We start from the raw sequence: 71,252 nt of genomic DNA, 5'->3' as shown, positions 1-71,252 counted from the left end.
AGTTATTATCATTGATAATTTGACCATGTGATCAGTTTGAGTGGTCAGCTTGGGTGGTCGGCCTGATGGTCAACTTGGATAGTCAGTCTGATGATCAACCTGGTGATTGCTTAGGTGATCAGTCACTTTGGTGGTCGCCCTGATAGTTAACCTAGTAGTCGATTTGATGATCGATTGTCCTAAATGGTGGACCTGATGACTAAAGATAGTTAATGATAACATTCCTTACTAATAACCTAGACAATTTTTCTAATTAAAATTACTTAAAATAAAATCACGGATTAAATTGAAGTCGAAGTTGAAAACGTCAAAATAATATTTTAAAATTTTAACTATTTTAATTTTAGTTTTTATTAAAAAATTATTTTATTAAGTATTTAAAATATTTTTTTCTCCTAAATACTTTATAGATTTTGTGGTCAACGTAAAAGTGTGATTATTAGTTTTGTCTTTTCATCTCCAACCAGTGAATTAACTTACATCTTCGCTCTTTAATGTCTTCTAACAAATATTTACCAACAGTAATCAAGTTATTGTTTTCGTCTTTAAGATTGAGTTGACAAGTTGGAGATAAAAAAAGAAAATAGTTACTTAAAGGACGAGTTAGAAAACAAAAAACGAAAATACCAATCACATAATCTCATTAACGATAAAATCCAATGGTAATATAAATTTAATAAAAAATATTTATATTTATTAAATAGTTAAGACTTAATTAAGTCTATTTCAAAAAATAATTACTTCTTAAAGTAATTATATATATATATATATATTTTTTTTTTTTGATATATTAAAAGTAAATTATATATCTTCTTTACATAGACACAATTATCTCAATATAAATTGGAAATACATTTATTAAATAATTTGAAGATAATTTTTTAGTATTATGTTATTGATCTAAACAATTTACTAAATTTAATAACGATAAATTAATGAGGTATTTTGTTTATCTAAAAGATCTCAAACCAAAAATATATTTATTGAAAATATAAAATTTAAATTTTACTCAATTCAATATATGGTTTTCTAGAATTAATTATGGTAACACCTTTTGAAATATTACGAATTTCAAAAGCTATGTATATATGTAAAATATGGTTTTTAAGTATAATTTTCATATCTATTCCTATATCTATTCATGTATATAATACAATCATAACAGCACAAGTGATACATTTCCAAACTTCTAATCTAACAGTGCATATCATATACAAATTCAATGTTCATTTTAATATTAATATCAAAAAAAATTTCAACTTATATCAATATTTACAAATTCGATTAAAATAAAACTAAGTAAATTAACTTCCTTGCTTAAAAATCTAACAACTCCAACAAAACATTAACATCAAAAACTCAAACCACATAAAATTTTGGTCATCAAATTGAATATACCATTACGATCCTAAATTATCACATTTATAGTTGACTATCGAACTACACATGCAAAGTGCATAGCGTGGAGATACACATCCACATATCTGATCGGATAAATATCTTCTATTCTCGATTAATTTTACTGTTATAGGTTGAGCTCTAAAAGGGATTAATTATTAATTTAAAAAAGGATAAATTATTTTAAAAGGAGGACAATTTTATAAAATAAACTTTGAATTACTAACATTTCTATTATAAACTTGTTAACTTAAATAATAGAATATTCAGATTTTGTCTCATTTTAATCCTTTTTACTCTTGGAAAAATTAACTTTCTTATAATTATAATTCTAAATATGATTTTTTTCAAAGATAATTGTAATATTCTTTTTGAGTACATATAATTTCATTTAATTGCAAAGTTACGCTTATAAAATTCTTAATCTGTGTGTCATGGTCCAATTAATTAAAAAGAATTGGTTGGATTGTTTCTTCCATCTCTTCATATGAGTGAAGTGAAAAAAAAAATTTCAACCAATGCAATAACTCGTAATTATACAAAAAATTAGTGAAAGTTATTTGGTGAAACTTATAAAAATACTTTTCAAATTATCATTATTTAAAAGGGTTATAATAAGTTGTTTGAAAGATGATAGTAGTAGGAGTTTTAATTGTTTTTTTAAAGAAGTTTACGATGTCCACAATTTATTATTAATTTTTCATTATCAAAATTTGTAACTTCTCTAGTATACTACAACAGGTGTTCATAATTTCGTCATAATATATTTTGAACTTATTTACAAGTTTGTCATCGCATTTTATATTATGACTGGTGTCCATAACTTCGTCATAATACTTTATGAAATTATTTATAAATTTGTCACCACGTTATATATTATGATTGATTTCCATAACTACGTCATAATATATTTTAAGTTTATTACAATTGCGTCAGTCACCCGGTTAACCTATTATGCTTGGTGGTTTTTACCCGTCATAATAGGTCGTCATAGAATGTTATTTTTCCACTAGTACTCATTAATGCAATAACTTGTAATTATACAAAAAATTAGTGAAAGTAATTTGGTGAAAGTTATAAAAATCCTCTGCAAATTAACATTATTTAAGAGGATTATAATGAGTTCTTTCAAAGCTTATAATAGTAGGAGTTTTAATTATTTTTTAAAGAAATTTATGATGTCCACAAATTATTATTAATTTTTCACCATTATAATTTTCCTCCTATACTTAAATTTCTTCCAAACCTTCCTTCCTAACACTCAAAAGTTTTCCACTTTTACCTTATATTTCCAAATGAAGGGTTTTTGACTTCGAGCAACCTTTTTCATATCAAGCGTTATGCGTTTTATTTTCACATTTCTGACTTCTTCCCCAAATTAAGATTTTTACATTCGTCCTTAAGCGTTTTGCGTTCATCCCCCAAATCAAGCATTCTTAGTTTATCCTTGAATATTACATTCTGGATTCATTGTTCTTCATCATCAGTAGTTGGAGTCACAATTGCCCGTTCTAAGTTCGTATGTGAGCTCATCATTGTTCTCAGTTCATTAGTGGTGGCCGGACAGAGCTCAACTACGACAATGGTGAGAATGTAATTTGGTTAAAGTTACTATGATTAATCTACAAAATTCTTACTTTTAGTTGAGAATGTATTTGGGTTAAGAGTGAGAACAACATCAAATTAGTTGAGAATTTACATTAATTAATTTGAAAATTGAACATTAATCTTTAGATAAGTAATGATGAATCCTATTTTGAGAAAGCAGTGAAATCAACATATTTTTCTTTATCATTGTTTATATCTTTTTAAATATTTTTATAAATTTCTTTCTATCTTTTTTTATTTTGTTCTTTAATCTTTTATTTTCTTTTATTACTTCTATTATTCTATTTGACTAACCCCTTTTATATAGTTTTTTATAAGAACTAATTAGTTAGAAATTAATTTCACGTTTGTGGGAGACGACTTAGGATTGAATTTACTCTTTTTATTTTTTTTTGCTACTATCTTAGCAATATTAAAATTGCTATAGTTTAATAGTATTAATTTGATCGCGTCAACGACAATATATTAAATTTGGCACTATTTTCGGTTAATACGGTTAGAATTTCTATCATTTTGATTTTGATTTTATTTTATTTTTGTTTATCACTATCATTTTCTTTTTCTCTATCAAAATAAAAATTTAAAAATTAATAAAATTGTACATAGTGACTTGTAGATCATAAAATTAAAGAAAATAAATTTAGACATATGGCATATTAAGCCAAAAGTTTCAAAAAACATTTGTCTATCCCCTAAAATATAAAAGATAATTTTTGAAATAAGTCTGGGGAGACAAATAGTAACTAGGATTTTTCTTTTGTTTGTTTTCCATTTTTGTTTTTTGTTTTTCACTTTTTGTTTTATTTCCATACAAAATTGTGATTTCTTTTTTAGAAAATTGTGAAAGTATTAACTTTCTATTTGGTGAAACTTTTACATAGTATGTCTCATAAGAAATTCACCCAAAAATATTTTGTTTTCAATAAAACATATTGAAATTGGATTTTAGGATTTGATTTTGTAATTGGAACTATCATAATCTTGAAATAGTAGTAATGTTTTATGTTGAATGGATTGTTGAATTGATTAGTAGCTAGCCTAATTCATTCATATATAACTATAAATTATTAATTGAGTTAATTTGAGAATTACTTGATTGAATCTTTTGTGAAAGAGTTTTTAGTCTTGTGAGTTTTGAGCCTAATTGTGATAGATGAACCAACATGTTTCATTCCTATTTTTCTTGAGTGACTTGCTCATGTTTTGTTTGTACTATAATATATGCACTATTTGATATAATTGAGACATTTCTTGTTTTTAGCTACTTAGCCAAATAAGTCCACCTTAATCCATTGATAGTCCCTTTGAGCCTTTAAATTTTTTTTCTTAAAGCCCATTGCAAAATCTTAAAAAGAAAAAGATCATATCATCCTTTATCTTAGGATGAAATAATGAGCTAATGGATTGTGTTAGAAATGAGTGATGAATAAAGTGTGTGGGTGAGTGCCTGACCCACAAAATAATAAAAATGGCAAAAGGAAGAAAAAGTTTCATGGAAAAAAGAGGGTGAAAGGACAAAAAGAGAAGATAAGAAAAAATAAAAGTGGAAAACAAAATGTAGCAAAAAAAGATAATTTTTTTCTCAAAAAGTGAACAAAGAAAATAATATATTTGTTTTCCAAAATCTTTGCTCCTTAATTCTTTCTTTCCAAATTTTTTAAGCCTATATATCCTAAATTTTTCCTAACTTTGCCTTGGGCACATTACAACCTTTGAAAAGTCCTCATGATCTTTGAATGCATGTTTTTCCAAAAGTATGTGAACATTATAATCTTGCTAAGTTATGGTAGTGTTTACATACATTAGTATTTTGAGTGCGAACACATACCTAAACACTTAAGAGAGCATTTATGAGTGAATATACATTTTAACTTGAGTGACCTCTTTCATACTTGGGTTCTTGGTAAATTCAAAAGATTAAATCATGTGTTTAAAATAGATTTTTCTCATTCGCATGATTCATGGCAACTTGATTTAGAAAGTTGATTAGTTTTTAGTGAATTTCTTTTCCTTTGGTTGAATGTTGATATGAATATTGATTCGGAATAAAGTTTTGAAATTACTAACTTTTCCCAAGACTACAAAAGGATAAGTGTGGGGGTGATAAAAACAAATCACAACAAGAATAAAAAAACAAACAAATTTATTCATTTAACCTCATAATCTTGTTAAGAAATTACAATAGAATCAACCCTAGAGGCTTAACATTTATGGAATGTTGAAATGATATCAAAATTAGAAGAAGAGATGGTGGAGAACATGAGAGAGGACAAAATTTGAATCCCAAAAGGGTTCTCTAAGCTCCCTTAATGTGTTTTCCTCAGTCTCTTTATATATGAGTTAGATTGAGCTTTGTTTTGGACTTTTATGTTATTATAATCTCCTTTATGATAATGTAACCTTCTATAATTATTTTTTAAATAATCCAATATCTTCAAGATAAATTTCATTGTTGTGAAGATCTAAAAATATTTAAGAATATATTTTCTAGATTCAAAATGATTTGGTAAATATTATCTTTTTATCAATAAACATTTTCTAGATCTAAAAATGTCAAATAAAATATATTAAGATATATTTTCTCCTAATTATCTTTTATCATAAACATTTATCAATTATCAAAGTTCTTTTTGTAGAAAAAAAAAATAGAGAAAATTGCAAGATCTAATTTTTGTTGTCTGTTCTCTCTTCTTAGCTTAGCAAAATTTGGTCACTTTTTCATGCTATGCTTGGATTGACTTCTTGTGGTCTTGATTATTTGTTATTCTTGGATTTATCTTTAAGGTGTGATGAAACTTTAACTAATTTATTTTCACACCTCAATAAGCTCAACTTAGTTGTAGGTGCACTAACATATCAAACTATTCAAAGAACATTTATGCAACTAAAAAGTTATTTTTAACATATTTTTGTATCCCATGCTAAATAAACCCAATTATAACAAATCATAATTAAAATATTTTATCAAAGTACAAAAATCAATTAAGAATCCAATATTAAACGCTAAATGAGGGCATAAATATACACTCATCAGTGTCAAAGCAGCTGCAGCAGAATGGTTAGCGTGGAATAACAAACCAAGAGGGTTTTTAATATGGACGTGTGCCTTTTAATTTCTACTCAGTTTTACTTACTAAGCATATAATATAAATTAAATAACAAGAGTAAGGTTGAGAGAAATTTGCACAGATGATTTTATCCTGGTTCGGATCTTACCAATCCTACGTCCAATCGCTTATCTCAAAACAAGATAAACAGTTTACTACTCACAAAACAATTACAAATTACAATCACAAAGAAATAATTTGTAAAAGTTTAGAAATCACCTCTCTTGATACCACAAGAGATGAACCTACACCTCCTTTGAGTCTTCACAAAGGATGAACACCTCCTCCGAATACTTCACGAAGGATGAACTTCCTCTTCCTAACACCTCCTTAGACACACCAAGGATGAATCGACTATTTCCTCTGTCACCGTAGCAGCACTTTACCAGCTCCACAGACACGAGTTTCACAAGCCGAAGAAGAATACACAAGTCTCAATGATTTCTGAGTACTAGAGCACAAGGGAAGAGTTGTTGTTGATGGATAAGGAGAGCCTATTTATAAACTCAAGCAAATACTCTTCCATTCTTCGTAACTGGCCATTTAACGCTTTTAATCGATTAATACAAGTGTTAATCGATTAAAATGAGTACAACGGCTAGTTTTCAAAAGTTAGAAAACTCCAACGATCATCTTTAATCGATTATTTTAAGGATTAATCGATTAATTAATCGATTAAAATAGGTAATAATGGATTATTTCCATGCCAGTTGAATTTTCAGCACCTGCAACGTTTTAATCGATTAATACTTGATTTAATCGATTAAAACTGTGTGTTTTTTATTCTGAACAACAAATACAAAGTATGAAAGTACAAGAATCAAAACCTACTACGAATCTAAGTTCTAAACCTTAAACTATAATTATTACAAAAGCTTTTTATGATAAAAACAAGTCTTCAAAGATCTTCATGAATCTTGATATATCTTGACTTGATTTGGACATCATCAAAACTTCATTCATCATTTTGCTAACAATTAGAGCTCTAATGGAGATTATTTTTTTTATAGAAAAATAGACTCAAAGAGCTTTCCATTTACTATAAGCATGTATCTTTTGAACCTTTGAGCTGGTTGTGTGGAACTTCAAAAATCATTAACATGAAAATAAGTCTAGAAATGACAAGATATTTTGGCCAAAATACAAGGCCCAAAACAAATATTTATGTACATATTTACCAGCTGAAAACATCATCTTCCACAAGAGTAATAGTCCTTGAAGTTCTTATTCTTTTTCCATTCTCTTAGTCCTAGTTTAAGTTGTAGCTCCCTTGATGGATTTTCGTTTCCAAGATGGTTTCCATAAAAGAACATATTTATGTTTGATAACTTCTCACGCGTATTGTTTTAAAGGTTCTTTTGGACAAATTTTTACTCATCACGTGAATGTGTTTATATCTCAAGTTAGTGTCTCACAATTTTACGTAGGTTTTTTCCAATTAATCAGACGTTATTAGTTTTAATTAATTTCTTTCTTATGCCAATATCTTTGCAAAATGCTTATCTTCTTCATAACCTATTATTAATGTGTTTTTGTGAATGATTAGACATTTTGTCTTAATAATCCTTGTAGACTGGGAAAAAATATTAAACCTGAATAATTTTATATGAAATTTGTTGGCATGTGTGAAATATGCCGAGAATATACCTCGGGAGTTTGAAAGTGAAAGGAATCAAGGAAAGAGCTCGTTGCAGACTTTTGAGATTCGGTACGATTTTTCTTTCGTATATATTCTATCGTCATAAAGAAAAAGTTGGCGTTTCGAAGCTCTGATGGCCAAACCACAGCCACGTTTTCAATTATCTCACAACTCAACTACTTCATCTAACATTCTTATCCATCCTCGTGCTTTTTCTTTTCATCAAAATCTCTTTTCACTTGTTCACACATTCATTTTCCCTGTAAATATAAAAATGTTACAGTATTATTATTGATTTTCTTTTAAAACATACTCATGAATACAAATGGATATTAAATAGATATTTGTGAATAATGAAGATGATTATTTAACAAATCGTTTGCTTATAGAATTTTATATTCGTTCTAACATCCCAAAAATACAGTATAAAACTATATAATAGTATTATCACATGTTAATAATACTACAGATCAGTCTTACAAAAGATAGGACGTACGCTTATGACCGAATGACCTTACAAAATAACGAGAAAGTTAAAACTGTACAAATAAGCAATCTAGACCGAACGGTTTACAAAAAAACCTATACCGAACGGTCATACAAAAGAAGAAGGTAAAAGATGATTTTACGATCATCGTAAAAATAAACTAACTACTGACCGAACGGTTCTACTGTTCGGTCTTCACGTCCATCTCGACCGAATTTTCTTCTTCCAGTGTTTCTTCCAGCAACTCTTCTCCTTCTGCACACATCCACACGGATGATCATTGCAACAGGACAAACGACCGAACGTACAAAACAGACATGTCATGAAATAGGGTAAGCTTATGTAATTCAATTCAAGTATCAACATATAATTCACACAAATCAATTAAATAGGATAAATAATTCATTCATGCATGCAACGACCAACACTTAACCCTGACCGTCCGGACTGTATGAATTCTATGTAGCTACGACGTTCGTGCACCCAGGTGATGTAGTAAGTGGGATACCCTCAACAGCTGCCACCCGAGGTTAATCCTATCTGTCCAAATTAACCATAAGGACTAGGATCGCCTGCCATTCCCACACATGACTTACCCTTCTCTACCTGAGAAACGAGTAATCATGGAATATCAGGATGAACCGCCAGCTTAGCTTTATCCACATTCATACTTTACCATTCCAATATCAATTCATGAGATATTCCTCCCCGGAATACCCTTTCATATTCATATTCATTTCATCCATATTATATTTCATCATATTTTATTATCCACACATCAAACCAAACCAATTCATAATAGAATCCCATATGATACCTAATACTTAACCATAATCTTTAACCCAGAAATAAGAACGAACACTTTGAGTGAGATTGAGATGTTTCCAGCTCAAAACAGATCAAAACCGAGAGGTTTACTATCGGGGTCGTGAAAAGACCGAATACAATAATACTTCTCAGGGACTGATAGAATCGAACGTTATTTATAAAGTGAGCCAATTTAATGAACTGACTCTTGAGAGTTCAAATCGAACACCGTAAAGCCTAGGTCGAGTACTAAGACTCTCTAGGCCGAAAAAAATTGAGAGATATACTGTAGGACATCAAATAATAGTACTTGACGGAATCATATGAAGAAACCGAACGCCAATAAATACTTAGCTTCTTAATGAGTTAAACATCAAGGAAACCGAATGTCAATCGAAGACCGAGCACTGTAGAGAGCTAACACCATTGAGTTTAGACGAACGCTCGTATTATAAAGATAGATTACGAAAATAAGAACGAGCGCCTGGTGTAAGACCGAACACTACTTAGTACGAGCGCTTGGTGTAAGACCGAGCACTATTTAATACGAGCGCTTGGTGTAAGACCGAGCACCACTAACTCATAGAATAAAGGTTTGATAAATATAAGATATCATTTAACTAGTGTTCAAGAACGAACAAAATATACAAATACATATAGATATACTGAAGTTTATAACCAAATACCAAGGAACAAATATCCTTGGTTGAACGCTCATATACAAATATTACAAAAATGAAAACATTCGTCCTCAACTAGAATTCTCTCCAAATGAAAGAATCTCGTTTCAACCGAGCCCACAATAAAACCGAACGGTCAATGACTTTCAGTGATGAACATCAATTTTCACATAGAAATACAGACTTGGAGTTCATACTCTTATTAATACATTCCTCGGCATTTATCTTCATACATTCATACAGCCAGAACATAGTAACAATCATACTTCATATTTCATTAAAAACGAGAATAAAATCAAATTATATAAGTTTTCCTTACCTCTAAGCGTGACCGAACGTTCACAATTTGTACAGAATAGCTCACCACCAATTTCTTAGAAGACTACGATCGTGATTTACGAAGCTAACCAAATGCAAGACCAGAAAAGTGTTCAGAAAGGTTTTAAGAAACTCATGCAACCAAAAACTGAGTTTGCATGTACAGAAAAACCACTCGGCTGAGAGAGAGAGGAACTTACCGGATCAGAACCAAAAACTTATCGGTTTAAACTGAAGCCCTTGATGCCGGGATAGTAGAAATGGTGCCTGAGTAGTGATCGAAGGAAGAAAAGATGAGAATTTCTTAGAGAGAAGTAAGAGCTTTTTAGAGAGAAGGAGGAGAAAACAAAATTTTCAGAAATCTGGGTAGAAGGTTTGCATGTAGAAAGTGGCAGAGTTTAAAAATTTTGCCTGCAGCCACTTGTTTTCTACTATGAGAATTTCTAAACTTTCTCTTGATACTTGTAATCCAAGCTGGGGTTTTTAGTGGGTTTTAAATGGATTCTTACATTCATTATTAATAATTATTATTTGAGTATTTTTTTAAATTTAATTCATCAAAACAAAAATTATTAGAAAAAAAATATTAATCATAAAATAGTTTTAGAAATTGATTTCTTATATTTATATTTTTTATTTAGATTTATGAAATTAAAGTTATTTTGTAAAACATTATTTTTTTAAGAATTTATATTTTGGAAAAATTTATTTACATTAATTAAATTTATTTTATTGAATAATTTGATTTAAATTATACTTAAAAATTACATTTTTTTTATCTAAATTTATATTTTAAATTTTTTAAAAATAATTTAACTTAAAGTTTATAAAAATAAAAAAATATATTTGTAGGTATTCATAAATGAATAGAACTTTTTTCAAAATACTTAACTAGAAACAAGACAAGTTTTTCTAGATCGAACATATAGTAAATACACACTATCCATTATTCCCGGATGATTATATGGTCAAAGCTTGTATTGTGTTTTTTGAACAGTTCTTTCATATTTTAAAATTAGTTATCAAGACAAAAATCATTAGAACCAAAATATTGTTCGTGGCTGAAAAATTACCCCAACGTTCTTTATTTTTAATAAATACATTTTTAAATAAATGTTACACACCCTTCGGCAACCCCGTTCCCATGTTTCAGACAATTCCATTAAGCATATGATATCATAGCTATAATTACATCTAAAGTTGAGTCTAATAGAAGGAAATGATCTCTCCACAAGATAGATTAATGTTTTGATATCGGTTAACAAAAATGTCTTAAATAATTGTCAAATTGCGTCTTAAATGAAAAGAAAAAAATATATTTGATAACATGCTGCATATAATTCATTAATTAGTTATATTATAATATATATGCAATATAAAATATGGTTTGGATTGGTCTTATGATTATGTGAGTTTGTTTTATTAAGATAGTATAGTTTATTATGATGTATTTTTCATTATCTGTCACAATATGTTCTGGCGTATTTTTGACTATCTATCATAATAAGTCAATCTTATTACGATATATTTTAGTTTACCAATTATAATATCTAAATAAACTATTAGAACAAATAGTGTAAATTGTCATAAAAAAACTAGATTTATTTTATAGTTTTTCTCATCATTTTGTCCATTAAATTTACCTGCAAATCTCAAAATTCATCAAACAAACAATGTAAGTAAACCAATTCATACATTAATTGTTCAACAATATTTAAAAACATTACATTATATATAAATAAACCTACATAAATTGTTACAAATACTCTTGAAAAGATTGTAAAATACTATAATAGTCAAGATATTTCTACAAGTACTAATACTTAAATACTTGTTTTTAATTTCTTCCATGTCTACCTTTCAATTGAAATAAAAAGAATCCATCACAAAGAATCAATGCAATGTAAATAAAAACCTGAAGCAACAAAATGAAAATAATAAGTTAGAATAAAAATCAAGGCTTCCAAAATGTAATAAACTAAAATAAAATATTGTAGCTTTGATACAAATTATAGAAAAATTTAGACTTATAGCCATTAAGACTTTTCATGTTACTTTATGGTATACTTGTGGGAAACCACTGATAATGAAGTCAATGAATCGGCTACTACATTGAACATCTTTATTCTCTTCTTCTAGTTGTTATTTATCTACTTTCTTAATTCTAGTTTTTGGTTACAAAGATGAAAAAATTAAGAATTTAAGACAATCCAAACATGTGTCATTTATTGAATTGCTGAGTATTTTTGTATAAACAAAACTGGAAAGAAATAAACTGATGTAAACTTCTTTATTTACCTCTGACAGAAAACTAAACTTGGAAGGAATATTAAGCACGGTCTCTTCAGAAGTTTGCCACTGCTTGTCATTGGCACTGACCACAAACAGAACAATAGTGTTTCCCTTTGCTGTAATTTTAAATACTTTTGTTTTTTGTAATTTGTTATTGCAAAAAGTAAAAGACTATTAATTATTAAACTTATTGGTTGAGTACTTCATTTTCTAACAAGTAAAAGCAAAACTATAAGTGAGAAATGGGCCAAGAGAAGCAATTTTTCTGGGCTACCAATGTCTTCAATTGTTGCATTCGGTTTGGTGGTAAGGCGTATCAAAGGCGAAAAAATGTACACATAGAATCTTGAATATGCACATAAGCAACAATCTTTTGTTCAAGACAAAACACCCATCAGAATACTGGAAGGATAATTGCCGTGGGAAAACAATTTAAAAAATGTAAGTCATAACGACAAAAATAGTTACTTATATTTTCATTATTCTTTTTTTAAAACAAAAAATCCCATACATGTCAAGATACTAAATAACCATGGTTTTTATTTAAAAGCTTAAACATACGAGATTACTTCAAAAATTTGAGTTCAATTCTTCTTTAAATCAACAATATATGAATGCTACATTAAGCATTTCAACACTTCTTCCTCCCAAACCACAATAAATTAAAAAGATAATTTCTCCAACCATAACAAAATGAGTCTTAAAAATGCAATAATCTCTCCAACAATAACATGATAAAATGAATCTTAAAAATGCAATAATTTCTCCAATAATAACATGATGGTCTGGTCAATGCTAAATGTAAATATAAATACGAACTTGACAATACTCAAATTTGAATCAGTGCATAAAAAACCAGAACCCATGCCCCACAACCATTCAAGTTGCCCAACTTGTGCATTGCTTCAGCTTTTCACCACCCATATTCTCTCTTCTTAATTCTATTTATAACTGTCTCTTTCTTTTTCTAACATTTAATATGCACCAACCCAACATACAACATTAATAGCTTTTAAATTAAAAATAATATAAAAACATCAATGGTAAAACAATGTAAATATTAGGTTTATATGCTAAGCTTTTTTTAATGAAGAAAATATTGAGGAGGTGGATGACGAAGGAAACCCCAACCACCCTCGTGAACACCGCTATAAGAAGAACGCTTAAACATTTGTGAATGTATAAGTTCTCGAAGTTGGAGGAGATACGAATGTGAGGACGAGTAGACGAATGTTAGGATGGCAAATGGATTGGAAGAAGGAGAGCGAATGAAATGGCAACGCCGTGATACGTTTTTTATGTTGGCGAGACACTAATGCGACGAACAAGATGGAAGAAGGAGAGCTTGATGTCGAGAACGAGATGAAATGGAAGGAGGAGAGTGATTGGAATGGAAGGAAAGATTAAGATGAAGACGAAAACTGCTCACGAGAAGGGAGGAGAGTTCCAGTCACTACGTGCAAAGGCGAATGAGGTGAAATTCAAAAGCTAGGAAGAAGAAAATTAAACATTCTATACTAATTATAGTCACTAATCGATATAAAAAGTCACTTTCTATACTAGTTCTAGGTCTAAGGAGTATAAAAAAGCTTTATAATTTATTATAGTTTTGTCACCACACCACTTTCTATATTGATTTTGAGTTCAATCTATATGTAAACTCGTTGAAGCTAGAATCGATGTAGAAAGTCTTAAAATATTTATAATTATGTCATTGCGTCACTTTTTATATTGCGTAGATTATAACCTATATAAAAGTCTATAAAAAATGGTTTTTGCTCTAGATATAGTTTCATTTTCTTAAAATAGTAAAGGTTCTAGAAATATTTTTAAATTATTACATAGATATTGAGATATAATATTCTAACAAATCTTTATTTACAATTTTTTCAGTTTATGGATCGATGTTATAAGTCTTCCATGTTCCATTCGTCCAACCGCTTGTCCTAGTCACCATTCATCCTTCACCTTGTTCGGTGACACTAAGAGTTTACCTGCAAAAGGTCCTATGATACCAAAGTCAGCAAAGATTCAACAATATTAGCAATAAATGCATATTCAATGTAACCATCTTACCTCACTACCTCAAATTTGTATTTATAAACTTTAAAATGGATTCCGGATTAACATCAGCTTAATTATGACTCAACTGGTAATAATCATGCTTTGATTTTAAGCTAATCATCATTAATCCTAATTGTTGTTTAAAGGTGACGGTTCGGTCCATGTTATCAAATCGACCAGTATGGGATATTCTTAACTGGTTGGACCATATTGTTTTAAACTGACTAGACGCGGTCCATTACACCAATAAGAGGTAACTAATGAATGTAATGAAATGCTTACAATAAACTATTAACTTACGAGACGGAACATATCTACAACCAAGAACAAATACCATCATCAACATTACATCCTACAAAAAAAACAGTAAAAATAAAAATCTGCATGAAATGAGAAACTAAATTGGAGTCAAAGATGTAGTCTATGACTAGTTAGAAAGTAGTGTGTGTAAGAGAGATCTAAGAGCATTGAATAATGGGTAGCTGGGAATAGGATAACATAACCTGTGAAATGAGGCAGTGACGTATCAATGATGGGGCGGCTATGAAAGTCTCAGATGCCACTGTTGGCTTTGTCCGAGTTTCCTTTCTCGTACAAGAACAACAATTTGGAATACTTATTTTTCTCTTTCCTTCATTCAAAGTCCTTCTTATACCAATTTCACAAACCCTTCTCAACATGCATGACCAACAGTTCTTCTCTGTACTTGTTTGGCCCATCTCATTCAATCAATGTCATAGAATCCAAAGCTTTATTTCTTCTCTCTCTTCCTTTTCATCAACCCTCTTTCAAATTCTGGACTAGTTTAAGACTTTGCCTTTGCAGTAGTAGCCAAGCATTGAACCCATATGGCTTTTCAGTGGGGCTCTTCTCATCTCAGTAACTTACCCTAAAAAAATGTCTCTTTTCTTCATAACCTAATATGCACCAGAAAGCAAAATTTGCTCTTATCCAAGTTTGGACCCCTTTTGGTCACGTGGGGTTTGAAGAGAAATATCATCTTTTTCATTTGGTGACAAACAACATGCATGCATGTGTGTTGCACTTTCTTTCTTCTTTTCACAAAGGTGTGTCCTAATAATTCCTAAACCCTAATTCCGTATCAACATATACAGCAATTAAGTTAATCTGAAATGACATGAGTGTTTTGACAGTGTTGATTTTGATTCCAGAGGATGTTCCTCTTTCAACTGTTGAGTTGACGGTTTGATGTTGTCTGGGAAAATGTTATTTCCTCTGCTGGTTATGTAAGGACAAGCTCATTAAGGCCAGTTATGCTGTCACTGTGTTTAGCATGGTTCAGAGCCTCTGTAATAATGTCCTCCATGTGAATGCTGGACACTTTTGTTTGGAACTTGAGTCATAAATAAGGTTGGTATAAATTTTCACATATAGTCTAGATAATCTTGCTGCTTAACTGTGTCCAAATTAATTAATTAATAACAAAATCAACATTTTTTTTTCATTAATATAACACTTTTGTATACTTCCATAAAAATTTAATAAGAATTCATTATTTGATGATAAGGATATTCTTCTATACAATATTTAATTATAAAGTGTATACCATAATATGGATTTCACTCTCACTGTAATTTAGTGAATATCAACAATGAAAAAGTGTATTCCTACCTTTCCATGAAAAAACATACATAGAATTAACATTAATCTAAATTATGTCGGGAAGAGCTAACATGTACAGCAATAGCTAATTATATTTTGTCCTAGTTCAACTCAATAATCATTCATTGTAAAACAATTAATAAGTTGAAATTTACAAAGATTCATTGTATAAATGTGTGTGAATATAATACAAGCGAAATCATTAAAAATGGGTGAGCGTGGGTTATCTAAACCAGAAAAAGAAAAGTTGTGTGGCTAAAGAAACAGATTGTGAATAGTTTGGCAAGGTCAAGAGGGCCATTTAATTTGATTGTGATTTAGTTTGACTGAATTGGTGTTTGCAATGGACATTAAACAAGTGAGAACAGTGGTGAGTGGAAAATTCAGAGTAACATCAAATCAGCTAGAAGCAAAAAGGGAAAGACATGAGTCCAAGATTCAGGGCCATTAATTCATTCCATTGTTTAAATAGCTATGTGTTTGGTAAATATTATGCTATATGTAGTTTCTTCTTCTTATTAAACAACTAGAAAGTGTAGGAGAGTGGAAACTGAATATGAGCCATAGATAAAAATAGGGTAGAGCCCTACAAGAAGCTAGGCATAATGAACCTAGCTTAGATGAAGTTCTGAAAGTGGAAGTTGTACCTCACCTTTTACTAGCCCTTTTGGTGGACTCTCTCAATGAAAGCTTAGAGAAAGATGCTTGTTGATGGGATGGGTGTGACAGTCAATCAAAGGTTTTATTTATGTTTTGGGCTATGTCCAATCAACACATGGCCCACACCAACCATTTGCTTCGGCCCATTAATGTTGTCCCCTTCGTTTTTCTTAATTTTTACTTTCTTCTTTCCTATCAAAAGTTGTAAACTGTTCACGTACCGTGCTCGCATTAATGGATTGAGTAGGCAAGACAAAGAATCATCCCATATTTCTCTGACTTTTTGTCCAACATTGAGAATTTCTCCATTTGTATCCCGTGATGGTACTTATGCAAAAGATTCTCAGTGGTGCCAAAACATTACAATAACTAATATCCAAACTAGGGTTACCCAAAAATTTACTATGTGGGCGTGCCAACACGTGAACTATTCGACGTTTCTTTTCTTTTCTTTTTACAAAATCGAACACACCTTCTACTGTTCTAATAATACCTCGCCAGATCAGAGGGGAAAAGCCCGTTGTTTTACTTTAACTTTATGTAAAATTATCTCAATATGTCAGTCTTGTCTAATAAATTTGCCCTAGCGCTACTAACAATGTTGCTTTGAAAACTTTGGAATTGTCTAACACATGTTCCTTTTGTTTTTGTTTTTAAATATATGTTGCGACCAAAGTTTCCTCTCTCTTTATATATAGATATAGATATATAGATTTTCTCCATGATACAAGTTTAGTTTTTCTACCAAAAACATAAAGATGATGAACTAGAAAAGATTGTTACACAAATTTTCATTATTAATATTATTTGGAAAAATAGCAATCACTCACAACACAATTTTTGAAAACTTATTTCATAAATTGTTTTTCTAAAGTTCTCTTTACCACCCTTTTCATACGATTTTCCTGCCCCCAAATTTTCATCATTTATGAATGTTGATATTTGACATCTCCATATTTTATACCCTATCACTATAATAAAATATTGTCATAATGATATATATATATATAGTATGATTTCATTCCCCTAACTATTATTATTGTAATGTTTATGATTGGACTTTTAACTAAAGCCTTGTAAAAGTTTTACCAATATACATATTTTTTATCAGGAAGATTCTTTTAATGATTTCATATGATGATTTCCCCATGTGTTTGAGGAAATTCTGTTCAAGACATGGTTGAGCATTGATGGTATGTTTACTAAAGTTTTTTTTTTTAAAGGTGAAAATAAGTGAGTTAACAAAGAAGAAAAGAAAACAATGAATTATTGGTCGGATTTTCAATGATACTATCAAAAAGTATACTATCAAAAAGATTTATTACTTTTGTACTGATTTCTTTAATAAAATGATAATATAGTGAATAGAATTTAAAGTTGAGGAAGCATGATTTATCATGTTATTAGGGAAAAAAAGGTTAATAATCCCTCTGGGTGGGTGAAACGGTTGTATTGGTTGATTAGAAACACTATATTTGTCTGTTTGTATGGATTTATGCATGTCATGAGTGATACATTATTGATTGGTGTTTGTTTGTGAGAAAACCCCGTTTCACATGGTGTATGAGAGAAGACATTATTAAAACAGATGTTTCTCCTTTCTACAATCTGTGACTGGAGACAGAAAGGTGTTGGTTTACGTTGTAATTACACAGTGCAACTATCACTTCCGTTGCATTAGCATCACTATCAGCATCAACATCAGGGTCGCTCTCAGTATCCTTTCTGGTAATAACAAAGTGGGGGAGAGAGAGACACACACACACGCCTCCACCTTCTACAGTTCTCCATGTCTACTCCCTCTGTTCTTCTTATACCCTCTCACTTTTCCATTTTTCCTGATTTTTCTCACTCTCTCTGAAACCGAAAGGGACTGTGCCATCGCCCACTCACTCTCAACTTTTTAGACTCAGTAAATGTGGGCACAACATCTCTCACACACCCATACATGAACATTATTGTTAATATTAATATAACAGCCTCACAATTATTGAACTTCACCCTTTGCTTTCCTGCACACTCTAGGGCTATCAAAAAGGACTCCATTTTAGGGTCGAAGATATCAGAAATAGAAAGCAACATGATCATAAAAAGAGACAACAGAATTCAAAAACAATAAACCTTAGGGGAAAAAGTCAGTACATATGTGTATATTTTTTTTTCTTTTCATTAAAACACACAAATGTTACTATGATATTTTTGAAAAAAAAAGATATATTTAGATTCATTTGACACTACTCTTTCTTATTTTTTACTTTCCTCTTTCTTGAAAAAATACAGAAATTTATATTTTTATTACCATTTTAGCCAAATGAAGGTAAAAGTGTGTCATAATACAATTATTCTATTTTTTTAATGCATATAAATTTTGTAAATATTTGTGAGAGCTTTGCTTCTTATATTTTTACATAAGCAGTTTCTCCAGTTATTTTAAACTTTTTTTATGATTTCAATAAGTATAAAATATATTGAAGATAAGATTGATACAAATTTTAAATTTTGTAAGGTTAAATTTAAAACTTCACTTTTTATGTAAAATCTATTTTAATAAAGTTTTTTATTTGTTAGGTTTCCATTTAGTATCAAAGCACCCACATATATCACATTTGCTGTGTATACACTTTTGCACGAGAGAGTGTTTTAAAGATTTCTTATTCAATAAAGACAACACTATATTAGATCAACTAGAAATAATGCATTAAATGTTGAAAATTTTCATTTAGTAACTTATTATCATTAAGGAAAACGTTGAAATTGTTGCCGTGTATAGGATGAAGTAAAATGTAGATAATGGAAAGTAAATAAAGGAACTGAGAAAAACTAAAAATATATATGGCAAATTATGGTATAGAGAAAGTTGGATATAAATTATTGTTTTGTACATTAAAATCAACTCATTTTGACATTACTCCCATGATTTTTGTTCACACAAAAGAACTTTAATGAAATGTTTCATATGCCGCCAAAACATATATTAATGTGTTTTGACTTAAGAACAAAAGTAGCGTGTTTGATGTTTTTTTTTTCTATGTGAAGTTCTTTGATATTTGATTTTCTATGTAAATGTTTAGGAAGATAAAAGAAACCGGTACTGTTGTAGTTAAAAAGAAGCAGAAGGAAAAAAGAGTAATAAGAAGATTTTAGAGAGTTGTACATAGGCTTTTGAGAATATAATGTTGATGGTAGCATGAAACACTAATATATATGAGACAGAGAGAGAGAAAGGAAGAGGTTATGGCAGTGCTGCTACTATAGTGTCGTATATTGGTGCGATATTCTATGCATTGCATCCTCCTTTGCCTCATTGCTCCTCTCACACTTTCCTCCTTTGCCGGTGCTGTGTCTCCTCTATTCCCAAACACGCCAAAATGCATCATATCACCATTTTTCCTTCATTCCACGTACGCATACACACTCATGCCACTCCAACACAGTTTTATACAAACTTTTATTCATGATTAATTAACTTTTATACAAAACAAAACACTCTCTGATCATTTTTAAACCAACTTTTTTCACTCGCATTTTTAATTTGTTTATAGAACTCAGAAAAAAAAAAGGTTCAAAACCAGCTGGATTGGTTAGTGTTGATGTTGATTTTAGATGTGTACATTGCAATGTTTTAGGAAAAAGTCTGTGATATCTATTTTAATTACAGTGTCAAAGCTTTTAAGGATGTCTGTGATTACTGCATGACCACGTTTTATCTGCAGCTTTTCACATGAACATTATAAAACTTGGTATATATTATAAGCTGTTTTCTTGATTAGAATAACTGTATTTCAATGTTGAAAATGCAAGAAGCCAAAGTTAACATCCTCGAGATTTGTTTATTTATTGCCTCTCTCGTCCCCACTTACATTCTCACTCACAAAACCCTCTCTCCCTCTCTATTCTACTCTCTCCTACCTAACCACCACCTTCTTCTCTCACCATATCATACAATAACATTAAGACACACCATCAACCATTTTCTCAAAGATCAAACCATGCAGACTCACCCTTTCTCCTACATATCTTCCTGTCCTGGTAATACTGCCTTCTTGGAACCTCATCATCATCATCAAGAACCTGTGGATGAGGCTTCCATCTCCCTCTCTCTTGGCCCTCCCGGCCAACTGCACCACCACCCCAAAGGCACTTCCTCCTCCTCCTCCTCCTCAAACCTCCCTTCCACTCTTCACCATTATCAGCATAACCCTACCTCTGATGACCAGAGAGGCGTAACTGTGGCCCTTCACATTGGCCTTCCCAATCCCACCGCTTCACCCAACAGTCCTATCACCACCACCACCACCACCACCAAGCCTGATCTTCATTTGGCTTCTGCTCCCACTCAGGGCCAGTACTGGATCCCTTCTCCGGCTCAAATCCTCATCGGACCCACCCAGTTCTCTTGCACTGTCTGCAACAAAATGTTCAACCGTTTCAACAACATGCAGGTGATAAATCAACCGCATCTGAAAAAAATAAAAACAAAAAATCAGTCAAAAATGTGTAGCTATCAACTCCATCATAATTTCATGATCAATTTTAAAGCCTAGGTGAAAATGATTTGAAAGAAAGTATGTAAAAGAAAAACCACCACCTCTTTTTTATCAGAGATTTATATTACACTATCTCTATTTAACGTTTGAATTTGACACCATTAGTCATCCTTCTTTGAATGCTTCTGCTTTCTTTCTTACAGAAAATAGCTGTGATTTGTTTCAAAATCACTACTCTTTTGTTATCTCTAGTTCTTCCCTTTCCATCACCTTTAATCATGACTTTGTGATTTAATTAACCCTTTCACAACCCAAAAGAATGCCGAACATTATTCATGACCAAATATCTATTGTTTTTCTCTTCTTATCTTATCTTCCTTATATTTTCACCTCAATCCATCCCATTTTTTGTGTACCTTTGTCATCCCTCTTACCAAAATACATAACAAAAAATATTTTTGTGAGCACGAATATATTTTCATTGCTTTCGCAGTTTATTGCTTTTGTTTCATGGTCGAGTGGTGCATTAATCAATAGTATGTAATACAAATTTCCCTAATGCATTGTAACAAAGTAGATGCACATGTGGGGACACGGTTCACAATATAGGAAAGGACCTGAGTCACTGAGAGGAGCAAAACCAGCTTCTTCGATGCTGAGGCTTCCCTGCTATTGTTGTGCTGAGGGTTGCAAAAACAACATAGACCATCCAAGGTCAAGGCCATTGAAGGACTTCAGGACTCTTCAGACTCATTACAAGAGGAAGCACGGAGCAAAGCCTTTTGGGTGCAGAAAGTGTGGCAAACCTTTTGCTGTGAGAGGGGATTGGAGGACACACGAGAAAAACTGTGGTAAGCTTTGGTTCTGCATCTGTGGCTCTGATTTCAAGCACAAGAGGTCCCTCAAAGACCATGTTCGTGCCTTTGGTGATGGCCACGCTCCACACACTGTCGAGAGTTGTGATCAGATTGGGGAGGATGACTTGTTCGGTGAGGATGATGAAGAGGAGTTTGATTTAGAAGATGATGATGAAGGTTATAACAGTAATGAAGTGGTTTTTGGTTTTAATTAATAATAACAACAACAATAAAGTGTAGAGTGGATTCTCTAATAGATTCTCTTCTCATCCATTTTCTCTCTACTTTACCAGGTTTAATTACTTATTTATTTCTTACAATTATAAACAATACCATTCTAGGTCTGTATTCCAAAATATTTTTCTATGTTAATGCTTAAACCATTTAATATAATGTAGAAAAACTAAGAAAAATGTCCTTTTTACTGTATTAGTATTACATCAGTAGTTAAACTTTCAGAAATATTAAAAAAAAAGGACATAGCAAAGTAATACAACTTTCTTAACCAGCTCTTTATACTATTAGTATGATATGAATCTTGTCTACTAATACTATATAATGGGTATTCTTCACTATATTTTTTAACTTGTTGTTTTTAGAAGTTATAATATTATCAAATTTTACTCAATGATAAAATATAATGATCACACTTATCTAATTGTGGAAGATGTGCTATGGAATATTTTTTTATCACTTCTCAGTATTAGATAAACCTCACAAGTCTAATATTAAGAAATGTGCAGATATAAAATTGGTTAAAAATTGATGTAAGACAAGTCATTGGTGGTTATTTACTTTGGTAGATTTTCGTTGTAACTAAGATTTGGGTGGATGAATTAGACACTGAACCTTTGTCTGTTGTCTCTCTGAGAGAGAAGGATGCGAGAAGATGGAGACAAACAGTGAAATGAAAGCTAAGGTTCTTGCATTTAATGGCAGAAGTGACAGTCTTATCTAATTAAAGGACATTTTCTTTTTCATGCTACTTTTTCCTGTGATAATGAGAGAGAGAGTCACCAAGAGCTAGTCAAGAGTATTCAGTGACTGCAGATGAAAGACAGACATGCAGACAGGGGCAGTCACAGATTCTACTGTTCAAAACTTTGCATTTGCATAGCCATATAGCCATAGATATCACGCAGAGAAAAAGAAAGAGGGAAACACATACCAGTAGAGAGAGAGACTTAGATTGTTTGAAAAATTGATAGATATTCATAACTAATCTTTTGTTAAAGAATATGGTTAACCATCTTTAATCATTTCAATTCATCTTAACTTATTGATCGTATAGTAAAGTTTGTTTTACCATTCAAAGAGATGTTTAAACAAAGGGCGTAAACATCTTATTTACTTTTTATGACTAAACAAATCTTATAGATACATTATATATGTAAATGTTTGTGTGATTAGGAAAAATAAAATTTTTGTTATATAAAAAAAAGGTAAGAGAGAGCATCAATTTTGTTTGAGTGGTCAGTGATACTTACTGAGCATGGACTAGCACTGCACTGGTGACACACCTTTGATGGATTGATACTGTCAGTGTGTGTGGGTAACGATAGATGAAGCACTGCTATGTGTTGCTGTTTTTGGGGTTTCACCCAAAGGGCTGCCTTTTGCCTTTTCAGACCATCTACAAACAGATACTACAAAACATCTTCAGCACTTTTGTTCTTATTATTACCCCCTTCACCCACTTTTTTAACCCTTCCCCCACTACTATGGAAATTAATTAATTAATCATTAATTAGAATCTGACATTGTTGTAACTTTGTACAACCTCCACCTTAATTCATCCGTCATCCTTTGTTGCTTGTTACCAGGTATACATTATTGCAGTGTAGTAAGTAAGTACTTCCAACACGTGTTCCTGTTATTTTAACTTTTGGCTTCAAAAAGGATTATTTGACTGTTTAATTACGAGTTAACGTTAAAGATTATGAAAGTTTTGGTCAGTAATAATTTTGCAACAGTTTCAATTATTCATCATCATGCTATAATAGTGATCAGAAGCAATCATTCATGAAATAATAATGCATGTACATGGTCATTTCTGATCTTTGTTCTTTGCTCGAGGCTTTATCTTTGTGCTTGTACTTATATATATATATCTTGCCTCCTTTTATGCTTTTCGCTCCCTCTTTCTTCTTTTGTAGCATGAAAAGCAGATTGAGAGCAGAAGAAAATGGAAAGATTGAAAAAACAAAAGAGAATAAATTTTAATACTGTGCATGCATGCTTGGATCTTCCAAGGGAAAAAAACTCTTTGCTTTTGCTTTTAGCTTTGCTACATGGATCCAAGTAACCTGAATCATTAAATAATGTTTGTCTGGTTATTGGGAAAAAACAATTCTCAAAAGCATTATAAGCACAAGAGTTCAGTGTAGGATGATAGAGAAGTAACATTAGAGACATAAGCTTCAGATCCGAGGCAAAAGATTCAATTCAGAGTAACAACTACTTTAACGTTTAAATGGTCTAGTTCCCTGTTAAGTAGGCAATTTTACTGTTATAGTGTTTATTTACTTTTTATTGATTAACTAAACATCAGACATCCTTGGTATTCTAAATACCATATTTTTTTTATATTTATTATTGGTGGAGTGTTGACCTTTTTTTCTTTTACCAAGAATTTCTTATCCTCTGAATATATATATTACAATTTTTTTCACAAAAAATTATTTTGTTAATTAAGTTATGTTTTCATACATAATGAATAAACACTATTTTATTAATATGTGAAAAAAGATTGATTATTTAGCAATTATGAATTTATAATCTATCATCATCCTTATCTAATCTATTATCACCACATATGTTTCAACTAAATTATAGTGCATATAAATAATTAGTTCAAAGTATGTATTTATATATATAACTAAACTTTGTACATATTTGTGCAATATATAATTATCAATATAAATAATTAATAATCAATTAATATATTTATGTTATAACGATACACTTTATTTTTATGTCAGATATATTAACTTCACTTCTATATTTCTAGTTAAAATTTGAACATTCATTTTTCATATTTTTTTTTCTAGTTCTGTTAAATTGTCATATATAATTCCTATTTTCAATGTAGGTTTCAAAGACCTTTATTGTTTGTTTTGCATACAACTTTCTAACATTAAATTTTTATTCTTTATTAATTTTATTAATGTTTATGAATAAATTCAAAATTCAAATGTTAAATTAAGTTATATTCAAACGATTAGGAAAATACCAATAATTCATGTCTAAACCATATGAATTTTTGTATTGATTTATTTAGTTAAGTTCTTAAATCAATAATTAAATTAAAAATAAAAAATCAATGTTTATAAAATATTAATAAATAAATTAGAAAATGTATTCTCACAACAATATCTATTTGTTTATAGACCGTATTCTTTCTACATTGTAAGTTGTTTCTTCTTTGTAATATCAATATCGAGACATTAAACACAATAATATCACATATTTAGTGCTGTCAAAACGAGTTCGAATTTGTGAGTTAACTCGGTTTATTACGAGTTTAGATCAGGTTGGATTTAAGAAAAATTCAATATAGGTTAATTTTAAACTCGATCCACTAAAAATCTGGCTTACTTGAGTCGAACCCATGATGAGTCGAGTTAACTCACCAACTCATTTAATATTTAATTTTTTAAAGTTATATTATTATATTACAAAATTTGTTTTGTTTTTTGGATTACCAACCTAAGGTGAGTTAGGTTGGCTCACCAATCCACCCAATTTTTTATTTTTAAGGAATATTATTAACATCATTAGAATTGAATTTTATTTAGATTTCAATTAGAAAGAAAATGTTATTTTTTTTAGAATGGAAGAAAAAAAAACCTGTAATTAAATGAGTCAATTTTAAAACATCAACCAATGGTGTCAGACCATATTGAAATTTTTTAGACTCATTAATAAGTGAGTCAAGTCGAATCGACTTATTAAGTGTCAACCTGTGATAGGCCGAGTCGGACCGAATAAAATAACCTTTTTAAAAAGCACTATTCATATTGCACTCATCGGGTTTGACCCCTTGTAATGTCTTTCATGATGATGTTCTTCATGATGATGTGCATGAGGATGTTCATGGTGTTGGTAATTCTCGTAATGAAGTTAATGATGATGGCGATGTTGTTATGGTGTTCTTGATGGTAACAATAATGGTGATGATAGTGATAAGGTCGATGAAGTGATAGATCGATGGGTTGTGTGGGAATGTTCATGACGGCAATGAGGGTTGAGAAATTTATGATGATGATTAGAGGATTAGTGATCGTAAGGTTAATAACAATAAGGATGAGGTTTGCATGTTGTTAGTATATAGTGTTTATTTGATATTCATATATTGTATTGTTATTGTTTATCTTAAGTGTAACTTACCCTATACTTGTTTGTTGTTGTTATTTGTGATTGTTGTGATGATCGTATAATGGTTTATACATGAGCAGATAATGTTACAGATGCATGATAGATATACGAGAAAACGGGAAAGACTTAGGGTTATTTAAAGTTAGTTATGATACAAACTTTTGGAATAATGTAATTGGATTATTATTTTCTTAGTTATTTTCATTAATTTCGAAACTATGTAATTAGTTAATGCTTTTGGAACTAATATGATTTGATTTAATTCCACATGTTTTAAATGTTGAGGTTTTATATATGTTTCTGCGTTATACGAATGCTGAAATATTTTGGTTTAATTATGACTTATGACACCGTGAAATCGAGGCGTTACGTCACTCATATACCTAAGTGAATGATGTCACAGAAAGGAACTATAGTCAACTTCTACAGCTGATATCATATCCTCATCTACAATCATGTAAACATATCCTTACTTCTTTTTACAAGCGACAACAAGATTACCTTTCATTACCTTTTAGTATCCTTCTCCAAAAGTAGTGTAATGCCCCTCATCATCCAACTATCCTATAGATATTAATTTTTTCTTTAAGGCAGGAATATATATATATATATATATATATATATATATATATATATATATATGACATTATTCAAAGTCCACGAGCTTCCGTTAGAGGTTCTGAACTTAATATCACATCTTCCCATAATATCAAGAGATTTTTCATATACAAGGTAGACTTTCCCAAACTTTCCTGAAACGTAGTTAGATAGTAGTTCTAAGGAAGGTGGAGTATGAAATGGCGCACCTTAGTCCATAATCCATGAATCAATGGAACTATCTAAACTACATATCGGTGCATCTACAATTTCATTAATTATTGCATTTGTTGATTGATCATCATCTTGCTTCTTTTGATTATTTATTTTTCCTTAAAGCCTAACATTAATTTGTAAAGTGACCATTTTTCTGAAAATTCAAACAAGTGATATCATTTTGGACTTTTGTTTATAATCTCCCTCTAGACTTTCATTTGCCTCAGCCTTGATTATAATTAACTTTTCTAACTACTTCTTCCTATAATTTTAGTACACAATGCTAAACCAGAATTAGAACTAGAAGATTCTTCTAATATTTTTCTGCAAACATCTTCGCCTAAGATCAAGTTAATGTTATCAAATTTTAACTTCCTATTACTCGCAGAATTACTAACTGAAGTAACAGTTGCATCCAAATTTTTTGAAAGAGATGATAATAAAACTAATGCTTTTACGTTATCATCAAAAGTTATATGTACTGATGTCAAATGCGCAATAATTTTATTAAATTCACTAATATGAAGAGTACCAAGATACCTTTACTCTTTTTGAGGTTGACTAGCCTACGAATCAAATACACTTTATTAACTACAAATGATTTAAACATATTGACAATGTGTGCATCAAATCTACATTATTTTCTCAATCATGATGTTGAACATAACATTCTTGGCTAATGTCTACTAGATCACACTGATTGTTTGTCAATCTAACAACTCTCAATCTAATTGTTCCATGTCGTCTGATTATGACGTGTTAAGGGTAGATACAATTTTTTTTATACAGATAGTCTTTTATCAGTATCTTCCAAAACCAGAAGTCACTACCATTTAATCTTCACTTTCCCTTCTTCCCATGCCATTGCTATGCTACTTTTGAATAAAGCTCCCACTATTTCTTTAAATGAGATTGTCAAGAAAAAAAACTAAATATTTTTAATGTAAAAGATCGGACAAAACTGCAACCAAAAAACATACTAAGAAATTAACTTTTGATACCAATTGTTAGAAAAAAAGAAATAAGAAGAAAAAAGAAATAAGAAGAAAAAAAAATAAACGAGAATTTTACGTAGTGATCATACATTTTTTAGGTCTACATCTATAACTATTCTAAGAAGTATTTTTATTTTTTAGGTCTATATGTATAACTATTCTAAGAAGTATGTTTATTTGAGTGTGTATTTCAAGTCTTACAAAAGGTTGTTTATATAGCAAAATGAAAAACAATATCTCACCATACTAAATGGAACCATATACTATTAGTCTGGAATCAGTAATCCGAAACCAATTTACCCCTCCCAACCCTATTCTGGATCATGTTTTCCGGAAGCTGCTTGTATTTTCCGGGTAACCAATAATGCACCATGAAAATGAGAACCACACTGCATTCCACGATCCCGAAACGTCCCAATACCTCACCAACAGCTAAGCAACACATTCACCATAGTTTTCAAAGACCCCATACCACAACACATGTAAGCTGCGCATGGGAAGGTCTCCACGGAGACAACTTCAAATAAAATCCAGAAGGGTAGGAATGGAATTGCAAAATGTGGAGTGCAGGAAGAAATTGATGAGGTGCAGGAAGAAATACCCCAAACAGGATAGTTTCGGTGGCAATTGTTGAAACTGCAGTTATAGTTAGAAATGACACGACACGAAATTTCTTCCACTGTGCTTTGAAAATTGGTAGTGAGAGAAGGATGTAGACTGAATGTTATCATTTGAAAAAATGAGAAAACATAATTAACCTTTGAAGAATAAGAAATATGAATTGCAAATGAATATAAAAGTTGTTTTTGGATTTGTGGCATTTTAGAATTAATTGTTCATATAAAAGGAATTCAGGTTAAAAAATAAAACAAAGGCAATGATCAAGACTTCGACGTCTCGTCTAGAAATAGAAAGCAAATGCAATCTTTGTTAGGAAGGGCAAATTGCTTGAGAAAATTGATTTCAAACTTATATATTTTTTAAAGTTAAAGATGGAAAATGACTTCAAACGGAAAGAGTTCATGAAGAAGAAGCTTTCGAAAAAAGTAAAACAATAAGATTAACTCGAACTTACACGAAAGCTTATATTTTTCTTTAGTAGAAAACAAACAGAAAATAATAGAAACAAATAGTAAAAAATGGATGAAAAATAGGATAAAAAATTTATCAATAAGATACAAAAATAAACCTATTTGTTTGTATCATTTCTATTTGTACTCTCACTATTCTACCAAACACACCACAAAGGACAAAGGAGAATCCAATTAATAAAGATGATAATATCAACCACTTGCCCAGTCTTATATATTAAATAAAATTTAATATTTGTAGGCCATACATTGGATTCCATTTAAATAAAATTTATAGCATGATGGAATTCTCCACATAAAATAGTCAACTATGCACGATTTGTAAATGTAACAGCCACTATGCAACTGAGTTATTATCTGTCGTCATCTTCAATGTCATTTTGCCTTTCTCCTTTGGTCGAAGCTGTTTTTCTCAGCCACAACCCACATGTCACTGCACTTCTAAAAGTGTGCCCTACCACGTTTCTTCATTCAGACTATCATTTTTCTAGCTTTTGCAGTTATTACTTTGGTTTAATAACCAATTTAGTCCTCACTTTGATTGAAAAATCTCAATTTAGTCCCTCGTTATAAAAGTGTTTTGAATTAGTCCTAACTTTTAAAATAGTGGGTCAGATTGGTCCTTTCTGTTAAATATAAGTTAACAAAATTAATGGATGATGATGTGACACAACTTAAAGCTAACGAGGGACCAATCTAACACATCAGCTTTTAGCTGTGTCACATCATCATCCATTAATTTCGTTAACTTATATTTAACGAAAGGGACCAATCTGACCCACTATTTTAAAAGTTAGGACTAATGTAAAACACTTTTATAACGAGGGACTAAATTGAGATTTTTCAACCAAAGTGGGGACTAAATTGGCTATTAAACCTTATTACTTTCAATCAAAGAGTGCAGCGCTAAATATTTTAAGTCCAATAATATGTACGAATAATTTCATTCCATAAGGGGTCACATGAACATAGATGAGACCTTTCATTAATTTAATCACAAACAGGCTTCAAATATCAATCAATGTTCTGTTCAAACAGTGCTTCCTATAGTACGCTTCTCTGTCTGTCCTCTTACCAACTTCAGAAAAAGAAAACTAAAAATAATAGCTGTCAAAAGATTCATCACTATTTCAAATTTAAACTCATGATCGAACTGTTGTTTCAAGAATAGCCTCCCCCAGTTATGAGCACAAACGAAACTCCAATGATGTTTAACCTAGTACATCTGCTAAATGTAGTCCAACATAGCCAAAAGAAGATTCAATGATATAGTAAATATTGAACAGCAAGACTTTATTTATTCTGGGACCAAAGAAAAATTAAAACTTTCTGAAAGAAGAAAAAGGGCTCGGTTGGATCATCAATCGGTGAAGTTTGTGATGCAGGCGTGAGGCTCAGTAGCCTTAGCAGCTGGAGATGGCTCAACTGCTGGTGAAGGTTGAACAGGGTTCCCAAGGAGTTCAGCAGGCAAATCAGGAATACCCTTCAAGTAGAAGGTGTAGAACAACTTGAAAGGGAACACAAGTTGTTGAAGTTTGACTTGTCCATAGACACCTTCAAAGATTCCAGAACCTCCTGTAACAGCAAGGTATGTGTCTTGGTATGTGAGATAAGCTCCTTGAACTGATATATGGCCATAGTCTCCGAAGTAGAAGCTGTAAACGGCCTCATATCTGTCCCCCTTTTTCTCCGGAACATGCTGTATGAGCACACATAAGCCTGCAGTTATCCCTAATCTCTTTTCCAAGTTTCCAGAGTATAATTTGTTGCTGAAAGGCACTAAATCTCCTAAAGAGTTCACTTCCTTCTGGCTTAGCTTCAGAAATGCAGGGCTGCCTCTGTCCCTTTCATTGATCTCATAGACAAAGAGTTCTTGAACTTTGACTGATAAATGAACAAATTTATTTGTGAGGAGTGCTAGCTAGTTCTCTACAACTAATGTTAAAAAAATGCTACTCAAAGCGATTGCAGAGAGGAAACTAGTTCTCTAAGCACTTACCTGGCTTTTGAGAATCTTGATGCTGCTTTTGGTTATTGAAGAAGAATGCTGTGGTTGTGATGTGGTTGGTACTTCTTCTAGAGGTGGAGACAAGACTAGGTGAGAATTTTAATGTTTTTGTTGGGAGGGATTGAAAGAGACTAGAACCTACTTTCTTTCGGCTTTGAAGAGGAGAGATAGAACTTGAACGGGAGAGTTTGAGGGAAGAAATCATTTTCAGAGAGCTCATGGAAGCCATTGATGGTGATGAATGACTCGCAAAGGAGCTTTATAAATGGAAAACTCAGAATATTATTGCTTTAGCTTTTGAAACGTGGATGTATTTTGGGACCTGTGAAAGGAAAATGAACGCTAAGGTTAAAAAAAGAGGCCCACTAGTGCTTTTGTTTTTTCTCCCAAATTAGGAGTTTTCTTTTTACCATCTTCGTGAATTTTCTTTCCCTGGTCCTTTTTCTCAAGTATTAGAGTAAAAAAAACTTGGACATGTCACGTTTGGCTGCTATTTTATATTTTAATATATATATATATAATTCCATACGCATAAATATCACACTACTCACGCTTGGTCTTTCTTTATTAGAAAATGTAACTAAATGTCAATAAACTAGGTTTCATGATAAGTTGGTACTCCTTAGCTACTGCTGCTGTTAATTTAATGTGCAAAACCATGTAATAGCTTGGATTCAATAAGAAACATGTAACGGCTTTTACTTCCTGCACCCCACAACTTTTTCTTGCACACCTCATATTTTTCAAATAAATATTTTAGCTATTAAAAATAGTGACTTTCGGATTACATATTTCTGAAGCTCTCCGGAACATTTTTAAAACAATTTTTTTGGAACAAAATATTTGAAACGTGATCTTCATAGCGTATGAAATATGTTTAAAAATCATTTTTTTAGTCTTCCGCTATTCTTCTAGTGATGTGTTGAAGGCAGTGGTGGTAGTGATGATGTGGTGTGGTGTTAACAGTGAAGAGTGATTTTCTCAGTATTGGGAGGTTGCATTTAGTAATTTAGGGGTTCAGGAAGCAATTTCCCTTACAGTACTACTCGATTTAACATATGTCCAACCCAATTCCAATTGCACAGTGCTGGCAAGCTGAAAAGGCATTTTTGTCCTTATCTTCCTCCTCCCTTTTCCCCATTTTTTTCTCATTGTCACACCGCCAACACTAACATTGTCTCGGGGGATTATTACTGAATGGCAAGCCGCACATCGATTTTTTATCGATTAAGCTTTTTCTAATTCTAAATTTCTCTATATCAATATGAAATTTAATTCGAGATTTTTCAATTTTTTTTATAAAACTCGTGTTATACATTATTACGTACTTTTAACATCACAGTTGCATTAACATATCAAAATATATTTATAATTTATCACATGAAAATTTATTTTAAAAAATAACAAAGATAAACAAAATATGGGAAATCATACCAAACCCACGTAGATAAGATGAAACGACCTTCCAAAAGGCATATATAAATCTAAATTTTGAAGAATCCTATTATGAAAAAATTAAGCTTAAAACTCAAGGAGTTCCATGGCTGATGTCTTATATGAAAACTCAGTTTAACTTTTTTTTTCATTAACTTCCTAACATAAAATTAAGCAATTGGTAGCCACTAGTTATCTGAGCAGAGGACTCTGAATGCACTGTCATACCTTCGTATTTTCTGATAGAAATATGTAGTTCTTAGTATATGTCTCTAAACTGCTGCCATCATATATGAAATTTTATGCACTAGAGAATTCGGTATTGTAGCTCCGGAAGACAGTCTTTAGTTGCCTGAGCATAGTCTTCCAAAACCAAATTGATTTTAAGGCACATATTTACAATTTAGACACAAACTATACTCAGAATTCATAACACGGTGAAGTCAAATTAAAAGAACAATTACCATATCAACATGTAGTCAAAATTTCGGCTCCAGTCTTGGTTATCAAAATTGTATGCTCAAACTGTGCAGCTGGACTACCATCAGCTGTTAATGTTGTCCAGTTGTCTGGCCATGTAATAGACTTAATGCTTCCCATAGAAAGAATCGGCTCTGAAATTTAAGTAGAGTTCATAAGGGATCAAATCCTTAAAAGACTAAACACCCAGCTTCATCAATAGAGAGCAAAGGGGAGATATCAGGTTGGTTTAATGGTATAGGTGAATGAAAGGAAGGAGGGATCGATTCTAGGTGAATTCCGCCACTAACAAAAACTAACATATTAACAATAAAAAAAAATGCAGGGCAAACCACAGATATTCAGAATCAGCACGAAACTAATGGCAAATGATTTAGATTGTCATTTTCATTTGAACACAAGATCTACGGATGAGAAGGACACGGCTAATGAGGAAGCGTAGCACAAACACAATTGTCATGGCATCTGCATTGGCTTAGTTTAATAACAGAATTTCACAATCTCATACATTCTGAAATGGAAACAGGTGGATACGAACAATAAAGGTATCACAAAATTTTGCAACAAGGACAATTTAAATTCTAAAATATGATGTAACAATTTTTATTTCATGTAGAAATGTTGATGAATCTCGAAAAAATGCTATAGCACCCACAGGTTGACATAAAAAAAGGAATGAGTGAGTAAAAAATATTCACGTTTTTGTTGTTACATGAGTAGTTAATGTAAAACTTGTAAGTCACTCCCCTCACGATATATATATATATATATATCTTGTTAAATATAATGAAAAGCATGTATGGGGTTAATCTCCCTTATATATATATTGTTAAAAACAATATCTACCAATATTAAACAATATTAAAAGTCTATGTTTTCCTAATTAAAATAAAATGTAATATATCGAACATATATGTTTCTCCAATTAACATAAAGCAATATATCTAACACTCTTTCTAAAGCTGGTGCATATACCAAGCTTATTACAAATATAATCAATTCTCAATCTCCTTAAAGACTCAATGAAATGATAGTTTGAGTTAATGAACTCAGTCTTGATGTCTCCAGATACAATATTTTCTCGAATGAAATGACAGTCAATTTCAAAGTGTTTGGTCATTTCATGAAAGACAGGATTAAAACTGATGTGAAGAGTCGCCCGATTGTCACATATAAGTGTTATTCGAGTAATATCTCCAAATTGTAATTCTCTAAGCAATTGCTTAAGCCAATCAAGTTCACAAGTGGATGAGGCCGTAACTCTATATTCTTCTTTGGCACTATATCTTGCCACAACACTTTGTTTCTTGCATTTCCAAGAAATCAAGTTTCACCAATGGAGACACAATACCCGAAGGTAGATCTTCTATCAGAAGGAGATCCTGTCCAATCAACATCTGAATAGCAAACAACTTTTGTATGCTTATTAGAACTATATAACAAACCTTTTGCAGGAGATCCTTTAATGTACTTTAATATATGAATGACCGTATTCCAATGATCTTCACATAGGGAATTGCGAAATTGGCTCACCACACTGACTGCAAAGGAAATGTCAGGACAAGTAACAGTAAGGTAATTTAATTTCCCAACCAATCTTCTATATTGCTCAGGATTTGAAATAGGCTCCCCCTGATTTGGTAAGAGTTTGGTATTAGGATCCATGGTTGTGTCAATAGATTTTGAGTTCATCAACCCAGTTTTCTCCAAAAAAGCTCCATCGCATACTTCCTTTGACATATAACAATACCATTGTTTGATTGTGCTACCTCAATACCCCAGAAGTAACTAAGTTTGCCAAGATCTTTAGTTTGAAAATGGTGGAAAAGATGTGTTTCATCTAGGAGATGCCATGGTCGTCACTACCTGTAAGAACAATGTCATCAACATATACTATCAAATAGAGACATCCAACACTTGAGTGACGGTAAAAGACTAAATTATCTGCCTCACTTCAAGTCATACCAAATTGTTGAACCACACTACTAAATTTGTCAAATCAGGCCCTAGGAGACTATTTTAGGCTATATAAAGATTTGCGAAGACGACAAACAAATCCGGAAGACTCCCCCTAAGCAACAAATTCGAGAGGTTGCTCCATATAAATTTCTTTCGATAAATCTCCATTGAGAAAAACATTTTTGATATCGAGTTGATAAAGAGACCATTGTTGAAAAGTAGTCATGGCCAAAAATATACAAATAGAAGTCATCTTTGTCACTGGAGAAAAAGTATCTCCATAATCCATTCCAAAAATTTGTGTGTAGCCTTTGGCTATAAGTCGAGCTTTGAGGCGATCAATAGTACCATCAAGACCAACTTTGATAACAAAAACCCACCCGCAACCAACAACAGATTTCCCAGACGATAATGGGATGAGCTCCCAAGTTCCACTATTCTAAAAAGAACATAGTTCATCTAGCATGATCTAACAGATTTAGGAATTCACACAGAAGAAATAAACAAAAGGCATGTATAAAAATGTAAAGAATATCTATGGTAACTCAAAGCAATATAATATGGAGAGGGATTACGAGTATAACGTATACCTTTACGAAAGGTAATTGGAAGGTTAGACTCAGTTTTTGGAGTCGGAAGAGACAAAATAGTTGACACTTAAAGTGAGTCACTTGGTGGTTGTTGGGAGCAATGTCTTCGACTATAAACATGAAGTGGAGGTGGAAGAGGATAATCTGATGGTGGACTAGGCACAACTAGAGAATGACACACAACACGAATATCAACACTCTTGAAGACTTCTACTTTGACAAAATCATACAAGCTACTCTTCAATGAAAACTCTTATAAAGCACTATACCTCTGCAGAAAAGACTAAAGATTGACCTCCCACCCAAAGGCTATTTGTTCTTTTGAAATCAACTCAGCATCCAACGCTCGGATCTTCAGAGAGCCTATATAAAGAAGATCAACTAAAGAGAAAGAGGTGTGTGGGTGGTTGAAGCAGAAAATAGAAGAGATGAAAAATAAAGGAAGAAAAGAAGAGAAGAAAAAGAGAGAGAGCGAGTATGCTCAAGAAAGATCATCATTAGTCAATTCTGCCTCATCTCAAAGCTTATATCGTCTAATGCTCTTCAATTCAAGAAATATGATGAAGATTTGAAAAAGAAATGAAACCATTCTCTATTAGAAGAGAATGAGAAGAGTGATAAGAAAAAATGAAGAAAAGAATCATCATCACATATCTATCTTACTACTTCATCTCAAGCATACAAAGTTTAAAGCTTTCAGAAAGAAAGAGAAAAGAAGAAAAGAGGAGAGAAAGAAAGTTGAGAAGAAAAGAAAGCCTTGTTGAAAATCTACTTTGAAGTTCATCTTTGTGCTCATAACGTCTAACGCAAATTCCAAAAAAGAGAAGAGAAATGACAAGAGAGTCAACCAAAATCAAGTGTATGGCTCTACGCTTATATCTTCTTATATCTTCTGATATCCTCAATCAAAAAGAGAGAGTAATTACAAGATTCTAGGAATGTTTTGTATTAGATAAACATCCTCCTTAAAAAGAGTTATTTTCCATCTAGTAATCAAACACTTGTAAACCAAGGGTGGTTAGAATACTCGAATGCCAAGAGTGGTGAATAATATTCAACCAGGAGTGGGGAAACTCGTTCTAGATGTGTTGTCTAGGGGACCAGGAATGGTGTAAGAATACTTGGACTAGTCGTGTTGACTAAGAGATAAAGAGTGGTAATAATACTTGTAACTAGAAGTGGGTAAAACTCGTGTAATCTTGAAGAGATTAGTGAAACCCCTTAAGAGTTGTTAAGGGAGAACTGGATGTAGCTCAAGATTGAGTGAACCAGTATAAAAAATGTCTTATTGTTTTCTTCTTCTAAAAAATATTGTTAAGTTTCCTATGACATCGTTTGAAAGAATTTTTATTTTCTCATCTTATAAACCTAGCATCTAAACATAGTTCACTTCTGTATATTCTCATTACAAGTCATTAGACGCCGCCTTGCGAAAATATTTTGGAAAACATTATTCACCCCCCTCTAGTATTTTCCTGTATACTTTAGTTTATTATGGATTTTTGCAAAGGCATGATGCAAACGCAAAAGTTTCCTAACTGCACTTTGAATTCCTCAGTAGTTAGGTCAACTGCGAAATACATTTTGCATTGATAAATCCATTGATTTGCATTTGTAGCATTGAATATTAGGGAAATTGATTCTAGCCACCCTAGTGCCACAAGCTTAAGGAGCGCAAGAGTGATAACAATGCTTATTAGAACTAGAATCTTGATGAGATGATCCATGATCATGCTCTAAATTGTGATGCCTTCCTCCTCCTGATTCACCATCATCATGATTTTTCTACAACAATTCAGTTAATGTCTCATTCAATGAATTGTGCAATGTCTTTTACATTGCATCTGCCAGTTCCACTGTCTTGGTTTCGATTTTCTGAATAAATGCAAGTTTCCAATCTTTCCTCTACTTCATGCAAAGCTGCTTCAGATCACAAAATTTTCGATGGCTGAAAGAGTGTGCCACAGGAACAAGATTGTCCATACCAGTTGATGTAGTAGCTAATGGAGCACAAGATACTAGGAACTAATGAGCTCAAAAACTATCAAATTGCAGGAAGCTCTATAATAGAAAGAATCTTGAGACTTTCTTCATATTTAAAAAATACAGAGAAGGAGAACCACAATTGTCTATCAAAAGTAAGTGCATCACATCATTTCCATTCTAACTATTTAGAGTTAATTAACTACTAGTTAGTTGTTATCAACTAACTAAATTGGTTATAATTACTTGACAAACTACTAAAATAGTTATTAGTTATCACCTCATATTCTTGGTACAATTAACAATTCACTTACCAATAGTAAATGTTTGACCTTCAACCATGCGGCCTGGCTTTTCATTTCCTGTAAAGAAATGGTACAAAATTAAAAATCTGTAAGGAAAATAGTAACAAGGAAAACAAGAGGGAACAGAGGAGGGCAATCTATGTTGTGTGAAGTTGCATAAATGGTTTTTATATTACACCCGCATTCACTTTGTCGTAAAAACCTCACCTTGCAAGCATATTTTGTAAAATTGGGTTATGCTTAAAGTTCATATCCTAATACTTATAAGTAAAGAAATAAAAATATGTTAAAATGAATATTTCCTAATTACTATGGAGATATTGAGAATATTTTTATTCTAATAATATGCTATTTACAACAACAATTTATACAAATGGTTAGAAAACATATCGTTAGTTACTTAAACATATTCATACAACATTAAAAGTTTGACATAGATGTAATGGATTGATTTCTTTTTCTAATTTTCTATCCGTTAACATTTTACCTAATGGAGTCGAATGAATGAAAGTTTCACATTCAATATAGAACTAGAACTGTTAATTCATTTTATGTTTCAATTTTGGGGACTAAACAAATTTTTACATTTGGGGGACTAAAATATAATGACCTATAAAAAGCATTTTCAGAAATTTAAGGAATATAAAAAGGAATTTCATATTTGGAGTGTTAAAAGAAAAAGTGACCTAAAATTTTGAGGAGTTAAAAACATATTTTAGCCAACCATGAAATAAATATTGCAGTTTAATGTAGAGCAATTTTAGACAGTTATGTTATGATTGAAAATCAAAACGATGAAGAAATTAAGCAAGTTAACTGGTCACTTACGATTGTGTAAAATAATTGGTTCTGAGTGGAACACTCTTCCCACACCATGTCCAACAAAACGCTCCACTACACCATAGCCATATTTTTCAGCATGCTCACTGAGATCATTTTTCAAAGAAAAGAAAATGCTTAAAATATATATAAGCCATCAATTACAGATTGTATGATCAATTAACATACACAATTATTGTATTAAGAAATTACAAATAGGAAAATGCATAATTAACAACTTTAACTTCAAAAGAAAGTAGAAAATCCAAAGGCATATATATGTGTGTCTTGGAACTAGAATAATTATCCTAAACGAAAGAACTTTTACCAGATATTATTAAGCAATAAAACTGGTCAACTTTTTTTAAAAAATATAATCTCTATTTAAACAACACTATAAATTATTTATTATTTCTCCTAAATCTATATCATAATTTATACATTTAGAAGTATTCAATTATTATGGACTTCCATGTGTTTGATTTCTATGAAGAAGTTAACCTAACTCAACTCCACAAAACTGACTTGTAAGGTGAGGTTTACACCCACTTATATATTATAAATTCACCTTATCTCTAGTCAATGTGGGACTTCCAACACACCCTCTCACACCGAGGTATATACATCGAGGGACTAGACATTAATGGATGGTCTAATAGTAACCCGATGACAGGTGGAACGATAGACCCAACAAACAACAAATTTCGCTAGGATAGGTAAACTCTAACCCATGGCTCTGAGCCCAAGTTAAGAAGTGGATTTTAAGTCTAACTCAATCCCAAAAAATCAATTAGTAAGGTGAGATTTGCACCCACATATATTGTTACGTACCTGAGTACGTAAACTAGCCAAATACAACCTTTCACACTCTCTCACGTAACAAAACAATAAACGAATGATATTGGATGAATGAATATCTTTTATTGATGGTAATATCTAAATAAACAAGGGTAAACAATAATTGGGAGCATAACCTCCTTCAATTACTTTGAGAGCATAACCTCCCTCACAAGACAATAATGTTTGTCACAAAACTCAATAATCAAAAGCATGTCTTTAACCCTAGACTCAAACTTTATTTATATTAATTATTTCCCGCCCATCTCTTATTAAATATTTCTCTAGAATATATCTGCATTTAATATAAATATCCTTATATTTAATATTTAATATAAATATCCCTATATTTAATATAAATATCTCTCCGTATATTATCCTTAATATCTTATATTGAATATTTCCCTGAATATATATTTATTTACTATAATTAACTTATACTATATTTATTTACTCTAATTAACTTATACTGAATATTCTCTCTGCTTCCCACCGTTCGGCCTGGTCACGCCCCGTTGTCCACCGTCCGACCTAACCTCTCCATGCCTTCCACCGTTCGGGCTAACCTCTCCATGTCTTCCACCATTCGGCCTTTACGGTCAATACCGTTCGGCCTCACTTCCCTCCTACCTTTCTTCTCCTTCTCATTACCTCCCACCTTATACCCTAACATATATACTATAAACTCATCTTATCTCTAGCCTATGTGAGACATCCAACAATTTTAAATACCAAAGAATTTTGTCAACTGCTTCCATGTGTCTTTCTCTCAAATCATGCATAAATTGACTTATTGGACTAATTTCATAAACAATGTCTAGTGTCTTGTGTGATAAATAAATAAGTTTTTCAACCAATCTCTTATATTGGATGTTTTCTATAAGAGAACTCTCCACTTCCAATTTCTCAAAATTAGAAGAAAATAATTTCTCTCTTATTCGGTATCATTACATACATCTAATATATATATATATATATATACACACACACACACACACACACACACACATTAATTGGATAATTTAGGAAGCCAGCACAGTCTATTCTGGGAAACAAATCACTGAGATTGTTGGATGATATGCTAGTAATAAAACCAAGACACAACCAATATACAAAACTAAAACCAATAGGATTAAAATCTTAAACTTCCTAAAATATATTGACAAAATAAAATCTAAAACTTCCAAAAATATCTCAACACAATTCTATGATATAGTTCAATAAAAAACCTGAGGTTCTACATCTCATCTTTCCTATTTCATTGAGAAGTTCAAGTAAATATTGTATTATAAAGATTAAAATCCCCCTTCTCTAAATAAGCAACCTTTATTCCAAGGAAATAATTATTTTCCCAAAGTCTTTTATTTCAAAACAAACTGCCAAGTTTTTATTTAAAGTCACTTTCTTTGTTTTACAATCTCTTGTAATAATCATGTCATCCACATAGATCAATAGTAGTATAATTTTATCTCTAATGGAGAGTTTAATAAATAAAGTATAATCTTTTTGGCTTTGTTTATAGCCTAAGTGATGACATAAGAGTGAAGTATTTATGATTCCACCCTCCTCGATATTGTTTGAGACAAAACCAAATGAAGAATGGAAGATGAAGTGTTGGAGATCTTGAACCAATAATGTTTTGATCTTGTTTGTCAAAATTGTGGTGCTCATTATGTATTTTAGGAAGTTTTAATTTTATCCTTGCTATAACTTTATTATTTATTACATATGTATCGTGATATTAAATACTAGCATTACATATTTAAAAACAATCCCATCATTACAGGGATTTGTTTCCTTAGGATTAGTTATTTATTTCCTAAACTAACCAACAAAAACATGTACTTGTAGGTCCAATAGCCTCATTATTGAAATATAAAAGGAATATATTATTCTTTCTAAATTTGAGATACTATCAGAGTTCCTTATCTTTTGGAGTCTTGACCGTGTTTATCAATCCTAAAACGCAGCCTTCATTGCTGCACCTCTCTTATCCTGATTACAGCCTTTAGTGCAGCACAATGCTTTTGAATGGCTGAGTTTGTGAATTTTGGAATTGAAATTAGGAACAGATCCCAGACTACTGGAAAATTCCAAAATCTTTATTTTGCTTACAGATTAAATGGAAAAAATGATCTAAAATGGTTTAAACTTATTGTATCCTAAAACGAAAAGGCAAGGTCAGACACCTGACTAATAATGCACTTGATGAAAATGGTTCCATAAATTAGTGATACCAGCATGTTCCTGGGATCAGCAAAGGAAATTTGGGAGGGAGTAGAATAAACCAATTCTAAGGCCAAGGATGCTGCCCAAATTTATTATTCAAGGGTTGTGGAATATAGTGAATAACTAGTTATAAGGTTAATCTCCCTTGTATAAAAAATACACATAGCATAATGTATTTATGATAAAGAGAACGTGGATTAAACCCCAAATACAAATAAATATGTAAAAGTAACAATTAACATAGGGACATGTTTCCCTAATTAACATAAAATGCAATATATATAACAAGGGTAAAAATTATGGCTGCTGAAAAGGGAAGCAAATCAGTTACAAATTATGACAATCAACTTAAGTCTATGGATAGAATCGGATCACTATAGAGTTATAAAAGCATAGTGTTCAGCAGACTTAGCAATCCTAAAAGAGTATGCTGGACAAGATAGAATCTGAGTTTGTGGTAAGCTTGAATCTTAAATATGATCATGTTCGAGTCAAAATTTTGGGAAAAGAGAAGGTTCTAGGGATTATTAAAGTGGTAACCATTATCTAGAGTGAAAAAAGCAGGAGAGGACTGATGTTGGTTACTCTAACTACTGAAAACTCAGCAGCGATAGTTGAAAAAAGAACACCAATTATTTCTAATTACAGAAAAAGTTGGGTTCCGAATTTGGAGAAAAAACATGAGGAGGTTTGTTGCACCTATTGCAACAAGCCAAGTCACACAAGGAAGACATAGTGAAATTTACATGGAAGACCCCCAAGCAGAGAATGGGGCAAAACGGAAGCCAGGATAGAGAATGGGAGCATAAAAATGACCCCAAAAGAGGGTAGGGCAAGGGCAAGCACTCATTGATAATAAACAAAGTGACAGACCTGCCTCTGTCCAACAAAAAGATGAAGACATAGAAAGGGTAAAATCCTTCCCTAGTGAATTGGAGAAGCTCACAAGTACTAACTTTTTAAAATATTCTGATAAGTTTCCATTTTCTTTTGGTCTTAATGCTTCAATTCCACTTTTTACTCATTATTGGATACTAGACCCTAAATTCTAAACCCTAAACAAGAAAATTTCCATAGGAGATATCTGACAACAGCAGCAGGACCAAAAAAGCTACAAATAAGCCCATCATAACCTCCATAAGTGTCTCGCATGTCCCTAAATTGTCCAATAATTTTATGTCTATACAAAAACACAAAAGATCTTTCATTTAAAGTGGTTTTTCATAGCAACTCTTGTATTTTACAAGACAAGAACTCAAGGGATGATTGGACATGCTAGAGAATGGAATGGCCTTCACTACATGGAGAACCCTAATCAACCTATCAACAGTCACTACCTTATATCATAATCCACCATGACCCGTAAAGAGAAAGCTCAACTATACAGAATTGTCAGCTAGGACATCATTTCAAGTTGTAAATTTGAGTTTTCCTTTCTTTCTTAAGAATTTAAAGGTGAAGATTCCATTGTGAGGTGTGTGATTTTGCTAAACAAAAATGTGTAAATTTTACCATTAGCAATAAGATTTTCCCACTTGTGAGCTTACGTGGCTTAGGCAACCACTACTACAGCTAAAAATAAGGGACATCCATGAAACAAAGCTTATTTGTGACAATCAAACTGCACTTCACATTGCATCAAACCCAGTCTTCCATGAAAGAACCAAACACATTGAGATTTATTGTCACTTTGTTAGAGAAAAGGTGCTCTCTAGAGAAATCGCTACTGATTTTGTTAACTCTAGCGATTAGCTAACTGACATGTTCACCAAGTTCCTTAGAGGCCCTCGAGTTGAGTACATTTGTAATAACTTGGTGCATATGACATATATGCTCGAACTTGAGGAAAAGTGTTACAATGTTATCAACTGTTAAAAATTTGTAGGAAATTAACAGTTACATATTCTAGGAAATTAGGATGATTAATTCCTAATTATTAAGGGGAATTTATTATAATTGATTCTGAAAATTAGTATAAATACATATTGTGTGGTCTGCATTAGACACAATACATTCAGCAGATATACATTTCTATAAAGGAAAAGGTAGATAATGGTTTGATTTGCATGCCATATGTGTCCACAAAAAATCAATTTGCAAACATACTCCCCAAAAGGTTGTAATGCATTAACTTTGAAAGAATTATATGAAATAGAGAAATGGAGAACACTTACCAGCTTGAGGGGTAGTGTCAAAATTATGTTGCTTAGGAGGTTTTATATTTTATCCTTGTTACGATTTCATTATTTATTACAGGTGTATCTTGCTATTAATATATGTATTTAAAAATGATCCCATAGTTATGGGGATTTTGTTTCCTTAGAATCAGCTCTCTAATTTCTAAAATAACTAGTAGGCAAATGTTTTTAAAGTTATAATGGCCTTATTGTTGAAATATAGAATAAATATATCACTCTGGCTAAATTTGAGATGGTTTGCATAGTGTTTTTTAAGATTTTTATTTCTTCCAAGTCCTTCTATCTTGATCTAATCATTAGATAAGTTCGAAAGCCATTGGTTATGTTATGAGAACTTTGTGGTTTAGTTACATTTTAATAGATTAAAATGTGTTTTAATCTATTAAAATGTTCTGAGATTTACTAGAAAAAATAAAGAAGAATATTTTAATAGATTAAAATCACTTAAAAAGAAAAATGTTGTTTACTTGGCTCTATTATAATTGATTAAAATAAGTTTAATGCAATCAAATCATTTAAAAATAATGCTTCAGTGATTTTAACATATTAAAATATTATTTTAACAAATTAAAACCCATACATCATGAATATAAGTTCAATTTTAATCGATTAAACTGGATTAATCAATTAAAACCATCAAGTTTTCATATATATCTCCTTTCTTAAAAAAATTAATCAAACAAATTTCATTTACTTAGAAAAAACTTTACATTCGAAAGAGACCTTGACTTGAGATTAGCAACACTTCTTGAAGTTGTCTTGCTTTCTTCTTGTGATTAAAGTCTATGATGACTCAAGAAGGACATTTTGTGCGATCACCTTAATCTTTCTTCTATATTGTGCTCAATCTTTTTTCAGGTGATCTTGTTCTAGTAGTGCATGTTTTCATCTCATTGTCTGCTTGGATAGGGCTTCCCAGCTGATCTTGTGATAGGGTGTCACAAACAGGTCGACCTAAAGTCTTGTAGGGTTTAAGATCTAAGTCCTTAAGTGTTTTTCTTGTTTTTTAGTGACTGGAAAATCTTGAAAGATTAGTGGATTGGCTTATAGTTTGGATATAACTCTCTTTAAGAGTGAACCAATATAAATCTTGGTGTATCTCTCTCTCTACATACAGTTGCCATATCACCTATCACGACATACATGTTGCATCTTAAGAAATATTCAAAATATTCTCTAAATTTTGCCAAAAGTTTATCCACATTATGTGAAATCAATCAATTAATTAAAAGGTTGACATCCTATTTCAAAAATTAGCGATAGTTCAATTGCGTCCCCCTCTTGAATTCAGTCTTTGATTTTAAGGGAACCATTGCTTTTGTACATCTCCAAACCATATGCTTCAAGCTCAAAGCTATGTAGTAGACTCGTGATTTTTGACGAGTTTGCCCAAGCTTACTGAAAAATGAGTTAACCAGTTTCAATGGTGAAGAATGGAAACTCGTTTGAGTTTGCATGTTGACTCATGATTTTGATTATCATGCATGTAGGTGTTTTTTCCAGTATGATAAATAATTTACCTGATTTTCTTTCCAATTTTCCTAAAAAGTGCACCATCCCTGCACGCAGCTATTCCCTTTTCCAAACACTCTTCAGTTACCTTCCAACACATAAAGCATCTACTCAATGAAAAATTTAAATAAATGAAATGTTGATGAGAAAAAACCAAAGAGATAAAGAAAGTGATATTTGGTCAATAATAGTTTGCCCATACTATCACAGTCAAATCAGTAATACAACAAAGTTTATTTTCTCCCATAATCAACAGATAATTAGTTACCTTGACAAAACTTTTCAGTTCATCGCTGACTTCCCCACAAAAATATGTTTTTGATGTGTCTCCATGATATCCCTATAGCATACAGAAGGGTATTAATTTCATATAATCATAGAAAGGCTTTCATCATATTAATCATTAACACTAAAAGAAGTAAACATCATAGAAAGAATATAGGTAACCCACATCCAAAATCCAATAAACTAGACCACACAGCTATTCTGTTTGACAAAAAAACGTAAACTACCATACTGAACATAAAATAAATTCACAAAATAAAATTTAATGAGCCTAAATTATCATGAGAAATTACAACCACGAATAACATGAACATACTTTTTTACAGGAACATGGTAAGAAATTCCTACTCCCTCAGTGTCTACCTAGCTTTTTAACCACGTTATAAACAAAAGTGTAAATTAAACCAACAATGATACAATATATAATAGAGGTACCTGCAATCACAGAATGAAAATACAAGAATTGAGAGAAAGGAAGCCAAGTTTCCAGAAAGCAGAGCTCTCCCTGGCAAGAGAGGAATCTCTTTGCTCCAAATATCCACACTTGAAAAGGGTTAGCTATCATTGGAAAAACATCTTTATTGAACTGATTCAACGTAAATCAATTCCAGAGGATATATACAAAGAACTCTACCCCTAGATAAAGATTACAATGATTTCTAGTATATTAAAGTAACACACTTGTAATAACTACAATATCTACTGCTGGCATCATCAAACAGCTGTGACAGCATTCCAAACGAACAAACTGCTGCAGCCAACACCTCTTATAGAACTCTCTGTGGCAGCCACCAAAATTCCACACAGCAGCAGCAATTTCCAGCAGCCACACTTGGCTTAGGCGGTGATAGCAGAAATAATCCAGCCACCAACACAGCCAATGCAGCAGCCATTTTCTGCTGCTCTAGGTGGCAACATGATAGGTTTCTGACAAAGAAACCCAAACTAATACTATGAAAATACTAACAGAACACTGTATAATCTCTCATTTTATTATTCACAGAAAGAATACAAGTATAGAGCCACTATGAGAGCCTAACCTCCCCCTACAGGATTAACTCTTCCTGTACAGATTACTAACAGTCCAAAAGTTCCCCTCACAACTAACTCGCCTAACTATTTATACAAACCCATTCCCGCCTTTCCTAACTGTCAGGACGTTATGCAATTCAACATGTTCCAACAGAGGCCATCTTCAAGACGTGGTTTTACCTATGGTTTTACCTATCCTATTGCTCACAGGGATCCATGGTTAATGAACTTAAAAGAACCAAGAGAGTGGAATGAAGAAATGTACCTAGTATTGATTTGGCTATAGTGGAAGATGTCAATGCCATTGTGTTACGTACCTGAGTACGAAACTTAACCAGAACAACCTCTCACACACTCAAAGTAAGCAAAATAATAATGACATAATGGAATTGAACTAAAGAATTTCTTTTATTGATGGTAATATTGAATAACAAAAGTGAACAATAATTGGGAGCATAACCTCCTTCAATTACTTGGGAGCATAACCTCCCTCACAGGACGCATAGTCGCATGTCAACCAAACTCAATAATCAAAAGCATAACCCTAACAATAACCTCTAGCTTTATTTATACTAATTATTTCCCGCTCAACTCATACTAAATATTTCCCTAGAATATATCTGCATTTAATATAAATATCCCTATATTTAATATAAATATCCCCCCGTATATTTCCCTGGCATATATCCTTAATTATAAATATCTTATATTGAATATTTCCCTGGAATATATATTTATTTACTCTAATTAACTTATATTGGATATTCTCCTCAAATGTGGGTCCTTTTACTGTAATTGTTCCCTCCCATCTTCACCGCTATCCGTTAGGACCGCAACTCTTCAACCGATCGGTTACATTTCTTCACCCTGCCTCCTACCGTTCGGTTTGTGTGCCTCTGCCTCCTACCATTCAGCTTGCTTCACTCTGCCTCCAACCGTTCGGCTTGCTTCCCCATTCTTGATACCGTTCGGCTTGCATACCCCTACCATCTACCGCTCATCTTGCTTTACCCTACTGTTCGGCTTCCCTTCCTCCTATCCTATCACCCAATATCGTAACACATTGTGTCATGCATAATACATCTAAATGGCAGAACATGTGAGCTTAGAAGAAAGCACCAACATGACAGTAAATCAGTGCCAAGGGTCAAAGCAAATGCTGTTAGATGCTCCAAATGTGGCTATGGGCATGAAACTCATCAATGTCCTAATTGGAATGAAAGTTGCAGGACTAATGAAGACCTCAAGAACTATAGTCTATATCTGAAAGAGGAGGAAAGGAGGACATTGCAAAAGCTAGAAGGGTTGGAAAAAGAAAGACAAGAGCAAAGGCTAAAGAGAAAACAATAGAAGAAAGCACTAAAAAAAGAGAAAAATGGAATAAGAACTACAAAAGAGAGAAACACAAAGGAAAAGAGAGAGAAAGAAGACCAAGAAAAGAGAGAGAGGACAAGGAAAAGAGAGAGAAAAAAAGCAGAAAAAAAGAGAGAGGAAAAAGAAAAGAGAAAAAAAGAGGAATACGAAAAAAAAGAGGGAGAGGACAAGAGAAAAAAGAAGTAGAAAATAAAGAACAACATTTTGACTTCTCATTGGAAAAACATACTAACTCATCTCTTCTTGATTTGTTGCCTAGGGAAGATTTGATTATAAGGAAAAATGGCATAAAAAATGGGAAGAAGGAAGGATGACAGAAAAAGAAGACACAAGCTTGGAACTAGATGAACTTGTGTTTAATAATCTATTAGCATGTTTGCCAATTACTTTGGATAGTCAAAGTCATTCTTTTAGTTTGGCTATTTGTGAATAGGATCTTTGCTTTAAAATTGTTTAATGTGTTTTGCAGGTAGGTGTTTGACCCTGAAGGCGGATCTCCAAACATTTGGTAATAAGAGATTGACCTCTTCCAGGATCCAAATCTCAATTTAGATAGCATTTTGATTTTAGACTACATTAATTTTACGTATTCAACACTTATTTGTCTGTAGTTAATAAAGTGCCAAAATTTGAAGTCAATTTTCTCCAACCCAAAGGCAATGATGGAAGCATGGCTAGGACCTCACAATGAGAGCTTAACCAAGAGAAGAGGCATGAAGAGGTTGCATTCCAATAAGTCAACAAACCCTTCCATGCCTTGACCTTGTTTAATATCAGTTTGCTCCGTCTCTGAGTTGCCGAGCTACCAAGTTGAGCTCTGACTTGGTGCTTTCAGGCTGCTGTGCTGCTACGCTGTCGGGCTGCTATATTGTCAAGCTGCTATATTGCCAAGTTGCCATGCTGTCGAGCTAACATGCTCCCAAGTTGCCATGCTGCCGAGCTGTCATGTTGTCAAGCTATCGGGCTGCTTTTATGCCTATCTGCATGGTTGACCTGAAGCTGTTAAAGAAGGTTGAAGGTCAACATTGAGTCAGAGGCCATCCATATGCTGCTACCAGGAGTGGTGCCCAGCGTGGGATCTCTAACAATAATCACTATCAATAAGATGCTTATTTTAGCTTTAGTCACCACTACCAATGCATGTTTATCCATAACCAAGGAATATTTTCCTTCCCATCAAAGGATGTTTACATGGGAAGAAATGAATATAAATAAGCTAAAACCAAGTTCAAGTACAAGAGCAACCCTAATAACTAAACATTGTAGCTGCAAGCACAAATAATAATATAAAGACAGAGGAAAAGGATGAAAGAGAATTAGAGGAGGATGAAAATGTAATTTATAATAAAACTCCAAATAGTTGTATAAATAACAGACATTATTAGAAAGTGGGTTTTTAAGCCTAACTCAACCCCACAAAACCGGCTTGTAGGGTGAGGTTTGCACCTCACTTATATATTATAATTTGGCCTTATCTCTAGTCGATGTGGGACTTCCAACACACCCCCTTCACGCCGAGGTATAGACATCTCGTGCGTGATAGTAGAAATTGGGTGGTCCGATAACGGCCCGATAGCGGGTGGAATAGAAGAATAGAATGCCCACTTAGAACTCGCTAGGATAGGCTCTAACCATGGCTCTGATACCATATGAGAAATAGAGAAGATTGGGAGAGAATATCCCTTGTGTGTGTTGCATACACATAGTAACACCTATACTTACACCTAAATAAAATTTAAGAAAGAGAGAAGCATACATCCAGGTAGACTGTCACATCAATGTTAACAATATCACCATTCTGCAAAAAGTGACAATTATGAGTAGTTATGGAAAGAATGAATGCAAAAGGGAATGTTAGAAATAGTAATCATAATAATAATAAGGTTTAATTGCTTGTTTTGTCCCTAGTTTGGCTGTAACGTGTCAAGTTAGTCCACACTTTTAAGAAAGTTTCAATTACGTCCAAACTTGGTTTAAAAGTGTCAATTTCGTCCAAACGTAGTAAAATTTGCTTCAATCAAGTTCAAGTCCCTTCCGTTAAATCCACATAAACGGACGTTAATTCTTTTTCTCTCTCCTCTGTTGCTCTGCTCCTCTCCTCTGCTCCTCTGCACAACAGCAGACCCTCTCTTTCTTTTGAATATAATCCAAGCACCAAAATGATAAAAAAAAGGAAAAGTATAATCCTACATTAACATGTCAGGAAATTTTCACTCAGTCCTAGCTAGCATGATTTAAAAAATTACAAGAAAATAAAAGTGAAGTATCATGTTAAGTAACGGCTAGCCATGCCCATGAATGGAATTTATACAAATTCATGCAGTAGAATACCATTCTGCAATCTCATCCGAAAGATGGTGATTTGGTAAAATAATCACTGATTAATCAGAGTACTTCTAAAAATCATCACAGATTAGTACTTCTAAAAATCATCACAGATTTTATTAATCAGAGTACTTCTAAAAATCATCACAGATTATTAATCAGAGTACTTCTAAAAATCATCACAGATTGCAGAGCAATATTAGACTCTAGCTTAAAACGACAACAGTATTTAGGGAAAACAAGTTATCAGGATTAGGCCACCGTGGCCTGAAAGTACAAAAAAGCATCCTTAAAGAATAATGTGAAAAATAATATTAGCTATAAAGTAAAAAAAAAACTGCAGAGAGATCAGATAGTAGTGCATGATTAGGAATCATCGTTCATGTTGCAGAATTGATGTATAAATAACATCATATATCACTGCATTTAAAAATAAACTTATTAAACTTAAATAATAAACAATGGCATAGAGAAAGTGCTTCAGAAAAATAGAAAGAGAGGGTCTGCTGTTGTGCAGAGGAGCAGAGCAACAGAGGAGAGAGAAAAAGAATTAACGTCCGTTTATGTGGATTTAACGGAAGGGACTTGATTGAAGCAAATTTTACTACGTTTGGACGAAATTGACACTTTTAAACCAAGTTTGGACGTAATTGAAACTTTCTTAAAAGTGTGGACTAACTTGACACGTTACAGCCAAACTAGGGACAAAACAAGCAATTAAACCTAATAATAATAATATAGGCTTGACAAACCTGTAACTGTCGAGAATCAGGTATTCCATGGCACATGCACTCATTAACTGATGTGCACACACTTTTCGGAAATCCACCATAGCCAAGGGGAGAGGGATAAGCACCAGCATCAATTATCATCTGGTGTACTTCTTTATCAATCTCATTAGTTGTTATAGAAGGCTGACAGTTTAAAGTAAGATTAAATTAGATTAAAATATCAGCTCAAAGTAGATTATCATACCAATTACACAAACCCAAAATATAAAACATTGGGTTATAAATAAAATTTAATGAATGCTGTGGACAAAAAGCCCATTACAGTTTTAAATAAGCTATAAACATTCACTGCCAAAAAACATCCTTTAATTGACCAAACTTTTAACATTGCTTATGGTGGTGCATCTTACTGATAAGGGAGTCCTGTGTTACAAAATGAGGTAGGCAGAGAACAATAATTGGGTAATAATTTTCCTTGATTATTTGAAGAATAATACATAGGTATTTAAGAAGGAAAAAAATCCTAATTAAGGAAATAAATCTCGTGAAATAAAGATCCTAAATCAGGAGCAAATTTACCAAATAACTCCTTATCCCAATCCCTTAATTTTATGGATTTCAAATAATCTCTATATTTATTGTACAATAAATATGTACACATATTCTGACACATCCCCTCAAGCAGAGGGATAGATATCTGTCATTCCCAGCTTGCTTATGTGATTGTGGAAGAATGAGCTATTAAGGTGCTCCTTGTCTTGAACTTGATAGTTGGTATTTGATAATTTTGTATTTTGTTTAGGCTACTTAGACATATGTAAATAGGTATTTAAGTTTTGTTTATCACTCATGTGTTATGACTAATGTTGAAAAGCTTTCTTTCCTATGGTCTATGTTGCATTTAAGTTTGACTAAGTCTTTTAAAGTGTGACCTGTCCCTTAATCTTTTCAATTTTTTATAGTATTCATATGAGTACTGTTAGGGATTCGGGATCTCTAAGTCCTAACAAGTACATATGCCATATTTATGTAGCAGTAGGATATATGTTCTGTATTACGATCCCACAATTTATGATTTTGTAAGCCCTCATAATCCCAACCAAACACTCAATTTTGACTACCTCAATCTGAAGTTTCAAAACTTCTTCATTCCACTGTCAATAGAAAAATAAACAAAATGTGGATTAAAACTAATCAGTTTGCAAGAAGCAACTGGTTTATATAATAACCCTTGAAGAGATCCCTGAAAACTAATTTTCATTGCGAATGATTCACTTGCCAAAAGAAGGTTAAATTTGCAAAAATAGCAGTCATTCTGCAGTGACCACCATTCAAACTTCCATCGTCTCCAAATTGCTACTTACCATTTTCACCCATGACCTACCATCAAGATAAGCAAAACATACAACACCAAATTCACCCACCGGTCTTTCACACTAACCAGACAACTATCTCTATTAACCAAAAGTCATTAATAATTGGTCATTAATTCCAACATAGGGAGAAAAAAGTACTTTTGATGATCAGCACCAGTGTCTATGATAGGTATCCAGAATTTACTAGAGAATTCCAAGACAGATTCTTGGATGTCTTATTAGAAACAGAACAGAACAGTTCTACCAATGTGGTGAGAACAAGAAAAATCACGTACAACACTCAAGGTCTTTCGAGAGGACCTGCCTGTCCTAACTTTTCCCCTTTTCAAAACACTCCAGAAACTCTCTGCTCACCTCCTAAAAAGACTATTTATTATAGTCTGTTACAGTTATGTAATTACAATTGTACTAACTACCCTCTTTTTTCCTTCTTTTTGTAAACTGTATCAAACCTATTAGTCTAAGTGTAAGAAGAAACCACAGTCAATGCCCCTCATATCAAATCTAATAAAATCAAACACCAACAGATGGTAAAGGCACTATACTAATAAATTTGTCTAGAAAAGCTCAAATGAAAGAGAATAATTAAAAAATTAGCAATGACCACTATCCTGCAAGAGAAAGCACCCAACAGGTAAATAAATGACGGAGGAAGTATGCTTGAAGGACGAAACTTTACCCTAACCAAAGTTCCTGCATGGTTTAAGACACGTGCTGCAAGCTCACATGCAGCCCTCATTTTAGCTATGCCTTCAGAATCATGAATTTGATGCTCACTTGCAATTTCTGGAAGTATATTTGTACCAACATAAGGAGGCCTTAGTATGTGATCAGGGACAGGGAGACCTGGAGACACTCGGCCCCGCTTTAATGGAGGCCTTTTCTTGAACTTTGTCACAACTCGAAGTTCACGCTCTCTTCATAGACCAAACATAAAGTAAGAATCTATAGTAAAGTTGCATCAACTTTTTTCTACTTCTAAATAGAAATAAACCCTATTTTTGGAAATCAGAAAGCAAATGCAAGAGTAAAGAAGTTCAAAAACTTTTTTCAGAACAAAACATTTTTATATTGCTTATCAAAGAAGAAAGGGAGGAAAGAATAAATAGATTGTTTGATATCAATTCCTTGTATTCTAAGACCTAAATGATAGAACACTTACTAGACATGAAGCAGTTATGAGAAAGAACAAACGAAAGAAATGTACAACATTGATATCTCTCAATTTTTTTTCATAAAAGAAAGAGATCTAAACAATTTTATTTCTCATTTACAGTACACCGCGCAATTACAATTCAACATACAATATATAAAATACAAATTAGGACTATCAAATGTTGGTCCTGAGCAAGATTTGATGAATCTAACTTTCCTTGAAGATTGAAGACTTAGATGTGTTTAGGGAGTGTGTTTTGTTGATTACGACTTGTGTTGGAAGTCCCACATCGACTAGAAATAAAACTAATTTAGAGTATATAAGTGGGTGCAAACCTCATCTTACAAGCCGGTTTTATAGGATTGAGTTAGGTTTAAAGTTCACTTCTTAACAGGACTGTATTTAAGTTTCTCTTTGAGTAGCTTGACCTTACAAATTACAAGAAAGCTATTTTATATCAGTTTAGAACTTATCTTGGAGATAGGAAGCTTTTAATTTATTAAAAGATATTTTTAATCTATTAAAATGGTCTTATTTTAGTCTGGATTGAATGGAGAGCATTTTAATTGATTAGATATTTGTTTTAATCGCTTAAGATTACTCAGAGCCATAAGTAATTGTGTGGGACTTTTTTTAATATATTAAAACAAGTTTTTAATAGATTAGTCTTGTTGGTGCTTTCAAATGAATTTGAGCTTCTCTATTCCAATATGTTAAAACTCACTCAGTTTAATCATTAACTTCACTAGTAAGTGAAATTAACATATTAAAATGCAATTTTAATATATTAAAATTGCTAGTTTAAAATCTATGTAACTCTCTTATTCTGAAACTTTTTGACACGACTTTTGAACTTACATTTCTACTGTTGAGAGAGTTATTATTGAGCTAATACACGTTTCTTGGGGTTTTCTTCGAGTGATTTTCAAGATCATTCTCTCATTGTAAGAGAGAAACATTACGTTTCACCATGATTTTCTTCTACTGTTATGCTTGTTGTGTTTCAAGTGAACTTGTTTCATTGTATATTTTTTGTTTTCGTCTTGTGTTGTTGTTTCTAGATAGGGTTTCCAAGTCACAATACAGGAATAGGGAGTCTGCTACTAGGTTAGAAATTCAATCTTGTAGGGTTCAAGAGTTGATTTCTTGTACTGTTTGTATTGGTCATGTGTTTCCAATATTGTTATACTGTGAGCTTGGCTGGTGTGGCTGGACAACTAGATGTGGCTCATGCATGGAGTGAACTACTACAAAAACCTGTGCATTTGTTTTTCCCTCTCTCTTTATTGATGTTTTTGCGAATTATACTTGTTATTGAGTGTTCTTAGTTCTAAAAAAGTTTAGTAAAAGTAACTAAATCTTAAAAGTAATTGGACTAATAAAGTTTCATTCTAAAGCTTTAGAAAAATCTATGATAGTTCTATTCATCCCCTCTTGAACTCCTTATTCTAACATCAAATACCTCCATACAGGAGAAGTTCTATTTCAAGAATTTAACTACCCAAATATGGTATACTCCACATAATAACAACTCTTGTTATGTCTATTTTAGCTCTCCAGATTTCAAAAGGGTTTTCAGTTTCATTTGTAATAAATAGAATATAATTAATCAGTTAGATAGACTCACTTTGCTGACCCCTATTAAGCCAACACTCAAACATGCACATTGCCAAACAAATTTTAAATATACATTTTGGAATTTTCAGTCGTGGCGACCAGCGCCATAACGTCAGGCTGCAAGTGTGGACTCTATCAGCCAGACACTGCCGCAAAAACAATTTAAAACCTACAACACCAAACAAAAACTAAAATTTTGAACCCTTTCATGCTCTCGAAATCCAGATCATTAGCTTACCTTTTGAACTGAAACTTCCAAATTCAATCCACTAAAATACTATAAAAACAATAGCATAACTCCACCACGGTATAGAATATTGTTACCTTCTGATATTCATTGCCTCCTCCAGACCCGAAACCTTCCTCGCGAAAACCACGAACTGTTTTCTCGAGAGCGAATGGTTCCCTGCAACACACCGCAAAAGCATTCGAATAAGAGCTATTTTTCATTTAATAGTTTATTTATTTATTGTTCTGAAGAAATAAGGATGAATAGAGTTGCAATTGACGAACCATAAACGGAAGAAGAACGCGAGAGTGTAAGCGGAGAACTAATGAAGGATGAGGAAGACGGTAAAGCTTCGCCATGAAAGGGTATTATTGGGATTTTTGGAAATGCGTTGTGAACTAGAGGAGCAGTGAGCGCCATAGTGGAAGCAGAGGAGTATGTGTGAGTCTTGGTTAGAGGATAACGGAATTCGAATCTTCGGGGGATTTTGAGGTTTTAGAATGTTTTTGTCCAGGCTAAATAATTTTTACTTTTGGTAAATTTGTAAATTTTGTTTATCTTAATTTTGATCTATATGGTTTATATTTATGAATATGGATATCTATAAAAATAAAGTAGAGATTTTTAATAATCTTTTATATTTTGCTTTTTGTTTTAATAAAGTTTTTATTTTTATTTTTATTTTTATAAAAATTTTAGAGCCCACTGTTGATTTTGTTTTTTAATATAACAAGTGTTATAAGTATTAATAGTGTGGGTGGGTGGGTGTGTATGTGTGAAGTGACTTGTTTGTACAGAATCATCATCATCACCATCCTTAGAAGCATATTCTAGCAAAGAAAAATCTATATCATGCATTGTTGAAGATCATTAACCGCAAGACTCAACCTTAGAGTCATATCCAACAGCATTTGTTCAATGTTTGCTTGATGTTGTGCTTTGGCAGCTTCCTTCTCAAACTGAATGAAGGGGTTAATGACTATTATGAAGCAAGGATTTTCATTTAAAGAGTGGAGGAGTTCTATTCTCCATTATCTTCATTGGTAGCTCTTATGTGTATATGCCAACCGGACGCATGATCCTAGTGAATAGGATACAGTATGCAATAGAAGTCTTGCTCCAATTCCGTACAAACTTCTCCTTGAAGGCAGACTCCCACGCTTTAGAATGAAAGAGGACAAGTTGGGTGGATGGAAAAAACACGAATTGACTCTTTTCAGAGACGTGACCCCTAAATTGTGCATTGTAGGATGATGTTGAAAAGGATATTATGAATCACTCTTCACAATGGGATCAAGTTTTAGCTCTTCACAACGACGTTTGTTTCTGGTGTTGGTTGTGGCAAACCATATAATTGTTTGGGTTTGGAATGGAGTTAGTTAATATACTAGTTGTTGGAGTCTTATTTTAGTTAATGTATTAGTCATTTTTGTCAGTTTTGATTGCATAAATAAATGACGCGAAAGACGAATTTTGGAATGAAGAAAATTTAATATTCTATACTGGTTATATAGTGATTAATTGGTATAAAACAATGTCACTTTGTATATCAATTTTCGGTCTAACTAATATAAAAAATATTTATAATTTATTATAATTTTGTCATTGTGTTACTTTCAATACTCGTTATAAGTTCAACTAGTTTAGAAAAACTTTGTAATTTATCATAGTTTTGTCATTGTACTCCTTTCTATACCAGTTAGAGTTAGAATCAGTATAAGAAGTCTAACAATATTTACTATTATGCTACCATGTCATATTTTATACTTGATGAATTATAACTGGTATAAAAAGTCGTTATAAAAAACGTATTTTACACTAGTGTGATAACATACCTCTAATTAAGAGACCTACCATCAAGAGTTATGGTTAAGAGGATACAAAAAAAACTAAATTTTCTCTTAACATGACAGAATTAAACTAAAGTTGACGTGAGCTAAGGAGGATGTGAAGAACTAGCCAAATCTGTATATTCGTAAATATTAGATTATGATTGTAGTTTTAATCTTTATATTCTAGACCTAATAATATAGGATTTTCTTTGGGCCTAGATGATTTTTGAGCCTAGAATGGAGTTTGAATCCAGAAAGAGTTGGGCTTGAGAAGAGGAGATCCATTAATCCTAATTTGGTGCGATAGATTGGAGAGAAAACTATGATTAATGTTTTTCATTGTGAGCCTACAAGCACGAAAGATATGACTTGCTTATGTGGCAAGTTAAATTTGTGCCATTGCTCCTTTTGACTTCGAAATTTAATTTCTTGACTCAATTTTTTTTTAGATCACTTTTTTCTTTTTTTCTATTTGATCTTGTAAAAATTATAGTGTAGTGAAAAACCATTTATAATTAGATGAGTGTATATTTGCATAATTTATTTTCTCAGTTGGATGTGTACTATACTAGCCTATTAACTTGGCCATTCAGTTCTGACATTTAAGTAAACAATTAAATAAAGACTTTCTAAACTGAAAATTTTCACCAATTCCCAACGTTTCATGTATATTAAAAGTTATATTTTAGATTTATATATGTGTGTGTATAACTGAGATGGATTTATTTTTATATTTAGATTTGTTTATTAATATATGTGCTGTTATTGAAGGTAGATGAGAATTGTTTAATTAATTAATCATGTGTTGTGCTACCCAATTCAAAGCAAGCATTTGAAATCAACAATTTTCGTAGCATGATGTTATGCAACATGTGGCAGGACATAAGCTGCACAATTAAGTCATTAAAAATCTCAATAAAAACAAGAGGACAATTGTTATAAGGTTCCCGTGAACTTCTTGCTTGCGTGGAAACTGTAAGGAAGGTGCTGGCAAATTATATTTAGAATCAGTATCAATTTTAAATAAATTTCAGCTTGTAACATTTTCTGTATTATTATATATACTAATATTAACAAAACTTTCATTTTAAGCAATATAATATAAATGTTGGAACATTGTCAACTTTAAAAAATGACGTAGCTGCTCATTCATAATAAAGGGTTTGACAAAAACCTCGTCAACGGAAATTTTAGGCAAAAAAACATTGTCAACGTTGCTAACTAGCAAGATAGTTGGGTCCTAACTGATCATATATATATATTGTCAACTGCAAAATCATATTATTGTAGTGTGAGATAAACAGAACAATGATTATAAACTAACCAAAATATTAGTAAAATTTTATTGTTAATTATCTCACAGTAATAGTTGCAATGGCATCCGAAATTGTTTTTATTAGGTGCATTTACTCAAACATTTTATAGTGTTCTTAGTTTCACACAACATGTAACAATGAAAGACCAACTACGTTAAGGCATTCAAAACAATTAATATATTTTGTATCGTGTTATGATATATTCCCTGCTTTCAACTATAAGTGCCTTGAAGTTTCGTGGTAAACGCTACAAGAGTTCAGCCAATTACCATGATATAAAAAATAATTTTTAAGAGATTAACTTTTAAGTTTAAAAAAAGTATATAAATTGATGTTTGCATTTCTTTATTTATATGCTGTAAATTCTTTATATTTTTAATTAATTTGAAATTTTTATCATATTTTTAAAAATTATGATATTATTTTAAAAAATAATTTTAAACTTAAATAAATTATATAAAATCTATTTATAAAATAAGATTTATACTCAGTTTATATATTAAAAATTCATCTTATATGTGACTAATATGATATCTTTAATATAATTTAATTAAGTGGTTATTTTTAAAAGAAATAATTAACTGAATCCGAACAGTAGGTAGCTAGTATGCTACTACGAAAACTATATATGTATAACCATTTGAGCTTTATGCATATGATGAATCAACATATATGTATATAGTAGTTTACGAAAAGAATAATGTGGAAAATTAATTTGGTCCCTTTCGATTCGATATGTATCAACTTGTAGATAGCGATTTGACCATTGAGATGCTTTGAAATTTTCTTAAAAGAAGCAAGGGACAATGAACTATTATTAACATATGTATATTAAGTAATATCTACAACGACACAATCATGCATATTTAGAGTAGAGTTTTTCAAAAATAAGAAATGGATGATTACTGTTGTAGTTATGCACCGGAAACCAAGTTTACAAGATTAACAAATTTAGAATAGTGTAAAAATATAGTCATAATCCTGTAAGCAATATGGCAACAGGCAAAGAGAAAAAACTGTACTAAAAGTTCATTGATTCCAAAAGCACATTGTCTGAACTGGTGAAGAGAATATAAAGAAGAACAAAACAGAAGAATATGTTGTGTAGTAAAGGAATACGGATAAGTTATCCGATACCTGTCAACATTATTCTTTCCGAAATTTGACGAGGGGATGAGAACATTATGTAAAAATGGTTAGTATAGTAGTGAAGAGGATAAGTATATAATGAGGTTTAGGTTAAAAAAATAATATAAGAATTAGAAGCAATGTGGAAGTGATATGAATATGGTGAGGTTGAAATGGAGCATATGCGAAGAATCGTGGTTTTCAAAATGATATTGGTATTCGCAATAACATGTCTCGAGCAAAATCTGAGTTCCAGATTCTGCAGTAGTGCCGAATTATGCCACAAAGAAAGCTTCATGAAAAGTTGACCGTTCCAAAAGCGACGTACTGGGAAGGGTTTTTAAGATTAGAAGCAATGAGGGTATGTACAGTGTACACAACACAATCACCATGCCCACTTGCCAACAAGCCTCTTTCTTTATTGGACAAATGTCTCATTATCAACTTGTTCACACTTTCTTAGCCAAGGGTCCCCCTCTCCTTCATGCCACCAAAACCATTTTTTTATTTATTTATGAGTATTTCTCACAACATGCCAAAACAACTCATTATGATGATTACCCAAAATACACACCACCAAAATTAATTAGTTTCCTCAATCACAACCCCCTCTAACCATCATACTTTTCATTCGCCTAACAAAAAACTTGTTTTTTGTATGTCAACACTGATATTTTGGGAAACCTATGTCCCGTATTTCCCTCACCCCCCACAACACTAAAAAAAGAAACATCAGATGCCATCAACATAATCATCATTCAAACGATTCAACATGTACAATTAAACAGTTATCCTTTCTTCTTTTCTTTTTTTACTTCTCCCTTTTTTTTTCCCTTGTACAGTTTGGTCACATTACACCTAATTTCTGCGTCTAATTAAGTAATATACAATCCACCTTTTGCAACTTGCCTCTGCACCGCCGTTCTTGTACCTTCTTCCTTTCATCAGTCACAAAAAGAAAAAAAAAACAAAAACAAAACAAAAACGAAGTTTCTAACGTAATGTTACAAAGCACCAATAATCTTAGGTTTCTTGCTACACTCCAACGAAAACAGCTCCATTTCTCTTCTTTTGCCATTGCAGAACCCGGGAATAGTTCCGCTTGCATTATTGTTACCATTCGGCTCCGAACCGGGTAGTTTCAAAATGTTAACGCCGAAGAGCCGAACCATCTGAATCGGTTCAACAACCGGTCCCACCGGACCGAACAACCCAACCTCGTTAACATTATTATTCCGCGCCTTCCAATCGATATACAGCTGCCTGTCCGGTCCGGTGGACCGGTGAAAGCAAACCGTGTCACCGGCTTTCAGATTCTTTTCTTTAACGAACCGGCTCCAACCTTTGGTCAAAACGTAGCTCTGGCTACTGTTCCAATACGAGTACCGGAATCGCCACACTTTCCCCGCAACGTCTTCGAAGTTCAACAAAACGCCCTTCGCCGCCGTCGCGCTAACGCCGTTAACGCTCTGCAACGGGAAGTGCTTCTCCGCGTGTTGCTTCGGGATCACCAACCGATTCAGCTTCCCCACGTCGCTCGGAGTAACCGCCTTCTCGAACAGCTGCTCACGCGCCTTTACAAAACACGCGCCAGCGATCGAGTTACCGTTCCCGGCCGCGGCGGCTCCGCCGCGCCGCCGTACGACTCCGCGGCTGCGCTTGCTCTGCTCAAGCTCGTCATTGTACGTGTGTTTCCTGAGCATGTCGACGATTTCCGACTTGGAATGCGAGTTGAGAAACTCGGCCTCGCCGTCCTCGTCGTCGCCCTCTCCGGCGCCGCCGGATACCGGCTTGAAGTTGGTGACCGCGTCCTTGCCGCGGAAGCGCTGCGCGGCGATGTCGTATGCCCTGGCCGCCTCGTCTTCCTCGTTGAAGGTTCCCAGCCACACGCGCTGGTGCTTCTCGTAAATCTGCGCGCCCCAGCGGCCGTTGGGCTGCGGCACGACGCCTTTGTACTTCGACGAGGGAAGCTTCCTGGACTCGACCTCGGTGTTTCCACCGCCGTCAGGATCTACGATTGCGCTGGCACCGCTGCCGACGCGACACAAGGTGGTGGAGGGCGGCGGAGGAGAAGGATTGTTGGACGAAAGCAGAAGAAGCTTGTCCTCGGATGAGACGGTGGGGGAAAGGCTGATGGAGAGTGATTCAGTGGTGGTACTCTCGTCCATGCAGTCCATTTTGAGTAAATTATTATTTTGTACGAATTTGAAGTGAGAAAAAAAAAGAGAGAAAGGAAAGAAGAGAGGAAGGATGGTTTGTTAGTTTGTTTGACCAAGAGGTAGCAGGAGAGATGTGTTTGGGTGGGAATAGGGGTTGTTTGAGGGGGTAATATATAGAGAAAGAAGGTGTCCCTAGTAAATGTGTTATTTTAATATTATCCTAAGTGGAAAAGGAAATATGCTTAGTTGGGAGAATTTATTAATGATGAGGTGTAGTTGGATATATAGTATGTGTTTAATAATAATAATAATAATAATGTTGTAAATGGAAGAGAGAGTGTAAGTGTGGGATGTGGGTCAACTGGGATGGGATGGATGGGTGAGGGAGTAGGAAGATTCATGGTGTGGGAAGGAGAGGGTAAAAAGGAGAAGAAGACTGAGTGTTGTGGGCTTTGTATGTGAGGTGGGTCCTACTTTATTATCAAGTTGATGGGGTTCACATGAGAGGAGGGTGGACCTTGATTTAGTGAAGTTCATCCCCCCTGTACAACTCTTTTCTTTTTTTTTTTCTTTAACCCCCATCTATTATTATTTGGTCTTCTTTTAATGCTGATAAACATAATATGTAGTGTAAAAAAGGAAAGTGAAAGAGGTAAATGGGTGGTGATGGTGGTGGTGGGGTTTCGGTTTTATTGGAGGCATGGATATGCATTGAAGAAGGGACATGGTGATCCAACAACAAATTCTTACCCTCTCCCTCCTAATTTGTCCCCACTTGCCTTCATCTCATTCGTTCCACTTTGTCTTATTGGCCAGGTTCAAGCCCAGTAGTATCTTCTCTCCAAAATAAAACAAAACAACCACAAAATTAGAAACACAAAAATCTCATATTTCCTTCAAGTGGGAGGAGGGTGCTTTCTCTTGTTTGTTCTCTGCATTCATTGTCCAAAATGAAACTTCTTAGAATGACTTGGAACGCTTCCAGGTACAGATTGAGACAACCCTTGTGCTGCATTATATAACCATCCCACCCATTTATTCATTCAGACAAACTGTGTTGGGGCCACACTCTCTTCTCTTGGATAACCTCATACTTTCACACAACGGTTACTCGGTTAATAATCCAAAAATATAATAATACTTTTCATAACATTTATGTATCATTTACGTATCATCATCTTATTAGTATTTCATAATTAATAATAATAATAATACGTCAACAAATGTTATGAAAAATGTTGTCGAAATATACTATCCATGATCGAATGCCTTCCGAAATTGCATTTCAAAATAATAATATTATTATTATTATTATTTTATTATGTACGGACAAGTCCTTCCTCTTTACAGGGACTCACACGGAATAGTTTGATAAAACCATGGTGCTACAGACCGTGGGCCCTCAATTCTACATCATACTAATAATAATCTCACCAAATTTTTCAATAATACCGTATCATAAATTTCTACTAAAATATAATATATATAAATATATGTTTATCATAACGTCTTCTCCTTGTTGGTAAAGACGGTACTGTTTAAATGGTGAATTAATGGGAAATATGGTTCACTTGTCTCACCCATTTGTATTTAGTTGCTACTCTGAGTAAAACAGGGAAATTAGTAAAAATTTTAAAAAAATAGTATATTTTAAAAATAAGACAGAGAAATTAGTAAAAAAAAATGTTGACTCGATTTAATTGTTGAGCAATAAAAACAGCCAACTTTTATTAATAAGACTTATTAGTTGTGTTTGTGTCTTCCTCATTTTACGAGACCATAACTGATAAAGAGGTTTTAAATCCTAAAAACATTTAAGTCCGAATCTTTTAGTATTGTATGTTTGATTTCATAACATTTCTAGAATTGAAATTCGTTTATAAACAAAGTAGTAGAAATATTTATTCGTATTAAGTTTCTAAAATATTTTTTACTTGTACATAAATTTGTTTTTCTATGGAAAAATTATTTTGTAGGGTATAAATGTAATGAAAACAATATATATTTGTATTAAAATACCCTTTTTTTAAAATGTTTTACTCAGATTAATAGGGTTAAGAATGACCGAACCTAATTAATTCAGTTGTCTTCGCAACTCATTATTTAAATATATCATCTTAATTTTAATTAACTTCAGTCACGTCATCAAATCAAATCTGGACTTGATTACTTTCTAGATAACTGAGAATATATATATATATATATATATATATATATTTATTGTATATTTTGCAATTTAACATAGAATTCATGAAAGAGAAAGAGCACATTTTTCTACACAAGTCAAAGAAGTATCGCTAAGAAACGCGTTGGTTTAAAGTTTGCATCTTCTATGTTAAAAGATTCAAATATCTTAGTTTTTTCAAACTGTTAAGTTTAGATTCTTTAAGTATCAATTTTTTCAATTAAAAATATAATTGAGAAAAAAAAAAGTAGTAAAGGTAGCAAGATTGATTTTCTTTACATGTTTTTTATTTTTCTAAAGTATTTTATTTTATTCTCTTTACCAGATACAATTTATACAAAATATAATCTTGTTGAAGTTAAATAAAATATTATAAACAATAAAAACTCCGACTTAACTCATTTAGATTTTATTCATACATCATTGATATAGTCAATTATTTCATTTGGAAGATTGTTTGATTTGAAACTCGAAATTTTAACACGATTTTATTTTAAAATAACGTTTAGAAGTATTGAGAAAATAAAACATATTTAAATTGTTGTTAGTGTAGACGTTTAAGAAATTTAAGAGATTTGAGATTATTTAGTGTATGTAACAAATCTCATTTGAGGTTAAAAGAAAATGAGAATTTCAATTCTCTTAGAAATTAAATTCTTTATTTAAAATTTAATTTTTATTTTCACAATTAATATCAATGTTTTTACTTCAAGTTCCTTGAAATAATATTATTAAAGTTAATTATTTTTTTAATTGAAGCCTAAAACATTTTAAATTATAAACTAAATAATATTTGAAATATAATAATTAAACTTAATGATATTATTTCAACTAAAAATCGATATATTTTGATTATGAAAATGAAAAAGAAATTTGAACACACACCCATTTTTCAATAAATAGTGAAATTTGTTGAGAAAAATAAATAAGTCAAACAAACATGCTAAAAGCGAATAAATTAGTGTGAACATTGAAAAACGCTCTTTTTCTTTTTTGAATATGTAGCAAAAAAATTAGGTAATTATAATTTATAATTTATCAGTTAAATTCTAACTAATATTTTTATTTACAAATAATGTAATATTTAAAATATATAATAATTAAAATAAATAGTTATCACCCTTTTCGATTTAACTTTTATCTTAATATTTCAAAAGCAACTATTATAATATGCTATAAATTATATAAGACGTGATGAGTTGAGGATTTGTACTAAAGTAGAAAAAAATAAAGTATATATGTAATTTTTAAATGTAAAAGTTATAGTAATTATTATATTATAAGAACATTTTTTATTTCTATTACAAAATTCGCAAGTAATTACAAAATTTGTAAATAAGAGAGTTTTATGTTACTTATATAATTATTTGTATGTAATTACTTATATAATTTATTTTTATATAATTATTTATAGATTTATTAGTATTTTTCTTATTGACTATCCTTTTTTTTTCAAAAACATTTGTGCAAATTTGATGTTAACAAAACTTGGTTGTTTTTTTGACAATGATGTTAACATCACTATTAAAGTTTTTTAAATTATCAATAAAATTTTAACAGCAAAAATAAACTTGTCAATAACTATGAATTATCAGTGGATTTTATTGATATATTTAGTTTATATTTATTATAATTCATTAATAAATTTTTCTAATAGTAATTAGAAATCTTAAAATCTTTCAGTAAAATTGGTTAAATTAATTTGTCAATAATTTAACATGCTTATTATTTGAGAATTTTTTCGTCAAAAAAATCTATGAATAAAAAAAAACAAAAAATTTCCCATTCAAATAGCTAAATCTGATATCAAGTAAAAAAAAATATTCCTTTTCTATATTTATAAAGATAAAACTCTAATAGTTGCCGTCACCACACATAAAAATTGAATTAAAAAATAGAAAATTTTAAAAGTGAATCGAATTTTTCATTTGAAATAAAAAATAATTATAAATTTGTGTTTTTAAATATTTCTTTTATTTTAGATAGTGTTTTGAAATGTGATTTATCATTTTTATTTTTTTTAAATATAGTCAACACGTTAATAAATATTTAAAAATTGTATCATTAATATAAAAAAATAAAATCAATTCATAGTAAAAAAAATATTATAATTTTTCTTTTAATTTTATAGGTACATATGACGGATCTACCATTGTGAACTGGATTCACCTTTTATATTATTATACTCAGTTTTTGCTTGGTACAGATGCACTGACTACATATTTGTACTCCGACAAGCATAGACTAAAGCATTGGTATTTTTTTGTGCTTTAAATGAACATATGATAATTATTGGAAAAGTCATTTTTATTTGAGAGTGATTTTAGTCCTTGTAAGATCTTTAATAGATCTCTTTGGAAGAAACACATGAGAACCTGAAAATTAGAAATTAGAAAGTTGATAGGTGTATTATGTTAATGAAACCAAATTTTTCTTTAATCACTAGTATAAATAACTTTCAGAACACTATGGTTCATTAGCTCAATCCTTCTATCTCTTTTTAAAACTCAGATTTTTAAAGTTCTTTGTCTTCTCTCTTCCATTTCTTTTCACTGAGCCATTGGATCTCCGATCAGGTGGCGCCCAAACATCTGCAACGTAGAGGGCTTCACAACTGACCGGTTCATTTCGGGTCCTAGGCTGGTAAGTCCTTACATGCAATTCTTCGTTGTTTTTAAACTGAGACATGCATTCTTGCTGGTTGCATGTGACTTGTGCTTTCTCCTTTTTCCTTTTCTACTCAATCTTAGCTCTATGAGTTGTTTCCATCACCGTTTCGGTGGTTGTAGGGCACTGTTTAGGTTCTTCACCGAGTAGGGTACTGTGGAAGCGGTGTGGTGGGCTGGGTTGTTCAACTCCAAGGTAAGGGGAGCAAGGTCTTTCTTAAAATTTATTTTTTTATGAAATGTGTAGATGTGCTGAACTTTGTGTGAACATGTTGTTTGGGTTGAACTTATGTTTTAAAGAGATTTTCTGTATGAATTGAACTGCATGCTGGAAATTGTGACTATGGATTTGGTTGGGCTGAAGTGATATTTGAAATCTGATATGTTTGAGGTATGGGTTCTTTTAAATGAGGGTTCAGATGGAAGGTGAGGGAATATACACTGTGTTGAGTGAACTATTAGGGTTTTAGGCCACTTTGAGAGGAAGTGAGGTAGTGATTTTGAGCATTGGAGGTCTTGAATGAAATTGGGCTATTTGGGTAGTTCAGATAGGTCAATTTTGACTTGTTAGGAACATCAAACTGGCCTAAAACGAGTTACAAGTGGTAAAATTGAATTTGGGTCACTAAGTTGTTGATTTTGGTGTTCTAGAGTAGAAATTGAGTCTAAATTACTTTAGAATTGTAGTAGGAACGTTTATAATCATATAGACAAGTTTAATTAGGTGTAAGACATGAATTAGAGGTGTTAGAAATTTGAGAAAAAGGCCTAGAAATGGTAAGGGTTTGTGTGAGTGCATAATTCGCGTTCTGCAGATGATGCAGAGTCGCTATGCGAATTGTCTCGCATAGCGAGTCCTGTATAGGGTGCTCTCTGTTTGAGTCATTCACTGTGCGAGCTAGTGTGCTATGCGAATGACTGGAAGGTGTTGCTCTCTGTTTTGTGATTCACATACCAAATCTGGGCGCTGTGCGAAAGGTGGTTGGCTGGGAAAATGCTAGTTTAATTCGAATAACGAATTTGGGGCGCTATGCGAGGGTTTAGGGTCTCATAATGTGTAGCAAAATTTTCAGTTTAGCTAAGCGCACAGACTTGGTCGCTGAGCGAATGGACTTTAGCTGAGCGCACAGGCTTGGTGCGCTGAGCGAATGTGAGTGAGTAAAATTCACTGTTTCTGTTATTCGCACAACGAGTTTGGTGCGCTGAGCGGCTTGCCCATAACTTGTTTTTATTCTTTTTATTCCTGTTTTCTGATAACCTTGAACTATGTTTTGATTATTATAATGATGTAGAAGTATCTATGACATTGTATGATCAGTGAGGTTATATGTTTGGATTCAATGTGATAGTATTATGGTATTTGGTTGTTCATGTCTTGAGTTAAGTTTCAAAGTGACAGTATGGTTGATAGATGTAATTCCATGGATCTCAAAGGGAGGTTACATGGTGGTGCCCTATGTTATTGGACATAATTCCATGATCCTCAAGGAGGGGATCCATGGTGGTGCCCTTAGTATGTTTAGAATGAATGCAGGAGCTCAGGCTTGGGGGTTATCCTGAAACTCCAATGGTCTTTCATTCTCAAGTAGAGAGGATTGATCCATGTCGTGAGGAGTAGCAGGAAGTCCTAGTCTTGGGTGCTTCCAGTATGGCCTAAGGTGAGTGATAACGGACTAACCTCGTGAGTGTGGTAAGGTGAAACCCATTGACAATGGCTTTGCAAAGCAATAGAAGCCACCATGAGTGCACAACCCGCCATAGCTCGGAAATCATTCTAAGTCCGGACGAGTCTAGTTTAAAAGTGTAACAAGTTGTATTAAGTGACTATGTATATGTGAATTAAATTGCATGTTGTGTGTGATTGTTATAACATGATTTTTGTATATCTAGCTCACTCTTCTGCTTGTTTTGTGTCTGCTTGTGTGTGGTGTGTCCTTTTTGCAATGATCATCCATTTGGATGTGAGCAAAGGTAGGTGAAGTGCCTCTGGATCAGCCTTGGAGGAAGATGACGCCGCTACTTAACCTAAATAGTATTCATAGATGTTCTTGTATTTTGAAATACTCTTATGTGTGTAAAATTTTAAATCATAGTCATTTTGGGATGACAGTAACCTTGACATTTTATTTACAAGTCTTTTTCTAACTGTTCTATTATATTAAAATATGGACTACTATATTATATAATTTTTATATAATTTGGGACGTTACACACAATAAATTTTTGTTAGATTAAACTTTAAATAATCATAATAGTATTTTAAAAAAATTGACTTCTAATTTAATTCAATCATATTAAATTGATTTTAATGTGAGATTTATATTTATTTATATATTATAAATAAAAATCATTTATGGACAAAATTGTTTGGTTAATGGGAGATCTTTATCAATATGTTAATATTCAAAATTTTAAAATAAACTTAATGCAAAATATTAATTTAAAATAAATTTGTATTTCTAATTTAACTCTTAAATATAATAAATTATTAGGTTTATTTTGATAAGATATGTTAGATTTATATAATTTTAGTATTTGTTTTCATAAAGCAATGCAACAATATAATCATTACATGGAATCTTTTCCCTAAAATCTTACCTCAATACACTCAGTTATGCTATAACAGAGACATAATTCTTCTGGCTGATTAAAAAATATTTAATTATTAGTTGTCATATAATCATTTTGATTATTTTGGTGAATTAAAAGAGGAATAATATATATATATATATATATATATATATATATATATATATATATAGATATATTGAAATAAATAGTATTTGAGAGAGAGAGAAAAGTAGACATACGTTGTTGTTGTAGAAGGAACAAAAGAAACACGTACATACGGAAAAGTTGTCCACGTTGTATAATGTTCGTTTCCTATTTCCTACCAAGTGGGAACGTGCGTGTGACAAGAGTTTGTGGTGCCACATACACAGAGGATAAAATTTTAAAAGTAATAATAATAATAATAATAATTATAGTGGCCAATGATTTGCTCTTATTACGCTCCGTTAACGTATTTATCGGACTCTTCTCTCTTTCCGATTAAGTGACTCCGTCGCACGTGCCATTCTTCCAAATTAACCTAATTTCTAACATTTTTTTAACATTCTTTTAATAAAACATTTTAGTTGTGAAAAAGTTGAATTTACATCTTTTTCTACGTTCTCTTCCAAACTCAAACATTTTTTCCAACATAATATTTTAATGTGAAGAAGAGATGGTTTATGAATTGAATATATAGAAAAAAGAATTAAGGAATGTTGCTTGCTTGCATGAAAATGAATATTTTGTTCATTTGGATAATCCACGTAATTTGATCAATATTATAATTTGTTTTTAAAAAAATGAAGAACAAATTGTTATTAATGGTATATGTCATGCATGAAAACTATTATTAATAAAGATTAAGTAGATAAAGATTAAGTAGATAAAGATTAAATGGATATCATATGGAAGTTATCATGAAAACTATTATTAATAAAGATTAAATGCGTAAGACAAGGAAATTATGAATAGTTAGAACTAGAGTTTTATAAACGCTTCAATTATCACGTAACGACTGTTGTTGGAAATTATATATCCAGATAAATCTTTAAATTATGTGACGAGTTAAGATGATGTTTTCAATAATTGCATTTCAATTATTTATATTCAAGTATTTTTTTCAATTTATTTGTTTTAATAATTTATTTTGCATAGTTTTATTGTTTTCCTTTACTTTTTGTACCATTTAATTTATGCCTTTTGTCTATTTCTTTTATTTTTGTTATCATTTAATTTATACATTTTGTTTATTTATTGTTTATAAATCTTGTTTTGAGAAATATATTTTGTTTTTATGGGGACCCTGAGCTAGACATTTTCAAGAGTGAGTTTGAGTGTAGGTGAAGATTCTTTTATAAAAGACTTTTTCGATACTCAAATTAATAAAAGAGTTTAAGATTTAAGTATGAGTATGAGATTGAGTGATTGATGGATTAAAAAGGTTATTAATTATGATATGTAAATATTTCTTTAATAGATGTATTTTGGACGGTTCCAAAATAAAAAAGCTTAATAAGCCTTGTTACACTACACTATTTTGTATATATATATTGGGTCGGATAAAATTATATTATTATTTTATAAAGATGTTTGTGAACATTTATATTTAATTCATAATTTATAATAATTTA

General features: G+C 32.0%; 4 protein-coding genes across 8 annotated transcripts; 1 reads left to right on the top strand and 3 right to left on the bottom strand.

Moving 5' to 3' along the window:
• Nucleotides 1-20,564: 20,564 nt before the first annotated feature.
• Nucleotides 20,565-22,375, top strand: DOT5 (C2H2-like zinc finger protein). Its single transcript, XM_088110157.1, has 2 exons — nucleotides 20,565-21,125; nucleotides 21,748-22,375. The coding sequence occupies exons 1-2, from the start codon at nucleotides 20,673-20,675 to the stop codon at nucleotides 22,240-22,242; spliced, it is 948 nt and encodes a 315-aa protein (XP_087966283.1). The 5' UTR covers nucleotides 20,565-20,672; the 3' UTR covers nucleotides 22,243-22,375.
• An 8,036-nt stretch (nucleotides 22,376-30,411) lies between these two features.
• Nucleotides 30,412-31,589, bottom strand: LOC124821977 (allene oxide cyclase, chloroplastic-like). The gene is made up of 2 exons (XM_047293925.2): nucleotides 31,303-31,589; nucleotides 30,412-31,187 (listed from the first exon to the last, which is right to left on the bottom strand). Exons 1-2 carry the CDS (start codon nucleotides 31,538-31,540, stop codon nucleotides 30,664-30,666), a joined length of 762 nt encoding a protein of 253 aa, XP_047149881.1. The 5' UTR covers nucleotides 31,541-31,589; the 3' UTR covers nucleotides 30,412-30,663.
• Nucleotides 31,590-32,759: 1,170 nt separating this feature from the next.
• On the bottom strand, nucleotides 32,760-56,261 carry MAP1C (methionine aminopeptidase 1B). Of its 5 annotated transcripts, none has more exons than XM_088110970.1 (11): nucleotides 56,067-56,261; nucleotides 55,878-55,959; nucleotides 53,460-53,697; nucleotides 51,426-51,587; nucleotides 50,105-50,146; nucleotides 45,926-45,997; nucleotides 45,666-45,745; nucleotides 38,891-38,988; nucleotides 38,072-38,119; nucleotides 33,210-33,359; nucleotides 32,760-33,108 (listed from the first exon to the last, which is right to left on the bottom strand). In XM_088110970.1, exons 1-10 carry the CDS (start codon nucleotides 56,200-56,202, stop codon nucleotides 33,214-33,216), a joined length of 1,104 nt encoding a protein of 367 aa, XP_087967096.1. In that variant the 5' UTR covers nucleotides 56,203-56,261; the 3' UTR covers nucleotides 32,760-33,108; nucleotides 33,210-33,213. The 5 variants fall into 5 exon arrangements, with proteins under 5 accessions (XP_087967096.1, XP_087967097.1, XP_087967095.1 ...); XM_088110971.1 differs by having other exon boundaries at nucleotides 32,760-33,097; XM_088110969.1 differs by having other exon boundaries at nucleotides 32,760-33,359; nucleotides 56,067-56,260.
• Nucleotides 56,262-60,795: 4,534 nt separating this feature from the next.
• Nucleotides 60,796-62,378, bottom strand: LOC148202868 (AP2/ERF and B3 domain-containing transcription factor RAV1-like). Its single transcript, XM_088110968.1, has one exon. It carries the CDS (start codon nucleotides 62,233-62,235, stop codon nucleotides 61,063-61,065), a length of 1,173 nt encoding a protein of 390 aa, XP_087967094.1. The 5' UTR covers nucleotides 62,236-62,378; the 3' UTR covers nucleotides 60,796-61,062.
• Between the last annotated feature and the right edge of the window lie 8,874 nt (nucleotides 62,379-71,252).

This window comes from Vigna umbellata, chromosome 3 (genome assembly GCF_029865625.1).
Source record: "Vigna umbellata cultivar VRB3 chromosome 3, Vumbellata_1.0, whole genome shotgun sequence".
Taxonomy (NCBI): Eukaryota; Viridiplantae; Streptophyta; class Magnoliopsida; order Fabales; family Fabaceae; genus Vigna; species Vigna umbellata.
The sequence above is the reverse complement of the archived record's forward strand: the minus strand, read 5'-3'. Positions and strand labels throughout refer to the sequence as shown.

What these genes read in the sequence shown, in the direction of transcription:
- LOC124821977 (XM_047293925.2), bottom strand. Translation starts at nt 31,540, where the DNA reads ATGGCTTCCATGAGCTCTCTGAAAATGATTTCTTCCCTCAAACTCTCC. An exon ending in TCAAGATTCTCAAAAGCCAG is followed by an intron (nt 31,188 to 31,302) that starts GTAAGTGCTTAG and finishes TTCATTTATCAG; the next exon opens with TCAAAGTTCAAGAACTCTTT.
- LOC148202868 (XM_088110968.1), bottom strand. Translation starts at nt 62,235, where the DNA reads ATGGACTGCATGGACGAGAGTACCACCACTGAATCACTCTCCATCAGC.
- DOT5 (XM_088110157.1), top strand. Translation starts at nt 20,673, where the DNA reads ATGCAGACTCACCCTTTCTCCTACATATCTTCCTGTCCTGGTAATACT. An exon ending in ACCGTTTCAACAACATGCAG is followed by an intron (nt 21,126 to 21,747) that starts GTGATAAATCAA and finishes GTAACAAAGTAG; the next exon opens with ATGCACATGTGGGGACACGG.
- MAP1C (XM_088110970.1), bottom strand. Translation starts at nt 56,202, where the DNA reads ATGGCGCTCACTGCTCCTCTAGTTCACAACGCATTTCCAAAAATCCCA. An exon ending in ATGCAGGAACTTTGGTTAGG is followed by an intron (nt 51,588 to 53,459) that starts GTAAAGTTTCGT and finishes TTAAACTGTCAG; the next exon opens with CCTTCTATAACAACTAATGA. An exon ending in ATGTGACAGTCTACCTGGAT is followed by an intron (nt 45,998 to 50,104) that starts GTATGCTTCTCT and finishes TGTATGCTATAG; the next exon opens with GGATATCATGGAGACACATC.